The 72089-nt window shown below is 42.9% G+C and overlaps 1 pseudogene; it reads right to left on the bottom strand.

Annotated features, from left to right (window-relative positions):
* Positions 1-35605: 35605 nt before the first annotated feature.
* On the bottom strand, positions 35606-70198 carry LOC112554664 (annotated as a pseudogene).
* Between the last annotated feature and the right edge of the window lie 1891 nt (positions 70199-72089).

Genomic DNA, 72089 nt, shown 5'->3' with positions numbered 1-72089 from the left:
CTCCTTACTCTCTACTTCTAACTCTCGCACTCGCGCACAGAAAAGACAGAAGTATGTAGAGACACACTCACACACTCACAGACAGAGATACAAACACCCATTGAAAAGAACCACTTAGTAGTACAGACTAAGAAGAAAGAAATGTTCGATGGTTTTCTTTTTCCGCAGTGGAAACTGATTACGTCACTTCCTGTTTGCCATGTTTTGCTCAACCTTCTAATTATCTTATCGGGTGTGTATGTCAAATAGCTCGCAGTACTTTGTGATATCTCTGTCAGTGATTTTAACATCCAGCACCAAGATGTAAAACAAAAGAAAATAAACCTCTGAAGTGCACTGCGTATTCTTTCAACATATGTAGTGTCAATTATTTAATTTGTGAAAATGTATTTGTTTGTATACTGAGTACAGTTCAATGACTGCTACAAGTAGACATACTACTTACTGACTATTTATCATGTGTGACTGCATGTTAAACAAAGAACACTGTACTAATGCCCTGTTTTATTTGCTTTAACTCCTGGCCGACACCCGACTACTGTCACCAGCTATTCGCAGCCAACATTTCAGATCGTGTTGCTGCTGGAGTTATCTGACCGGAAATTACTGTCTTAACCAATGGCGCCTTCTGGCGGGACGTGCCAGTCACATTTACATGTGCAGCACAGACCTCATGGCCCCCACACATATTGAGACGATAATAATATTGTGGAAATAGAGTGAAGATAACTACTGACAAGAGGAAGAACACCAAAAGGACAAGCATGAGAAGTGTAGGACGAAAGTCTTGACCCTGTGAGCAGCTTGATTCTGTTCACCTGCACCCACCACAGGCCTTACTGACCGGTCCTGTCAACCGCTACCCTTGGCAACCAGCACCAGTCAACCAGTCGAACCCGTTTGTCACCTGGTGCCAATAAAGTGACGAACCAATGAATGGAATGTTTGATCACAGAATGTCACTGCTACTTTCTCCTTCTTCGATCACTTACACAAATTGGAGTGAAAGACATTGATTATTCTTGCTGATGATGTGTTCTTTGGAAACATGGCCTAAGGACATGGTGTAAGCTGTTTCACAATACACAGTACAACATACACCTAAACATAATTCGGTCACACAGTCGATGTACCTGTGATTTTTGTGACAACAGCCCGCAAAACCACACGAAGCTGGTCAACATCGGAAAGTACAACTTCATAAAGTCAAACACTCTATCGCATAATGACACACACACACACACACACGCGTACACATACACACGTACAACACAACACACACACACACACACACACACACACACACACACACACATACAACACACGCACGCACACACAGCCATTGTATGATCAACAAACACATTATAACAGCCGCCAATATGTCCTCCTACAGACGGTACCGGCCTGAGTGTGACGTACAAGGCCTTTATGTAACGGACAAATGGCGCTGTGCGCGAGCACACTGACAAACAACCTGTCGATTCCTGTCCCAACCTGCCGGCCATACAACGGTTACATATGTCACAACGATCCTCGGTGTCACACAAACATGTCATTCTACAAAACACAGACATAGTTAAGTTTGACGGGAGACAAGAGTTAACTCACCTCAGGTGCTTGGGCAGGAGTCCGACAACCCGGTGACGTGTTTCCCTCAGGTAACACTGATCCTAGCACACGTCACGCCTCGGCAAGCACAGGTCAGTTCGTCCGCTCCTCCTCATTAACAAAATTTCCCACAACCGCTTGGCACTCTGGTCACCGAGTGTTTGTAAGTACACAAAGGGCAAAGGTCGCACGAACACGTTACGTATCCTTCCTGTGTTCGCCACACACACACCCTGCTCCCTGGACCCGCCAGTGACGCGCGCGGAATGTGGAGCGGTGGAGAGGCGGCAAAGGTGGGTGGCTCCGGGTGTTTTCTAACAGCTGTCACTCGCTGCGACACCCCGTGGTCCAGATGAACAGCGCACCGACAGGCAAGTCCATCCGCTGTCTGGGGCTGTTGGCATCGTGGAGAGAGAGAGAAGACAGGAGAGACAACCGCGGAAAGCACGGGGGCCAAGCGCAGACAACTCTCAGTGGAGGCTGTGGTGAGCAGCACGTGGCGCAGTGTGTTGTGAGCGGGGCGCTGTGCTGTCCTCCTCCCTGGACCTAAACTTTTTTTTTCTGAAATAAATAGTTCTTAGGATCTTAGCCAAGCTTTCTTCGATGATCGGTCTTCCGAACTTTGGAGTGCTTTGCTTGGGAGGAGAAAGGTTTGCCGGTCCGTAATGGAAATTGGTCTGGAGCTAGGATTTCGAGTCAACAGACTGTTGGGATGGAGGGAAGGAGGAAAGGAAAGTATGTTTGTTTGTGTGTGTGTGTGTGTGTGTGTTACTGTAGCCATACATTTAGGCAGTACCCACGTTATTGTGATTGAATGTTCACTGCAGTATTCACATGTGGAATGCTCTTTAGTAAGAAACAACAACAACAACAACAACAAAACAACAACAACAACAACAACAAACGATGTTCCAACACGAACAATGAGTAAATAAGATCGGGTAAAATAGTTTTCTTCCTTTCTACCTGCGCACTGTCATACCAGGGAGCAACAAAGATGTACACGCATGCGCAGCTGTCCCGTCCATACTCCTGCACGCATGCGCACCCATACACGCGGAAGACACGTCATGCGGTGCGTACCACACGAGGTCGACTAAGAACATCATCCACCCAGCTTAAATTGTCTCGGGGGATGTTGGTGTCTTGGTCACGTGATACATCTCTCTCTGAAGTGGAGTGATTCGGATCCCGCTGTAGCTTACAGCAGCCATTATACAATTTACTGGATTAACTGCATCCTACTATGTGCAGACACGACTGGTGCAGTCCTGTTAAAATGTATATTCGTTCTTGATGTCAAACGAGGTACATGTCTCCATGGAAACCGGGCAGCTAGGAAAGAACGGTTACAATGCTTTGTGGTGCCCACAGCTCCTGTGAAAAGTGGGTTCTACGGAGATGTTTCCGTGTGGAAAGAATGTCTGTCACCTGTTTGCTCTGTGTGGAGAGTGCACTATCCTTGCAGCTACTAACCAATAGGAACCTTTACCTACATTTGATGCCATGAGTCACTTCACACTTCACTGGCACTACTGTGCCCCTGTGAACAGTGACATGCTATACAAGTAGGACAGTTCCTTGACAGACAACAAACATCTTCACTAGCTACAATGAAAGAAAGGGAGAGCAGAGAGTATCTTGGTGGATGATGATCTCGACTAGGAGCAGATGAAAGTAGGTTTGAGCTCGACGTTTGGCTACAGTTATTTCAAACTAGCAAACACTGGAGTAAATATTTATTTTGTAAAGTAACTTGTAATCATCAGGTAATAATTAATTTACAATAATGAGCTCATGTCTGTGGAAACTGCTTCTACTAGACCTACATCCGTCAGCTCCACATGATAGACTGAAGGTGAGAAAGCAAAAAAGAGTGAAATGCAAGTTTTAAATATTTTTTAAAAATCATAAGACGTAACGAAATGTGACACGTCAGTGTAACGTAGTAGCAACGTGATGTAACGTGACGTGCTGACATAAGAAATGGCGGTCATGTGGGACTGTGGCACGTGACACGTTGAGTGTAGGTACAGGGAACGTCACCCACCCACCCGGTGTTGATTGGTATTTGAATGAAGACACAGTTTTAATTTACACAATTATTGATTTCTTAAATGGAATTCTGGTTACAGCTCTGCAATTGACGTACACACAAAATACTCAAATGTCAAAGGTCACGGCAGGAAAGAGCGTCCATTTGCTGACAAACCTAATGCCAGGAGATAAATACTTCAAGACATTTCATTAGCGCGTGCAGCTGTGGGCTAGAAAAGCTACAAAAACTCGCTAAATATAGCTCTGTGTTGTCAGTGTGTGCGTTTGTGTGTGTTTGTGTGTGTTTGTGTGTGTGTGTGTTTTTGTGTGTGTGTTTGTGCGTGTGTTTGTGTGTGTGTATGTCTTTGTGAGTGTGTGTGTTTATGTGAGTGTGTTTGTGTGTGTGTCTTTGTGTGTAAATTCTGTGTGCCCACTTCTGTCTGTTATTTCTGTGATTTATGCGCATGTGTGTGTAAAATATTCTAAACACAAACACGCGGACATTTCTTGCTTGGATGAATAAGTAAAGGAATGACTAAACGAACAAAAGAGAGGAAGAAATAAAAACAAATGTCATCTTGGCTGAGGAATTGTTTGTCGTGCTGACAACTGTTTTACCTAACCCTCACAACACTGAGAAAATGGCTTTTCTGAAACTCATCGGCGTTTGTCTCTGCCCTGAGCTGGGGACTAGAGGTGGCTGCTGCCTCCAGCACTTATGGCTGCCAGCACTGAGTGTGAGAGACAGTGGCACGACACCATCACTACGTCATCAACGTGGTACATCCGGGCATTTAGAAAATGGTGGGTGGTGCATGAACATTTGTACAGTACAGAATTTAAACAATCGCGCTGCTACTGGTCATCAAAGACACACACACACATTTATACACATACACACATACACACATACACACATGCACGAACACACACCCGCGCTATGGTAGTTTCAGAATTCCCTTTGATTACCGCCGACCCAACTGTGCATTTAAACAGAAAGTGAGCAGCCAGGGTACAACCTTAGGAAATTGTGTCGAAACACAAGTCTTTCTCTTCTCTAATGGACGTGGGTGGTGGGTGTGAGGGCGGGTAGTTGTGCCCGGACTTGGTTGTCGAGACCTGGGCGGCGACAAACTCAAACTTGATGGCGAAGGCTTGTCACAGTCGGGCGGGAAGGAGAGAGGGCAGACAGCTGACAAGATTTGTTCAAAGCCTCGATCTTGCCTGTAGAAAGTTAGGGAACTGGTGAAGCTCATTGAATAATGTTTGTCTACCATCCAGATTACTCCTAGTGGATAGTGCAGGCTGACCCCACATACATAGTACCCCCAGTGAAGTGTATACAGTAACCTCCAGAGTACAGCGTGTAAGCTAACCCCACAGTAGTGCACTCATCTTGAGGTTCACTTTGGATTTCACTCGTCTTCAGATTTCAGTTGGACTTTTGCCATCTTTTGTAACTACTAGAAATGATAAAACATGGATTAATGAAAGGGAAGGGACTCAGCACTTGTTTCCTGCAACACTTCATGACACTGTCCACGTGCTACTCCAGACAAATTTGTTCTTGGAGAGCATCAGGGCTTCACTGTACAGAACATTACTCTGCTCTTGTCTTGGTTACATCCGGAAAGAGGGCGCGGGGGTCGTACATCATCAGATAATATGTTCAGAAACTTCTTTTGACCACCGCCTTGAAACAGTTGAAGATGGGGGTTTAAATAAGCAGGAATTGAGGGATATGTGTGTGACGACAAACAGATTATTGTTTAATTAAGCCCTTGTTTTATGTTTCCAATGTGGCACGATTTATCACAGAATTAAGCTCGGCACATCAAGGATTCTTAATCTTAGAGTTAATTAGAAAGAGTGACATTTAGCAGAGCAGTTTCGTTGGCTCACTCAAAAATAAATGTCATAGACCAGACCTTCGAGGGCGGGCCACACTTTAGTCGGCTCCTGATGGCTTGATTACAATGACAGCCATTAAAACGCCAAGCAGGACATGATGAAGTACATATCATCAACCATATCATCATCATGAAGTCCTTACAGCTAATACAACTCTTGAGAGCCGGGTGCTCGTCAGACCGTTGTTCTCAAGCACTAGACGCCTTCCCACATCTCTCAAGTGTTGTCTGTGGATGCAGCAGATGGGATGCGGCGCTGCGGGGGTGAGTAAGTGCAGCACAGCAGCAGCACCGCCGGCTCATCATTTGATGTCGAACTCCTCAGCCCGTGTGTAGCCAAGGCTTCCTGCACCTACAGCTCAGGTGTGTGTGTGCTAGCACCCGGTTATAGGAGATAGAGGAATAAAGGCAAGGGAAATGTTAGAAGGGAGAGTTAGTAAAGAAGTGACTAAAGAAAAGAGTGGGGTGAGGATGGGTGCGTGTTTAAGGGCTCATGTAATGTAGATGAATAAATAATCAACGAAAGACTGCGGAGAAACAAAATAGAAGGAAATAAAGATAAGATGAAATATGAAGAAAGTGCATGACTGTGAGTGACAGTGATCGACCGGCAAAACACAGGGTAGGAGTCTTGTAAGCCCGACCAAGGCGAGAATAAACAAGGACTAGATGGAGCTGAGCCAAGGGCAGGATCGACAACTCTTACATACTCAGCAGGGTGGAGTTACCGGACGTTGCGAGGTCAGCGAGGTGCAGTCAACAGGAGAGAGAGAGCCAGCGGCAGAAACCTCGCTATTCACGAAGGACATGCCCGCAACAGTTTTTTTCAGTTTAAAGAAAATTTCTAATAGGAGTATTTACTCAAAGTGTATTAAAGCTGAATTTTGCGAGTGAGGCAGTTCTGTGTCTACCATTCCATCACACCCTGCAGTGATGGGGAGAACTTTTGTGAGACTGAGTTCACTGCCACCACAGTCATCATAATTTTTTAACAGCAGTTATCTGCAACATCCTGTACCCGGCAATGAAACTGTTGTCAGCGGTTTCTTAGACCTTTCGTTTACGACAGAGCAGTTAGCAATCTGACAATGTAGGGTAGGCGGCGCTGCAATTCAACAGCAGGTGGAGCAGAAAAAACAAAAACAAACAAACAAAATAAAACAAAACACCCCCCCCCCCCGCCCCCGAAAAAAAACCAAAACAAAAACAGACAAACAAAAAACCTACAAAAACAAAGACGAAAAAGTCTAAAGAGGAGGAGAAGGAGGAGAAGGAGAAGAAAAAACCTCTAATTCAACTGCCCGTGTTCAAGGTTTTTATCTCCTCTTGATGCTGTAGAAGGCGAGTAGAAGATTTATAAGAAAAACTCGTAGATGAGGAAACATGTAGAAGCTGATGGTGTAAGAGGCCAGTTGAAGCTGACTGCGATGATCGTGAAATACTTATACACGAGAATGCTTTATCATCAGAAGGGGAAGCGCGTGGGTTGACAGTGGGAAACTCTCTGTCTACATTAGCTGTACAGTCAACAGATTGACTCTTTGAAAAAAAAAAAACAGGCCTGGATCCGATTTCATCTGCTAAAAGTTTTCGATCTCTCTCTCTCAACTCAACACTGCTCTAATGTTGGAAGTGAGATAAGTGAAATATTTACATCGCAACCTGGCTGAGGGCAGCTCATCCATTAGACCACCATGATGACTGCTGTCACATATTTACAGTCATTAACATTTGTGTCTACACCAGGACTCTGTACCAATCTTATACTTATCGCCTCTTGTACACATTTTCTCACTGTTTCAAGCATTTCTTTAGTTTATTGCATTTTTGTTTAACTTATTAGTATTATTAACATTGTTTTGGTACCAGTACTGCAATTAAAGACCTCACTTTCCTTGTGTCCTCAGTTAATAAATAATTGTCAGGATCATTATTATTCTACTTCCCTATTTGAATAATTTCGCTTTTCGTAAGTTTGTATTTATGAAAACAACCACTCTCAGCACTATGAAATACAGTCATTACTAAATATAGTAATTAAATGAAATGATTATTAAAATGTACAGTTGGACCTTGTTATCAGTCTCATGTGCATGCTATTTAGTGAATGTCAGTAGGCCTGCTTCAGGAATGACTAATCGAGGGAGGAATCCTTCCTGTAAGAATAACAGAAAACGACTGTTTTTAGAAATAGTCACTGGATGCTCTTATACACTCACACGTTCACACATTCACATTTCAGCATTTATTAACACATCAGTCCTCTCTTTCGTTCCATCTTATTTTCTCTGAAAGTTCCATTGTTTTGTCTCTTTCTTTCTTTCCTCCTTAGATGGAAGATATTAGTTTGTATTTTATTAAATTTCTATAACACTATGTTCCACAAACTAATATTGCCGGCCTGTTTCATGTCTGCACCTGTACTTTAACATTTTTTTCAGGAGAGCACATCCAGGTGTCTTCTGTGGAACACAACAATCATTGACACACGACTGCTGCGCCGTTAGCTTGCTCCTCCTCCCAGGGGGACATGGTCCAGTGAGTATTTGTAACAACTATCTTCTTTCACAAAGTCTCCCAGGTCCCTCCTAATCGCAATTTGCCTCGGCCGCAGATGGCCCCGGTCTTCACAGCTCCATTGCTCCCCGCACTTCTTTTTGTGGCGCCTTTCTCCGAGTGAAGTCACGCGCGGGGCTGAGCGCGAGGTACAAGTGCGCGGCCTTCACGTCATCACGCGGCGCGCATTGTGCCGCACGCGGCTGATCAGCGGCAAAAGCAACGGTCTGTGAACCACACTCACGCGCACCACAGACAGGCACAAAAGGTCTTGTCACACTTGTGAGGACCACCTCGAGGCATGAAAAGCCACACTTTCTCTTTTGACTCGACGGGACTATAGAAAGGTTCTGGCGGAGAGCGGACTCTTTTTTATTCAGCCATGGAGGGAAATAGTTTGGATCCCTCCCAAGGAATTTGCAATTGCTTTAACATATAGGAAGATCTCTCTACCCCACCCAGCAACTTGTTGTCACTAACTGAACTGGGTGCGAAAGTCGAAAGTGGCCAACGTGCTCACGACCGTTATAGTGACATATACTCAACATGTTTGGTCTCCTTCCAAAGTTAATTTATTCAGGAAAGTATGGAGGGCGTACAATACAATTTACTCCGAAATGTATGGCCACCCATAAAGCTAATTTACTTTAATAAATAATCTTCAGCTCACTATGGCTTGTTTATTTTAACAATGTATGGTCTCCACCTAATACTTATTCACTTCAATGATGTATGTCATATCATCAAGAGACCTTAGGGGAAACTCGGATATGCCAGTCCAGAACTTTGCCGAGCTGTTGTTGGCTGAAAAATGCCTTTAAGCGATAGCAGAACCGTTACTTTTAATTGAAATATTAGATTCTTTGATATTGCTTTTTTGGAGAAAGCAGGCGAAACTAGTTCTCGACATCCGTTGTCAGACGTGTTCACTGACCTGTGTGACAGCCTGGTCTTGTGTTACCATTGGTGACAGCAGTCAAGACTGGAAGAAATTCTAAAGAACGGTTTGTGTAGGTCAAGACCGGACGGGGAGGGGTGGGGTCAGGGAGGGAGCGAGACAACTCTCCTCGCCGTGGTTCACTTGATTCTCTCTCTCTGTCCCCCTCTCCACCCTGCATTGTCAACGGCGATAAAGGATGTCTGCAGCAGACATGTCACGTGGTCATCTCGGCCTCAGTCCAGCGACATCCGGTGACGACAGAAGCTTTTGGCGTCTGACTGCAAGCTTTTGTGTGGCGCCGATATTCTTGGCACGCTTCCGGTCTCCTGTTGTGAAGAGCGACTATAGCCTGGGCCGCCATGGATTGTCAGACTACCCAGCACGGTAACACCTATGCACACACACACACACAGGCACACACACACAGGCACACACACACACACACACACAGGCACACACACACACACAAATGCAGTAACATTCTCCACAAACACTAACTCCTAAAAGGGAGACAATCACATTCAGCGGCAGACAAACGACATCAGCGAAATATCCCCAGGAAGATGAATTACACATTGCAGAAACCAACATCTGAAAATGATTTGTATGAGAAAATAACCAAACAACAGAATGATCAACGCAATTATTTATGGAAAAATAGAAACTAAAAAACTCAGCCTGGAATATGAAAACGGAACCGCGATGAAAACTGTATAACTATGTACAGTTTAGTAGATAGACACAAGTAAGACAAACAGGTATAGTCACACGATAAATACGGAGCATTAGAAGGCTGGAGCTTCTGTGTGCAAAGGGAGCTCTCCTGTCTTGAAGACTGATTTGATAAGCTCCAAGATGCACGACAAGGTCACGCAAAGGCCAGATTTGTTTGGCACGTGACCAGGACGTCAGCGTCCATCTTGAACACCAGCATGCGTTACACCGGACAGCCAGGCACAGACATTCCTCTTGGGAAATCTTTTTTTGTTGTCGGTGCCTCCCAGAGGAAATCATAAAATATTCACAACAGCCTACTTGCTCCCAAGTTTAAAATTAAATGTCAATAGACATGCAGCTTCTTCCTCTGACTGAGTTTTGCTCACTGCACGGTACTAGTCCCCCAAATCTGAGAAACACCCTTCAGTTCTCAAGATACCCGGATATAAATATCCCCATGCACAGAAAGAGGTCCAACATGTCAAGTCTAATCAACATATTATCCAGTTCTTCTATTGGCTGAAACCTTAAAAACATAAACGCGTCCATGTACAATCCTGACGTCGGTGTTGTCGTTGAGGTTGGATGACAGGGTCACGTGGTCTGCCATGTATGGCTACACCCTGACCCCCTGATATGTGCATGGTCGTGCTTGTTGTTTATCTCGGGAACAGAAGAGTAGAATTCATCCAGATTTCAAGAAAAATATCTTGCAGTAAATTTTCCAAAAGGTACTCAGTCATTTGAAAGAATGGAACCCCACCGGCCCTGTAAGGGCTTGAAAATGCTTGAGGAGGTTTCAAACAAAAGAGATTCCGGTTCCGGCTTCTACTGTACTCCAGAAAATTCCGTTAAGACTTAAAAAAAGTCAGCAGAGGCATTGTAGTGTGCCATTCACGTGGTGGGGGAAGGTGAGGGCTGAGCTGAGGAAATGCCTTTTTCTGGGAAGGAACCTGCCGGACAGAACTTTTTTTGTATTTGCCTGATTTCTGGTACGCATGCGCGCACCGTCTTTCAGTGTGTCCTTTCGTGTCCAATTGAAACGCAGTATTTCAAACAGCTTAACTGGCGATTGCTTTTGTCGAAGTGGCCATCATGTGGTGGGTAAAGTGAGTAGTTGTTCGTGCCAACGATTTAGCCTCGAGTTTTTAAAAAATAGATCTTTCATTTTTCTTAGGTATACACACTATTTCTGTTGTGAAGAGCCCGTGTCTCTGTTTTATCATGTTAGCTTGACATCTATAATGAAGACAGCTTTGAAATTTGACAGAAGTTAAGTGTTAGGGTTTTGGTGTAAGCTTTTGTTTGGGACAAACGAATTTAGAAGACAAAACGATGGAGATCAACGTTTGTTAAGCTGGCAACCGCCTTTGGTTGTTTACGCATGCGTACAACAGGTCAGTCGTCCGTCAGTGTTACAAAAAACCACCTTAAAAAGGGGTAAGAAATAAAAAGTTAATTAATTTTTAATTACAACAACCGAATAACTGTAATAGTCGGCAAGGGAGCTAACCCTTGTCATCTGATTCCCCTTTACGCCCACCTTCTGTCGAGAAACAGGGGAGATAATCTTTCAGACCTGTCCGGGCATGCAGAAGCCAACTAAAAGTCTCAAATCAGATGGAAGCTTTTTTTAAGACGATGTCCTTTGTGTGAGCTTCGTCGTAGCAGCGCCCCCTAGCGTAGCAGAGAGATCGATCCGGGGACTGGAGCGACGTCTGGAGGAGGAAAGTGCAAGTACACAGTGAGCTCCATCTTGTTGGCCTTGTGATGACCGAAGTGTTTGACAAAGATTGTAACAGATGTCTGTCTAACAATTCTCGTCTACACTTTATCTGAGTTCTATTTACTGTTGGCTTCAAGGTGGTCCATCGGTCATAGTATTATAGCTATGTATTGGCTATGTATTGGCTATGTATTGGCTAGGTATTGTCTATCGCTTTATTAACTGTTTTATCTGTGTATTAGCTATTACAGGTCTGCATTAGCTAATTATTGTTTGTTATCCCTAACTGCGCCTATCACGGCTCCAGACAACACAAAGTTGAATTTCTTGAGTAAATCTTACAATTAATCAACGATGTCTTTCAAGAAGGAATGTTTACTTGTTGTGTGCAAAGTATTGTTTCTCACGCCTCAGTGGGACCCGAGGTCTCAGCGATAAATGAAGTCACCTTTACAGTCGATTAACTCTTTTCTTTGAGCCTGACCCGTTCGAAATGTCGTTAAAACCTGATTTCGATCCGAGGACCTGTCTTTCATCTTCGCTGTGCAGATTTTTTTCGGTTGTTTGATGCTCAACAATCTTCTTGGTTTTTGTAAGATCACTACCGGTTGACCTCGTGCAGGGTCAAGTGATACCCTGGCAAGTCTTGAACACAGCCGCCGCATTTCCCGGAAATAAATGCATTTTGCTTTAGAAAAGGAAAAATTCAAAATGTTTTATGAACGATGAGACTGTGAGAACTACACCAACTCAATTTTCCCCCACTTCAAAACGACCCAACTAGCCTCCTAGGATCCACGAAAACTCTTACTTTTCCATATCCTTAACCACGTGACTTGCATTCTGGGATCCTGATCGGATCTGGTTGAATGTGAATATTTTCTTTCCGTACATGAACTCACAGCGGCTGAGAGCTCTTCAGTAGGAAAGGAAGTATAAACTCTCACTTGGCCCTAGACAAAGATTTCAAAAGAATTTATCACAATTATTTTAATGGAATTGAGCGGTTGTCATGCAAATGATGTTTCTGGGTTTGATTTTTAAAGGTGGTTTTTCTTTTAGGTCGCCTCAATACCTGCAGGTGAATTAATTTATTCGCGGACCGTTGTGCTATGGAAGGGAAGAAGACTGACCAGTGAAAAACGCAGTGTTACAGACACAGCAAGATAAAGAGAAAAAGGAATAAAAATTATCTTTTAAATAAACATTAAGAAAATATTAAACATATTAACAATATTCTGAAACAGACACAAACATGACGAATTCGTCACAACATTTAACTTTGCTGATATCAACAACAGGCTGAGTTAAAGTTCTTGACCACTTGCAAAATGTTCTTTGGATAGAAAGATGCAGTACATGTATATCTTACATCATAACACAGAATGGGATTTATCGCCTCCGACTGCTTTACTCGAAAGACAAATTAAATCCTGAAAAGTACATTTTTTAAAGAAAGTGGTGTAAACAACAATAAGTAGGTAAGCCCTGAATTACCTACAATAATCTGAAAATAAGGTTCTTTTAAAATAAGTTTTCGATTCTGTTCTATTCTCGAAAATTTGGCAGAAAATGTCTTTTTGTGTACAGAACTGTCGTTGGCTATGTTTAATTGGTGTATGTTGCTCCAGAGAAGGATTATTTTTCCCTGGGGCAGAGGATAACCATATGGTTCGAGATGCTTTCCAAACCCAGAAACGTGCCAGTTCGATACCCGTGTGGGGCAGCAAACTTTCCCCCAATCAATCCAGTTGACAGGAATGGCTACTTGATTTATACAGGGTGGGGAAGGTAAAGAAGGGCAAGGGGAAGGAGATGGGCACCCCTCTAACAAAAGCTGGCTCCGACACAAGTCAGCTCTGTAACACTCACTCGCCAAACGACATTAAAAAGGTTAGGGGGAGGCTTTGACCTTTTCCAGAGATGTTGCCGGTAGCGCCAACTGAAAGAAAGAAATGACTAGTATGTAAGGCCGATTGCACTGTACATCTGAACACAGCAGACTTTGAAAACCTCCGAATTCAAAAGGGTACCGCACACGAGAAACTGAGAGATAGACAGCGGAGGGACAGATAGGGGAGAAAGCAAGTGAGTTCGGTGGGGCTGGCACCTCCGCATTTAAAAATATTTTCTTTCATTAAAATCAGCCAGCGGGTACCTCCATCTCTGCCTTCTCCATTCCTTTTATCTGATACACTGTAACTGGCATGACTCATGCAATGCTAGCCTGTTTAATATGTTTATTCCGTTTCTTCCTTCTGTAATAATTGTCATTTCGTTAATAAAACTATTAATCATTTTTTACATCTTAGTTCACTAAAACGAAGCTGTCATGGACAGGTGCTACTAAGTTACACTCATCCAGGACACACGCGCATTTTTAGTTTAAACAACAACCAGACGATTGCCATGTTCGGGTGTCCAAATCCTTCGCTTTTGTATTTTACATAATTCTGCGTGCAGTAGGTCAAAGGTTACTAGGGTACGGTAACTAGAACATGGGTTCAAAATACGAAGACGGGTGTCGAGGTGTCGAAATAACTCACTGAGAAGCACTCAGCTTGCTGACAGGAGATTGCTTGGCAGTGTTTACAGACAGAGAGGTGAAGGTCTCGGGGTGACCTCACGCACTGATGCACCCACTGCATGACAGGATTCTCACGCGCCAGCTGCTAGGGTGCACTCTGGGGTCACCGTCAGTAATATATAACATGACAAAAGCAGGCACGCCGACACAGGACCAACTTATGGCAGGTTGACGGGGCAACTTATGGCCGGGGCATACATCAGACACAAAGTTGTTAAATGAGTGGAAACAGGAATGAACATGTCGACCGCCTTCTATAGAACACAGGGACAAACGTGAGTCCTGCTCATGGAAAAACCTGTCTCCTGAAGGTTATGATTGAATGCACGGTATCATGGTGCCTGAACTGTACATGACCTAACGAGACTTCTTGCTTCAGCATAAATCTACTGTTCACACATTTTCCCAGAAACAACAAACCTATTTTAACAAATTTCACAAAGTTACTTGAAATTAATACGAATGTTCATCACATGAACCACACATAATCGCCATCTTCAGCCATGCATGTCTAGATAATATTATAAATGTAGATAAATCATTCGATCAATGACGAGTCTCATTTATCTGTCTCTAGACAATAATACCAAAAGAATGATTCGATGAGACGAAGACACAGGACATGTTTCAGAGGCTTTAGCGGAGAGACATCTCACAATCATGATCGACCACTGAAGATTTTCTCATTCCCGCACAAAGCTCGAGGGCATTCTTTTTAACCCTTTGTTCCCGCATATGGTACTACAATCCTCCCCTTCTTATTAAGGGAATGATAACAACAACCACGACTACAAATCTTTTCCCTCAAGAGTTCGAAGGATTAGTATAGCATTTCAAGGGACGCAATTCAGACAACTGTTAAACATAAAAATACAGTTGTGTCCCTTCTTATGACTAGACCAGCAGATTGTCATATTAATAAAAAGTTGATTTATTTGAACGCGGACATGGTCATAGAATCCTTCATACTGTAGGCTACAGCGGCATTAATACTTCTAGCCTAGTCTGAATAGTTCAATTTGAATTGTCAAGTTGACTTTCGCAAAGCGAGGATCAGAATAAACAATGTCTTCAATTTCAAATTCAGCCCAGTAAAAAGAAATATTGAATAACAATCTAAAACAGAGATAAACGGTGCAATAAGCACTACAAATCAGTAGGACCCACCAAGAGTCGAATGTATATCCATGGACGAGACAAAATTACAGAGAGTTGTTTCCTCCAGCCAGTTAGGCCAAGGGACAGCACTCTTTATGGGAGTGGGGGTGGGGATAGTGTTTTACACAGAGCCAACAACTAAGACTATATCACGGCGAGGTAGCCAGCCCTGTAAACAGATGCCACATGTAGAAAAATAATAGCATGCCCGAGACGAGAGCTGAACCCGGGACAGTCAACCTTCACCTATTTGTGACGGGCTCTGACCGCTGCGCCACTGGGCCGCCTTCTTCATGAAGGAAATGAGACAGAAAGTCAAGATAATTCTTTCTTTTAAAGCGAAAAGGAAGAAGGAATGTATTAAAATAACAGAGATCAATTACGGTGTTCATGATGCCTTCATAACAATATTTTACAACCTTTCTAAATACATGTAATAGACAAAGCGAATCATAACCACGTTCATCATCAAGGGGCACTACTTTTGCGAGACTTCAAACAGTGGATTACTGTTGAGTTACGCCCCTTATATCGTAAATTTTTACAAACTTCAAAGCAAGAAGCATGTAAATAGAGGTGACATACGAGATGCTTCTGTAAATAATGGGTGATAAAATGATTTGTGATTTGTGCATTCTACATTTATATACAAACAACACACACATTAAAGAGGCATCTGTTGCTCAGTAAACGACTTAATCATTGACTTCGTGGTCTGTAGGCAGTAAACTTGTAGAGATAAGAAACAAAAAATTGTCAGGAGAAAGAGACTAAAAGGTGGTGAGGAATGCTGGTGAAGAAAGTATGGTGAGAAACATTGATGAAGTGAATTGAGGTCTGGCAGACGAGCGGCAAACGTGTGGCCCTGTGTTTCTCAGGTTCTTATGTGCATCATACACAGAAGGAAAAGTATGCTAAGCTTATATAGTACTACAATAACAAAAAGTGACAAATAAAGAGAAAAGGGTAGTTAAAATATTTACAAAGTTAGAAATTGCTTTCAATAAACGAAAAATAAAATCAGATGCTAAAATGATAAGTTGGGATTGACAGGCGTTCTGAATCATGCTCGACTAAACTCTCGGGACGACTCATGAAGATTCCGTGTTTGAGGACAAAAGAAAACAAACTCTAACCTGTGATGTAGGCGGATCCATTTGACAAGGGAAAAAAAGTACCCAACGATGCTGGGAAACTGTGGCAGACTCATTTGACAAGAAAACTCGTGGAGCGATGTTGCGATTCGAACAGTTTCGCCGACTGGCCAGCGCCATCATGATTAATGGCTTGTAATTAGCGAGAGGCACGGAAAGCCCGCAATCTGTGGAAAGGAGTGGACTAGAGAAATGTAAACAGACTTGTTTTGATTGCGTGAAAGACCAGGTGCATGCAGGTCACTGGCTTCGTTTGTGTGCGAGACCTGTAGACATTCTACTTCCATACATCCCGTGACAACGAAAATCACGCTGAAGGAGTTTTGAAATGGTGTTCGTCTATTTGTTTTTGTTACAAAGACATTGCATGTTCGCCTTACATATTCTTCCACAGCGGTTGCTATAGAGAAGCAAGCAGTAACTACATTGCAAACTTATGCTCCTCTTGTATACATTAACCTCTATTACACCAGTATTTTATGGCTCGTACAATTATTATCACTATTCTCTTTCATGACCGCAAGATCCCCGGATGTCCAGGTTGTGACGAGCCTCACTCTGAAGACGTGTAACAGGTTCAGTCTTGTCACTGGACAAGATGGTGGCCTGCTTGACCAAAGACTTTATATATCATCTTTGCTTGAACTATGTTGTAGACGCGATTTTAAGTAAAAGAATTTTTAGTGACCCGAAAGTTTGAAAGTGTATGATTGTCATGGACCATCCACAGACATGCGCATTCTTTCCACAAACCAAAATATCCTGATCGCTTGATGGGTGGGCGTACCTTCTTAGAGGCACGAATAATTATTCAATTCAAATACAATGTCAAATGAAACAAAGGCAAAGTATCAACACTCATAGATTCACTCCTTCATTCGCCACACAAGATATATTACCAATATATTATCATTCATCCAACGTACTATTAAAGTTAACAATAAAATCGACTCTCATAAATATTGTCACTGATGAAGAATAAAAAAAAATGTTCGTTCTTGATGAAACATTAACCTTTTTATATTAAAGTCTCTGAGACCCTCCCAAGTCCTCTATTCTAATTAGTCCCTCTGATCTTCTTTCCACGAAGTCTATTTATTATTGAAAATAAATAGTTTTTACGGTACCAACAGTTTACAAGCGGAACGTCTCGGTCTTGCGCATGCGGCCGCCTCCTAGGTGTTTGGCAGGATGATGTTAGATTCGCTGAAGGCCGGGAGGAAACCTTTCCTCCACCGGCGCTTACTCTCAGGCTGTTAAGAACTGTCCCTTCCAGGCGACAGATGGAGGTCGGTGCCCCAGTCTTGCACCAAGTTTTCCGTTCTGGGACCGTTGTTTTCTCGCTCACGCCAGTGTTTGGTTTCTTGACCCCACCAAGAAACTGTACTGCGGGATGCCCAAGCCACAGAGCTCCCCTACGGTGCGGACACGGACTACAGTGACTCACGATCTGTGAAGTACATCCACCTGTAGTTTAACCACGGTATTACTTCCACTGTAATACTTATTCCGCTGTCGCAGCAGTTGCGAGAAAGTCCCGAGAAAATCCACCAGCTTCCACTTCGGTTCCGCCGTTAGCTCTCTGCTTTCCGTTTTCTTTCTCTAACGTTATTTTCCTCTATCTTTTACGTCACCTTATTTTGACGTCACAGTTTACGTCTTTTGCTCAAGGGCAAACAACTTCCAGCCCACTACGCTAGATCAGATCAACCACGGTTGTCGATCTTCCCTCCTAACCCCCTCTACTAAGTACTTATCCGTTACAATGATTCAGAATAATTAGTATTTATCATTAACTCATTAGCTTTCCATCTAACTTATTTCCTTACAAAGAGAAGGAGAGTAAGAAAAAAAAAACGTTTTTCTGTTTGTTCTTATGCAGGCGTCCAATAAAAGATTGTCTCTTGTAGCAAATACTCAAATAAAACCGTTCTCCTGTAAAATTATTTCCAAGCGTAAGCACAACCCTAGTTAGTATCACCTTTATCGTCTTTGATATCCCGACCATTGGTAGACCCTAGAAATCACGGTCATCGTCGATAAACTCGAGACATCTCGACCATTTTTCATAGGCCCCAGACATCTCGACCATTGTCGACAGACTGTATAGAAGTTCTGGAAACATTTCGCAAATCAAGAGCCACCACTTCGCCTCGTCGACCACGACTCTTCTCCTGATGCACACACATCGACTAGTCTCCGTGTACACACATGTGGTTGTCTCCGTGTACACACATGTGGTTGTCTTCGTGTACACACATGTGGTTGTCTCCGTGTACACACATGTGGTTGTCCCCTAGCACACATTCCTGGCTGAACTTATGCAAAGATGGACAGCTTGCCGTGGAGGTAGCAGCCAGATTCTTATTAGTCGCTTATGAACACTCTAGTTAGTATAGATAAAGACAACAAGAAACAAAATCAAATTTGTCTAGACTTAAGGGCAGGGGAGGTAGGAACACTTCGTTTATTTTACAAATCTCTTCATGTTACAAAGTTCCACGTTTTCTCGTCAAACATTGGCCTCGAGGAACAGGGTACGTGCCTTCCGGGGTCTTTAGCTTTGGGGAAAAAAATCCCTGAAGATCTCCACCTCCACAAAGATACTGAACACTACAAGATGGTTCATAGCCCGGTCTCCTATGTCAACAGCATCTTTACCCACCACCTACCCCACACACATACACACACAAGGCTGACGAAAATGGGGTGTCGGGGTCAGGGGTACCCGGGCCTGCGGCTGTGAAGGGGAAACCGGCCGCGATCATTGTTTTTTTTTCGTCTAATCAGAGGTAAAAGAATACTAAAGCATTACACATGGAGTGGATGATGGAAAGAATTAGTTTGTTTCCCTTTCCTTTTTTATTTTGTTGTTGCTGCTGTTGGTTTGCTTTGAGATATTAGCTGTCATAATCCAACTCAGTGAGTGTATGTGAATAATAGATACTATTTATAAAGATAGGAATGTGGGAACACATATGGATATATATTTAATATCTCAATATCCCTTAGCAGGTGACAGAATAAAGTATCTCGAATCTTGAGAAATCGAATTTGAAGTCTGCAATATACTATTCCGAGGCCTGATGAAGAAGCGACTGGGGTCGGCGGGGGTCGAGGGTCTGAGGAGGGTAGAAGTCTGGTCACTAGTCAGTGTTATCATCAAATGTCAAGATGGACGGTCTTGGTTTCAGAAGCTCGATGGACAAACGATTTGCTTACCGCCCAGAATATGTTTGTGCACTGAGGCAGGGAGATAGGTGGGTTTATCTGTCACTGGGGATTGGGAGGTCTACACGCGATTCCCCATTGACAGGCAAGAGGAATGTGTATGACCGATGTGTGAACAGAGGGAGTGGCGACCCACCCCTGGTGCTGCAGCCTGTACACAAGATATGTCAAAAATGTTAGATTTTTTGGTACTTACTACAAGGGCACAGTGAAACTTCCTCCTACTTCTCCATCACCAGACATTCAAACACATTAGTCTACACTGAAGCCTCTATTGAACAAAACAGAACTACATTATTACAAGACCAAACCCTGATCATCAAAAATAAATCATGTATGGCTCCCTGATGATGACATTGAGACAAAGACATACAAGCTGACAAGAGTTCATCAAAGCAATCAAATCACTGACACCTGTAAAAAATGGGAAAGAAGATAGGTATGTCGGCCAAGCCTAGGGACCATAGAAGGTGAAAAGGCAATAAAAAGTAGGAAGCATAAGCTGAAGGTATGAAAAATAAAACCATTGAAAACAAAATAAACACAATAAAATACAGAAAGACAAAGTCTTCAGCAAACAACCTCAAATCAAAATCAAAATCAAATCAAATCAAAACAAACTTTATTGTCTGTCGAGGAGACACAGGACAGAAATTTTTCTTCGCTCACAAGGGCAGGCATACATACTCAACATTGAACACACCGTTAGGAGTAAAGATACAAGTAGTTTGGATCTCCGTCAAATGGTAATGAAATTATTTCTGTGTATATATTAAATAAATAATTGGCATTGCAGATTGCAACGAAATGTCCGAACTCCATTTTCTTCATCCTCCTAGTCCTAGTTTCTATGTCAAGGCTGTGGTGACAATTTACAGATGACAGATAATTTACAGAGAGACAATTTACAGATGACACATCCCTTTCAGGAAAAGAAGACCTAAAGTTATAGAAATAGACAAGACCCAAGAGGACCTTCATGAGGTAGACAAATGGTTACAATATCATGGCCTTACTCAGCCTCAACAACTCATGCAATAACTTTGAAAGAAACCAAATCAGCAAGCAGAATGTACCAAACTAATACTGTACTAAACAACCCTTAACTAAAGCTCACAAGTTTAATTCTTAGTAGGAATTTTCTCAGAAAGAACAAATTGTATTCCATGTGTAGACACAAGCAGTATATCTGCCAAAAAAAAGACAAGAATAAAGCCAGCAACAAAAATAAGATGGCAAGAGAAATAGGGGACTGCTAGATGAAGAGCCCAGTAATACCCACTTTTCTTTAAATCAGATATGTCCCACCAAACTAGTATAGCTGGAATGAGGCTGAAAGAATTCCTACCTACATTCAGAGACCCGCTGACATGCCCACGTGGTGTCAGACTTACCAGCTCACGTGTGCCGCTGCAATGTGATGAAAACACAGAAACCTCAGACAGGTCTTAGATAAATATAGACTGGTATTAGACATAAGTAGCTGTCTTACTGTGGCCATAGAGCTGTAGCAGACCATACTGTCATTAGTGGTAACAACAGGGGCAAGCTAATTCAACATTCATATTTACAACCTCACTCACAATGTCTTCTGTCACACACAGCCTCACACACTCATGCATGCCAGCACACCCACACAAGCACACCAACACACCCACATACACACAAGCAACTGTACACACCCAGCATCACTCTACCACAAATAATCAAACGCTTAGCATGCACGAGCACGAACACACACGAACGGCTGCAGCTTCTACTTGTTTCTGTGTGGGTTTCTAACAACAGGATTAAAAAGCCTTCATCAAACTAAACAAACAAACAAATAAATATTTGGACGTTTGCAGCTGAAGATTTAGACTTTCTCCTTCTCTTACAAGTATCATTCATTTTTGAGAATCCTTTCACTGACACGTTTGGTTTTGTATCACACTGACATTTTAATAATGAGTTTCCTTCTCCGAAAATCCAGCTGCACGTGCAGCTGTCACGCAGCCCACGAGCAGCTTGTGAACACAACATGGCTGAGGGCGATGTTGACAAGGGTTTCAGTTCGGGTTGTGTTTTGTCTAATCAAGACTACGAAGACCTTAGATAAGTCTGTGCAAAAGGTCATCCTGATTATTAAAGTTCACTTGAATAACTAATAATGCTCTCGTGAAATCTCTGACTAGGATTTTCTACTTTAATCTCCAATGACTTTAGGCAATGAATATTTGACATAGTTTACAGACAACGGTAAACAAACCGATTATCATGTTTATCACATATTTTTGTCCCAGCAGAACTTCACGATGGCGCCCATTAGACATGATAACCTTTCAAAATACTCCGCGCTGAAACCCTTCTTTTCTTTAAAAAAATGACACGACCAATTTGTCAGATAACTAAGATATATTAACCCCAGAATAACATCGCAAACAGAACTCAACCTGAAAATAGAGATGGCCTTAATCTACGAAAAGACTTCCTTCTGTCCATCTTGATGTAGCTTAGAGACTGAACAAGGAGGTAATCAAGCGACTCAGGCAGGATGTCGGGGGCTTCAGGTGAACACTTAGGCAGCGCTCGATGTCTGGGAATAATTTGTGAGGTGGGCGAGAAGATAAACAGACGCAAGAAGAAGAAAAAAAAAAAAACAGAAAAAAAACATGGACGAGGACTAGAGAGAAAAATTAGGTTTGTTAAAACCGCAACAAAAGAAAATGTCAACATCCGAGGTCTGGAACTTCTAGAGAGCACTCGGCCTAGCGCACCCTAATGATCAAGACTTTCTCATAAAACTTATCCGTCTTTTTGGACACCCGATAACCTGCACCCACCCAAGAAAAGAAAACAAGATTCAAAAGCAAACAAAAACACAAAAATCTCATCTATAAAATTCAGATTATGGAAACAAGGGAAAACCTCATAAAAAGGTTTAGTAATTTCACTGGAGAAGCTCTGGGCTGAAAAACAAAGTTTGTTTGTGCAGGTGAGACCAAGTCCATGCCACGAGATTAGATTGGACCAGGTAACTGATTGCTTGATGATGTATGGTGTATCTTCTTCGCTCCTCTTATCAAAAGGCGATGATGTCTGGCTGGTCCTGGAGGACAAAACGGTGGGCTCTCGTTTCTCTTTTATTAAATGCTAATTAATTTTCGAATTTATCTTTCTAGCAGCGCTTTGCCACCTCTGATCTGTTTATGGGATCGTGTTGGGTGTACAGAGACCGTTGGCACCCGTTACCAGCTTTTTCTCATCTCTACACATCCAAGATCATTCCAATGTTTTACACACCTGGTTAGCATTTTATCTCTAAACACCTGAGGCAGTCATCGTCTACACAACGGGCTTTGTGTCTTAAAGAATTTTAGTTAAACAAAAAAGATTGTTTTAAATACTTATCTTTTATTAATACTACTACTACTACTACTACTACTACTACTAATAATAAACAACAGCAGCAACAACAACAATAATAATAATATGATGTGATGATGATGAGGATGATGAAGAAGAAGATGATGATGAACCACCAGAACCACCAACAGCTGTCACCATTGCGAGACAAACACACCAACACACAGCTAAACATCGCTGCTACAAACACCACACCACCTCCACCATCATCACCAACCAATCCCCTCCTCCATCAAAGACTACAACCACCAGCAAGCCATCTCCATCAACAGACAACATCCATGTTGTGCACAATGTCGCAGCTGGTCTTAATGGCTTCAGTGAGGTCACTTAAGTTCAATCAGGCATTTCTTGAAGAAGGCTGTTAATTCAAGTAAACAAAGGTCATCAAAGGCCATCTTCTAGCGTATGTAGACGAGAGCTTTTGCCTGCAGTAAAACGACTTCGAGACGAGCAGCAGTAAAAGACTGAAATAGAGAGTTTTTTGTGACAATGGACCAGTCGCTTGTTAGTTGCTAAGGTGGCTTCAGATCCTGTTTTCGTTTTTTGATGAAATGGTTGACAAGTGAAACCTTCTAGCGAGGGCCCAGCCTCCAACATCAACGGTCTCACAACTCGGTCGTCGGCAGACAGGTGTCGCTAGCTTGTCGTTGTAACGACTGAATTATCACAAATCGTTTAGCAGCAAAATGACGGACGAGAACTTTCTTGAGACACAAACGGAGAAGAACTGGAGGTCACGTGACACGGTCTGCCTATAGACAGTACACACTGTCAACAAACTTCAGGAGATACACAGACTGTAGAGACTGAGGCAGACTACACAAACACTGGAGGACCAGCTGAGCTTCTCGTCTTGGTGTATGGCCGCTGTTTGCTCATGATGACATTTTCTTCTCTTCAAATGATTTTACTCAGCTCCCAATGGGGAGCCATCTAGTCTGTAGGTCTGTAGGTGAAGGTCAGCTGGCGCGAGGGCAATGGTATTCTCGTCTGCTTCTTGTACTTCTTGTGTTTGGTATTTTTATGTTCTTGATTTGTTTTTGTTTTTGTTTTTTTTTTTGTTTTTGTGTTGTTGTTTTTTTTTGTCTTTTTGTAATTTTTTTATGTTGTTGTCTTTGTGGTTTTTTTTTGGGTTTTTTTTTTTGTTTGTCTTGTTGTGATTTTTCATTTTCTTGTTTTTTGATTGTGATTGGTTTTTTGTGTCTTTTTTGCTATTTTTCATGTTCGTGTTTTTATATTTTTGCTTGTTTTTTGTATTTTTTGTTATTTTTTTATGTTTTTTTTTCTTTTTTGTTGTGTTTCATGTTCTTGTTTTTGTATTTTTGTTTGTTTTTTTGTCTTTGCTGTTACTTTTCATGTTCTTGTTTTTTTGTGTTTTTGTTTCTTTGTTTTTTTGTCCTTTTTTTTGTTGTTGTTGTTGTTGTTGTTGTTGATGATGATAGAAGGATAGCTGAGCCTTTTGCCACCACCATGCTTCCCACTACACATGATGAACAAACTCGTCTACTGCCGCTTGTGGCCACTAGGCTCTAGGACTGTTTTAATTTCCTTTCTTTTCTATTTTTTGTAGATAGTAAAACTTTAAAACATTTAATAATTTTGGTTTGTAGGTGGAGCTGAGCTCGCTTGCTCTCTCTCAAGAGCTCATCATTGTGTGCAGGCCCTGTGGTGATGTTGCGATGCCTCTCGTCCTCGTTCTCACGGGTGTCGCTCCTCTGTAACATCCAATGGGGTCTAGCGTCCGACAGGGGGCAGCAGTGTGGCTGTCGCTAATGACGACGAGAAATGTGATGGATGGACAGCGAAGGTCCGGTCTCTCCCTGATCGATCCTGTCAGGGTGGTGATGAATGGCTCGCCAGCTCGCAATAACCGAGCTCCCACCCGAGGCCTGAGGCTGGGCTCGCACCTGAGTGGCTAACGAGGCTTCACCTTGTTGACAGCTCGCGCCGCTCTCACCATGCGCAGCCACGCGTGAACCTCGCTTTCGCTGTCAACTTTTATTAAACCGAGATTGCGACGATGATGACCATAATAGATGTTTATTTATCGAGTGCTTTACGCCATCAAACCCAACTATTCTACCAACAAAGGCGGACTCCAGGCGCTCAAGTTCACGATGTCGCAAGTGTCTTCAACTTTCTCTCTCTCCGCTGTCACTAGTCATAGGTGTGTGTGTGTGATAGGGAGGGAGGGAGAAGCAGGATATGACTCAGCAATGGTGAAGGGGGAGCCAGTGGAGCTTATCCTGCCCTCTCCCCCACTCTCAGTGGATCTCTCATGTGGCGCTCAGTCCACTCCTCAATGTTAGTCAGCCATCCTTTCTTCTGTTTACCTCGTCGATGTCGTCCTCCCACACATCCCCGGGGCACAGTCTTGTAGTTTGTCGTGCCAAGCGACATGCCCAAACCAAACTTGTTTCCGCCGCTTGGCGGTGGCGAGCAGAGGTAAAAGGGTAAAGGTCGTCCCCTAACTTCTTCAGGTAGCTTGGGAGTGAGGAGTTAGACACACGGTTTGTGTGAGGGTGGTGTCCATCTCTCACTCGCTGCCTTATTTTCTCCAGCATCTAAGGAGTCAGGTACCGATTCCAGCCTCGTTTTGACTTCTTTATCATTAGGGTCATAGCCATGAAGCAGAAGTAACGTTACTCCCTGGCGCTATTGAAGATTGCACCACCGGGCCCCCCAAGGTTGGAGGATGCTAACTGGGTGGTGCTATAAAAAAAAAAACAAAAAAAAAAAAACCGGACACCCTACATTGAGATGCTCAAGGTGTCTTGGGTTTCCTCAAGGCTCACTGGTAACAAGGAGTGAGCTGTGTGCACCCTAACAATCACAGATGTCTTGTGGAGCCCATGTCTCTGGGGATTGTACTTACCACCGGATGTGACCTGCTTTGGCGACAGCACTCGGCGCACCGTCTGCATACAGGAAATATATGGTGATGCGATTTCCTCTCTCAACAACAGCCACTCTGTCCTCATTTGCAACCCAAGGAATCCGGTGAAAAACTAGGTCTCGGCAAAGGTGTCAATCGAGTTGACTTATGGGAGAGACATTTTTGTCCAGTCAGCCTTTCAGCCGTGAGCAGCGTTTTGCCACATCAGCAGGATATGTCTAGGTCTGATGGACAAGTCTGTGAAGCTTTAACTCGCGGGTGTGTGCGTGAATAGACGAGAGTGTGTCCGAGAGTGTGTGTGTGATATTGTTATGTACATGAGCGCGTGCGCGCGCCAACACCTGGCTGTAAAGACCGGGTAACATTATTTTTTGACATGTTGCGGGAGTCTGGTACAGAGTAGAAAAAGTAAAAAGTTTGCACACACGTGCTCCAGAGATGGCCGCAGACCTTATGTGAGGTCACCTGTGTTGCCATGCACTGCGCGCACCTTGACTGCAGTCGACCCGGCTACCCCACTCTCCTGACGGTGAGTAACTCTTGCAGGTTGTTTACCTGGCCATCTGATCACCTGATGCCCACCTTGCCACTTCTCTACCCGCCTCGCCACACCTCGTCTCTCCTCTTATCGTCTCCAAGCAGACGCCGTGTGGCGAGAAAAACAAACTCGAAACAAAATGAGGCGAGGTCATCGCAATACTTCATCGCACAAAATAGTTCTCTCGTCTCACCTAGTCCGAGTCTGGAAATGTTTCCATCCGTTACACACACCATGCTACATCAGTTGCATGCATCGTGTTGTATACATGTGTTACATACATCGTGTTACATGTGTTACATTAGGTTTTGCCACCAGCTTGTGGGCGGGACATGGGATCAGGACACACAGACGAACCTCAGTCAATGTGCGGGTAGGGATTAAAAACGACTTTCTGTTCGACAACAGCTTTCATAAGATGACTGAGGTTCCTCCAACAACAAGGACACTGAGCTAAGAGTCAACGACCTCAGGGCAACAGTCGCGAGGTCAAGGTTGCGCAATGGACTGGTGAGGTGTGAGTGAGATAGACTGTCAGTGAGGTGTGAGATAGACTGTCAGTGAGGTGTGAGATAGACTGTCAGTGAGGTGTGAGATAGACTGTCAGTGAGGTGTGAGCTGCCACTCCACGTCCTGATGTCCTATGAAGTCTACAGCGAAAAACCACGTAAGACAAAGTGAAATATAAAATATTTCTACACAACAATTTAAAATCCGTCTCTGCATAAATAAAAAAAATTGTAACTGAAAAAGTCTGCAAAAAGTTTAAACCACAGTCTGGAACCTTGTGAACTATGAACCCGCCCACGGCTCGGTGCCTGCCGAGGATGTGGCTCTCTGGCACCACGTGATGCCACCGTGGGTGCCAGTCCTCGTAGTTGACACACAGAGAAGGTCCGCTGGGACATGTTTCACCTGAGGGAACGACCTGCGAGGAAAGGTCAAGAAGGAGGGGCAAAGGTCAGGCACCAGACATGCTGTCGGCGACGAGTACCTTGAATGAGCGCCGTGTGTCGCCTCAACAACGACAGGGGAGACAAAGCCAGGGCTAATGAGGCCGGATCGATGGCTGGCTACGTGACATCTGTGACGACACCAGTTGCATTTCGGACGCAAGGTGGCGCAGAGATCGCACACTGCAGCCAACCAAACCTCGTCACCCACTCAGGTAAAGAATGTAGGGCGTGGTTACTGACCCACGAAAAGTCCGGAATTTTGTTTGTTTGTTTGTTTCGTTGTCAACAAAGGAGGACTGTGTTGAATCTAAGCCTCTTTTTATTTTATTGCTTCTATTTGTTTTCTTTTTTTCTTTTACTTTAGATGTGACTCCTACTTCTTGAAGTGCAAAACAGAACAGTCGCTGAACAGCACTCACTGGTGAAGTTCTAAAATCTCCTGTTTCCACATTTCTTCTTCAACCTATTCCGTGTTGCTTTGCTACGAGTTTGAGGAAGGTGGGACAAGTCCTTCCCTCAGCTGTGACCAAGTGTTTACAGACTATGTGACATCAGACAAAATACTAAACATTCTTACAGAGCAAGAACAGACAAATTCTAAACTCAAATGCCATCATGTGTTTAGAGACTACGAGACATAAGAAATGCTAAAATTTCTTAGGAAGGAAAAAAAAAAAGAAGAAAGAAGAAAGCAATCAAGCAACCAAGACAGAATTAAAAAAAAGGATTTGAAGAAAGAATTCACTAGTTCTTCCTACAGCTCAGTGAATCATAAAGGTTTTGCTGTCGCCTGCAGACTGTAGCTGTCATCATGTCCCTGACCGACAATTGTTTCTTCAAGTGCTGTAGAAGTTTGTTTTTGTTTACCTTGTCAGTCTATCCGGTTACACATAAGTGGACACGCCCGTCACATTAAAGGACATAAATGTTATGATAGGTGTGTCCCTGGTTGGTGTGCAGGCTGTGTGGGTGACACGTGGCAGTCAGTGGCAGATGGCGGACATGATTGTCTTGCCACCAATGCTGTGTCACGCTCCCGCACGCTGATTGGCTTTTAATTGCCGCCATCACGCGCGTGCACCTTGGTGGAGCACTCACACGAGTCCAATGCTTTTTCAGTGTCAGTTGTACTATTATGAACTCAATCAGTTGTTCAGCTCAACACTGGAATCTCAGTTAAACAAACTGAAGACGAAGCTCTACTACCTCGCTCTCTCGCCATCTTCAAGTCTGGGGACTACATTTTAATAAATACTCTCTGAAACTTGTAAAAAATTAGAAAACTGTTTATAAAGTAAACAAACACTTGAGGATTTCATTATTTTGCAGGAGATGTTTGAATGTTTCCATCGGATAGAAACAAAGAATGTCTTGTTGCCAACTTAAATCTGGTTCATATGACATCGATGCTCCGGTGAAATGTCATTCAATCAACACAAAAATTCTGTCCACACTGCAAGTAAACACTCTTCATTCTCAGCTTTCAGGACAGATACAATAACTTGGAAAGATCGTGCAATAGTTTAATACTGGCATCAACAGCGGTGCACCTGTACAAACATCAAATGTCGACAAAGCCACGTATCGTGACGAGAGATCATTGTCCTCGAGACAGACTCTCTCAACGACAAGCTGAAATATTTTTAGTAATATTTTTATAAGAACAGTAACACTGAATATTGTGTAGAAGGTTTACTAGAACATTGTCTTCAATCGTCTGCGCTTTCTGACAAGATACTTCATCCTCAGCTTAGAGCCAAGAAGCGTGTCCATGCAGCAGCCAATGGGAGAGATGCGGTCAGAGGTCAACTACAGAAGTCTGTGGCCGTTAGTGACCCCTGCGTGTCCATGTTTGTAGCCTTGGGTTTCAAAGGCTCAAACGGGATTTTTTTCTTAGATTTTATCCAACTATTCTTAGCTCGGAGTTCTGCAAGATAAAATCATTTTGCACTCATTTCGACCCCAGAGCTCAAGTACGAGGACTAAGAACAAATGTCAACAAGAAAGATTTGCAAGCAAGTATTTCAATGAAAACATATGAGCAGCAGGAAAACTAAAACATTCAAAGAAAAAATGAAAAACTCTGAAGAGCTTAAAGCACCGAGAGGTCAGGAACTGCAGTATACACACTACAGAAAAAACTTCAAAATAAAATGACAGGATGTGGTTTGCTTTTATCCAAAAGTGACGGATCGTTGATACTTTCACACAAAATCATTTCACTTTCTGCAGAAGAAGCTCAGGACAAATTCACAGGAGGTTCAGCCTATAATTTCCGCGATGACGCCAGTCAACGAGGGTCTTACGATGTTTGTTCACTGCTTCCATTTTATAATGATCGCAAAAACGCCTTCGCCCACATACATGTAATGGGTAACGATCCTCCGATCCTTCTGGTCCTCGATATTTGCAAGACATAAACCTGCTTACGACTATGTTTAGCTTGTTGACACGACAAAGACAATGCTTCACAATTCCTATCATCGGGGCTTTATATTTGCAGGACAAAAAGCTTTGTGATTAAGGTTTCAGTCAATATTAAGATGGAGAGAGAAATGTTTTCTCGTCGTGCAGCATGGTTTGACTCGTCGGCAACTGCTCACTAGGGACGAGTACATCAATGAATTGCCTCCTCCTGATGTCTTGAGAGCTCTGATGTTTTTCAATTGATTTTCAACAGTCCGAAAATTCCTCCGCTCGGGACACACAAAACCTTCCGCAATCAACGCGTCTTCGGCATTTTATTCGTTGTTTCTTCTCTCAAGAGCAGGGATACGTGTATACCATCAAGGATTTAGGAGAATTGTGGGCATCACGTGTAGGTTGAGTTTAGAAGTTAATTGCTAATCTTGCGATCAAAAACGATCGCTGAAAGATTTTTTTATAAACTAATATCTGACAATGAACGATAAGCAGTGTTCAGCCTGTTAGCCTTGATGAACGAGTTAAACTTTTGATTGACTGTTCACTTTTGCTGAGCTTTGTCGTAAATGTTTGTCCACGGGCCCACGGATCAGCAGGAACAATAGAGTGTTTGGGTTACTGATGCCACGTATCCCCTACTGTTGCTGGACTGATTGATTGATTGATTGATTGATTGATTGATTGATTGATTGATTGATTGATTGAGTTGACGAGGGAGTGGGTGAGTGAGAGAACGTTTCACACTTTATTAGTCCATCAGCGACACTTGTTACTGCACTCCTGTCTGCTTGAAGCACTCACCATCCATCCAATCCCTGATTCTTGTAACAGACACCCAGCAAATCTCCGACACTGATGTGGCTTGACGGCGCATGCGTGATGGGTGGTGTACATGCGTCGTGCGCATGCGTGGAACGGGGTGCGCGTGCGTAGTGTGTGGTGCGGGGTTGGGGTAGTGGGTGGGGACTGGAGTGCATGTTCCTGCAGTTCCTGAGAGGGAATCAATGGCTGCGTCTTGATCGGCCCTCGGCGGGCGAGTCGCTGTTTGTCCCTCACCTTTAAGATGCGCAGTCGCATCGACCTACTTGCTGAGGCGGAGCGCGTGGCGGCCTGGTGACTCAATTCCAAGACAGCAGAAGCGAGGACATCATCTGTCGATATCGTAGAGACCCCCCTTGTGCGTCAATCGGTTGACAGTACCCAGAGAAAACCAGGGGGAACCACTTGCTGCAGCCAATGGTGCGTGACCCCTGTAGGTAACCTTTGGCCTCTAAGAACGAAAGGCTTCATCATGCCTTCTTTTGTCCTTCTGCTCTCTCGCGTGTGTTTGTGTTTGCGTGGATATGCGTGTATTTGGTGTTTGTGTTTTTGCGCATTTACCATAAAAGTTTATTGTAAATTGTTTTTATTTACTGATCGGTTAATACTATAGCTTTGGCATTCCTGTCTTGTGATTCCCAAGTTTTTCCACCACTCAAGCCCAGAATTCTATATTTCACAGTTCTACTTTTAGGACGGAGAGCAGCTGCTGCCCGTTGTAAATCCTAAAACTTTGAAATGTAAAATCAGAAATTTGCATGCCTGGGTTTTCACTCTGGGTTTTCCCATCAAGGACAGCAGCTGGGTCCTGATCACGTGGTGAAAACTTAAAATTGAAACATTCCTTCTGTCTCGCGTATGCTGCACAAAATCACAAATCCTGGCTTAATTCCCAGTGGCCATACCGAGTACAAAGAATAATCCAAACAACCTGGTATAATTCTTTAAAAATATTCAGGATTATCACGAGAAAAAAGATGAAAATGTGAAAGCCTACACTGTCCACGATTCCATATCGTGCGATAACTTTATACCTAGAGCTCTCATGCTCAAGAAGTAAGATTCTATGGAACAGAAGTGTCTACTAAGATAGACCTGTCCACAATAAGACATGTTTCATAGAGAGTCATTAGTCTTACACTACCTGCACGTGCTCTCGAATACTTGTTTCATGTCCACAAAGAAGGATGAGTATAGGAGACTGTAAACCTGATGTTGTGACAGCCAGACCCTGTCCAGCCATTGCCGCCGTTGATGTTGCGATCCTCATGCGGATATTTGTTATCCACCTTTGGGCAGGTTTGCTGATTTTGCCCATGATTTGGTCCCAGTAGCACATGTTTGCTGGCCCTACTTTGTCGGGATCCAGGCCTTGACTAACCTTGTATAAAGTTTCTATTGCGGCGACTGGTCCTGTCTCTCGGTCTGGTGGCGCACATCTTCCTGTCAAAGTCAGGTCCACAAAGAGACCTGGGACCTCGGTGTACTTCTCAAATTGTTTTTCCATGATATCTAAAGGTAAAAAAAACCAGCTTGGGTCTGTTTATATTTATATTTATTTTTGTCTGTCAATGCTGAACACAGAAACTAGTTTTTGCACTCCTCATTTTCAGGTTCCTGAATTAAAAGATGAAGGCGAGCATGTATTCATCTTCTAGATAAAGTATGGAGACTATGCGTGTGTGTGACCATTAATCACATCCACAATCCTTGTCCAGTTCCCACCATATTTAGCAGGGATATTATTTTTGTTTACGCGGAGGTTTGTAAATGTTTATAAATGTTTCAGGTTTATGTTATATTTTCTAAAACTTTATCACTGGCTCCATATGAAATGATTCTTCACAGAAGAAATGTTGCAAGACATCTTTTACACCGAAGGAACGAGAACAACATCGTAGTTTATAAAAGTTTCTCCTGAGAGCAAAAGACAGAGAGAGAATCCTAAATGACCGGTCACAAGTTGACAAGAACATGACAGATGAAAGAAGTAGAGGAAGAAAGCAGCCCCCGGTGAAGCTCAAGTAGTCTGATACTGTGGCTCCTCCAGCTCAGTGTTTTATTCAAACATTGATTTCAGTTACATTCACAATATCCTGTGGGGCTGTCTGGGGATTGGGAGGACACTTCCAGACAAGACCCGTCTGCCAGCTTTAAAAATCACAGACTTTCTCTTTACAAACATTTATTTTAAAAGAAATACTTCATTATTACGAATGTTAATGACATCCTTGACAAAGAACAATACTGCTCGGCGTGGTTCCTCTTGTGAGTAGTGGTCCAACGATCATCAACAAGTTTAATGGACTCATGATGTTTGTAAATACTTTATTAATATATCAATCCTTTGTTACATGAAATTGTGGTAGTAAACACACATGTAAACCACTTGTTTTCTTTTCAATGCATCAACAACCGACTTTCTTCTAAAGGTTTATCGTTGCCAACTGTCCCAACACTAAGGCTTTCATAAAGGTTTACATGAGTGTACAACTTCTCAGATATCTGGAACGAGCTTTTCACAAGATAAAGTTTCCCCCAAATGTGAGTGAACAACCCTCCTTCCGTGTTCACACACAGACCCACAAACAGTTGATATAAATGGTCATGACGATGACTGGCCTTAATACAATTGTGTTTATGAACATCCGTGATTTATCCGAAGGTAAAATTATTTTAATTTGGGCAGGAAACCGACAGGTGAAGTTAACCAGAAAAGGTAAACTAACTCTCGGTTCCAAACCTTTAACTCAATGAAGTCACGTGACCCACCGGCATAGCGGTGATTACCGAGTCCAATGCCATTGCGCATGTGTCATGCGGCGGAAGTGGGGAAGGGAAAACATAAAATTAAGACGAAAAACATTGAAGCAATCAAAATAAAGCGTAAAATTCTGCCTGAAGTTAAGGGCTATAAAAATATTTATTTAGTTTCATTCGGACACAAGATGGACAAAGGAAAGGGAGGCGTGTCCACGCAAGATTGAGTTTTGCTGTTTATGATGTAGACTTTAATAAGTTTACATTTTAAAATAAATAATATTGTTTTCTTTTGTCCGATATAATCGAGCAACTTCTCCGATGTTTTTACCACGCAAGACTATATATCAGGATAAGCCATAACCGATGCTTGTGATACCCAATCAGAAGGAGGCTTACATAGTCCACCCACTGAATATGGTTTCAGCCGCTATCCACTGTGGGTAGTGTTACAGCCGGGGTAAGCCTGCTTCATGAACACGAACCCAGTGCAAGCGTGCTTCATGAATACGAATTGAGATGTGAGCAGGAGGGACTAGGAGTGAGTGAAGTATGGCCTTACATCCACTTTTATACATCCACACGGACTGCAGACAACTTGAAAGGGAAACAACTGGACGGGCGATGTCTGGCGGAGTCACGGATATCGTACACCCTGGTTGTCTGCTCTCTGTAAACATCTCCATCGCCAAAATACTCAGCAAACGCTTGAATGCTTGCACTGGAAGGTTCGAGAATATTATCTCTGATTATTGCCGATCGACAGCTTCTGAAAACGGAAACATGGAGACACTGTAACCGCGGGCTTAAAGAGCCCCTACACGCACATACATTCCAGATGGACATGCTCACCAAGACCTTTGGAGGATCTGGTGGAGACAATGCATTGATGGAAACAAAGTTTCCAGGATTTATTACTCAGCGTAGATAACTTGTCTCAAGAGTGTTATTTCTGTTGTCTACTATGTTTAGTCTTGCGTGTTCTGTGGAGTAGATGTAGCAGAAGTTAGAGTTATCTGGCCAATGAGGGATTTGTCCTCCCTACAGATGGATGACATCACTGTGTCTCTCGATGGATTATGAATATGGAAAGAAAAGTACCCGGATTTCAGCTGTACGTGTGTTGGTCTCAGCAACCGAGAAAGAACTCTCCTTTTGTAAACAAAGCTCGTGCGTCTAGGGAACCAAAGGGGAGAGCATTCACTCTGATTTGGTGAAATAACATCTTGCACTAAACGTTACCCAGACATTAGAACAATATTTACATCCCTCTAGACTCTAGACCATACGTGAACAAGAAGAACAGCACTATAAAATAAACTATGGAGAAAATAAAAATTTAACTCTTTGTCACGTGCAAGATATTTCTGCTTGTTGTTGTTGTTCAGGTGTGACGAGGTGAGCGATGTAACAGGTTTGTCAATATTCCTTTTAAAACGACTTTCCTGCCTCCTATAAACAAGAATTATCGGGGCTGATAGCAACTTAATGCACTGAACCTTATTTTTATTAGAAATGTTGTAGCTTGGATTTGAAAAAAATGATTTTTACATTTATTGTCAGTGTTTTCTGTTGTAACTGTACACAAAGCCACGGGAAAGGCTGCAATCAACAGTGTTTACAGTAACAGACTCAATCTGTAACAGACATACATATATATATATAAGCGTGTACTCCTCTCTCTCTCACACACACACACGCACACAGGGAAGGGAAGACGGCTCTGTGACTGCATCCCTACATTTCTTTTCTCCTTTAAATGTGGCTACATGCATCCAAAAACATTCCAACAATGTCGCCTTTACAATTTCATCTCAGCCGTTTCTAGCTGTCGTCACTGATGACGTCAACAAACTTCACGCAACCCAGCACGTTCCGGTACTAAAAATAGCCCCATGCTAACCTTCCACCTGTCTGTCTACCCCAGGTAACAGCTATCTCTATAATTAATCCACATAATGGAAGTCGGACAGGACAGTGACTTGTGTTCCGGCATCTTCTCAGCACTCAAAGTTTGACATCATTGTCATGGCTATCACTTAGATAAACAAACAGATAAACAAACATCTAAATAGTTGAAAAAACGAGGGCTGGCTGAGAGTATGTCCATGTAAGAATAAAGTCCATTTGGGGACAGTGACCAGGTACTGATATCCTGTGCTGAGAATTTAGTGGATTAGACTGTCCTCAGTGATGTCACTGGACATTTTAATGGCACCGACGGGCTGTACGGGTTTTCTGTTGCTAGACACAAGGATGGTCGTCGCCAGTGAGAGCAGCGACATCGACAACAGCTGCTAAGAGGGGACATGAGTTGACAGAGAAATAACGAGCAGGGATCGTGGGGCTTGTGAAAGGTACCTGTAGTTTATGTGACATGCAGGGAGTAGTTTTCACTGTAACGAGTTTTCATTGAGTTTACGAGAGTTGACAGTCTCTGGGTTGCTGTCTTTAGGAATCTTTTTAGAAAGTGGCAGCTGGGTGAAGGTGTGATGAGAGTGAACAGGCACGTGAGCAATGGATGTGCTGCCAAACATCCGCCAAATGTTGCAGCACACCAAATTTTTCAACAAAAGTTTCAGGAAAGAAAAGAAATCTCCTTTTAAAGAAAAATGTCATTTACATCTAGGATTAGTTCAAGCTGAGGTCATTACACATGCGCAGACATAACAGAGTGTGCCTGGTCATCTTGACCACATTTTTAACCATGGGCATGCTGGGTAACGATAAGAGGGCAGTGGCACAGCAATCCAATGAATGTGAAATCCATGTCTCGGAAATCTGCCGTGCATCGAATATTAGACGAAAACGAGGTTAACGATAATGTATGGCGGCTTTTGGAGACAGATATCTGGCGGGCAAAGAGGTTTATGATAATGGCTGACGTGTCCGAGCGTGAGAGGCATGGGGACAGTGACAAATGGTCCAGAGACATGTCAGAGGCACGAAATATTCCATCGGATAGAGAAATCTTACAGCTATGTCGATACTCTAAGTCTGAAGAATTCCTTAACCACACTTCATAAAACATGACGAACCGTCTATCACATTTAATAGTTGAACAAGCTTTTAACCATGACATGTCCATGGTTGTGAGTGACTGGCATCTGACCTGCAAACATGGAACACAAAGTCTGCGGTATTCACAACGACATATTATCTATGTATTAACAACAAACAAATGTTATATCTGTTATTGCGCACAGTTCATTCCGGCATGTACCAGACAGTTCTCATATTCCAGTTTATGAACATCACTGGGCATGAGCCCATTGTTTACGATTTCTATGGTCTACTGTTCGTCTCACATTCATGTGTTAATCACCTTCGACTATTACAGTCGCTGTTAAAGTGTCACCACCCACAATGCAATGCGTTTTTACGAGGGTCAAACAATCTCAACAGCCATCAGTGCAGAATTTATTCCACCCCAGCTCATCGGGTACTCATTAGGACCGTCTGCCATTTATAGTCAGCGATAACTGCGCACAAGTCACCCGTCGTTGGAATCTTCATGACATAAATATATAGACACACATAAACACACCCATCATTAAAGGTTTGAGACAACCACATGTGGACTTGGCAAGGACAAAACACAAACTCCGAGCAAACGACAGCCACCCTTGTGATGTTTTTTTTCCCTAAAAACATTCACGTGACATCTCGCCGTGTAATACCATAAACACGAGGTCAAATGGTCAGGCACGACATGTACCCCACTCAGCCATGGCCTATTACCCCACAATTCCTTCCGAAGGATGCTTCATCCCTCCTGCAGTTCCGCGACTGACGCGCAGCCATCGTGACGTCACTTCCGGCGTCACACGCGCGAGATGGTAGTGCGCGTGGTGCTTGCCCGACGCGACACCCCCCTGGAGTCGAAGGAGTCGAAGCGCGTGCGGCGATAGTCCCTGCGCTTGCGCACGAAGCAGACGTAGCACAGACAGCGCTTGAAGTTGCGCCGGAAGTTCTGCGAGAAGATGGAGTAAGGACGGGGTTGGCGGCGGAGTTGATGTGAGTCATCACCATGACGAAGACGAAGAAGTGCCAGGTCTCGGGCAGCTGCGTGGAGGAGAAAGTGTTGTACAGGAGGTGCACCTGGTGCGGGGAGTAGCTGACGGTGTACACCACCACGCTGGCCACCAGCATCTTCACCACGCCCTTGCGAGCCCGGATGGTGTCGGCCGCGCGGTCAGTGGTGGCCGTGATGCGCCGCCGCCGCCGCTTCGCCCGCCGTTGCCGCTGCCTCCGCCCCCGTTGAGCGCCACCGTCGAGGAGTCCGGACGCATCTGAAAGCGCGTGTGCAGCTCCTCGGTGCTGGCGTACAGGCGCTTGGCCACCACGCTGTACAGCGCCACCTGCACGACGAGCGGCAGGAAGTAGAACAGGAGGGCCTCCAGCAGCTTGAAGACCAGGAAGTGGCGGCCATGGGGGTCTGGGAAGACGATCTGGCAGTGGTAGGTGTCCGGCACGGGAGGAAACTCCGTCAGGCGGTTGAAGGCGACGGTGGGGGCGCCACAAGCCAGCGACACGGTCCAGATGATGGCGATGACGTACAGGACTTTCCGACGAGTGCAGACGATGTGAGCTTTCATCGGAAAGACTATGGCGATGAACCTAGGTGAAGACAAGAGGTCAGACACCCCATAAAACCCTCGTACAATCAAACTATTGATCCCAACTCAGTTCTTTAAAACAATCAAGCGGGCGTGTCATTAAGCACTCAGAGTTAATTAACTATAATATACTAATTAATATTTACTACCGACAACATCTACAGCTTATAGCTAATAATAATTTATCTTTATAAAGAAAGTTTCAAATACTTGTTCACATTTCAATAACTCACAAGGCCAATTCTAAAAAAATAATCTTTTCGCCTTAAGATGACAAAATTTAATAGAAACATTAAACGAAGATCTCAAGCATTTTTTTAATTCTTCAAATTTTCTACTGCATTTTTTGCACACACATATATGTATATCTTTCAGCTTTTGCTTTGGCCAATCGGGAGAGGTGCATTATTGGTGCTTTGGAACACTCAGGCATGGAACCCGTTCTACACTTGTGAAACTTCAAGAAACACCCTCAACTATTAGATGATCAAATAAATGTGATTTTTTTCTGTAATCACTCTTCTGTATTTTTTAATTTGTTGGATTCTCCACAAACAAACTCTCGTTTAAAATTTAGTAGCATTATTAATTTACATTACTAAAACATCGACAGAAATAAGCATTCTGTTTATTTTTAATTTATTAATCAAGATAATTTGTCTTACTATAATTAAAAAAGTAATCTGCAAATTTAAAGAATAATATTTACTTAGAAACAAGAAACACACGCATAAATGATTTTAAAATAAATATCTACAAAATATATACTGAGAAGGTGTGGGATGCCAGTCCTGGGTGGACACCAATGTGATGAAAACTGTTGGCAATGTACTTAGAATGCATTTGCGCCTTTCTTGCCCAGATTGCAAAAACTACCTCCAAGGGAATGAAAAATAAGACGAGCATGCTGCTCGATTATTTTTTTAATCACCATCCTGGAAGCTTTCATTTTGAAGATGCCTGGGACAAGCGCAGATGACCTGTCAGAAACCGGAGAGAAGCAGGTTGAGGACGAGTCTGCTTTCTCCAGGGCTAAACATGGAGAGGAGGGCTTAATCACGAAAGAGGAGGAAATGAACTGTCATTTCTCATCCAGGATTCAAACGCTGGATTATAGGTGCCTAGAGCGAATTTGCGTTTTTAAACAAATAAAAAAGGATAGGTCCACAGGAAAGGTGGACTGTCTTAACCACAGGGATTGTCAGGGAAACGCAGGGACAAATCACCTGTCTGAGTCTGATGTGTGGCCGTCAGTCGGCCCTCGACTGAAACTCCTCAGCGATCTCTTGTGTCTAATAAACATTCATTAAAAATCTCTCATTTATAAAATCATGAAGCATTTTTTTCCATACGTGCGCACGTACGCAGAATCACATGACAAGAAAATTGCAGGGCTGGGAAAAGGACAATCAGAGAGAATCCCGGTGATTGCCAGAAGGAGAGCTGGAGAAGAAGATAAACAGTTTTAACCGGTGGTAAAGTATAAGACAGGTGCAAGAGACTGCTCCACCTTTAATTAATTATCATACCCGTGACAGCATCAGCATCTGTATCAAGCTGGTCTCATTGCTTCTCACCCCGCAGCCATGCCACGTGCGTGATCACGTGGTCTTTGTGTTTATCAGGCCATGCTCAGCATGTTGTTGTTATTTGTCCTGCAATGCTTGTCATCTTAGTATGATTGTCTTCTAACGGTCAGGGGTTTGTTATGATTGTCTGGTGACACTTGGTGTCGCACTGTTGAGTGGCTTGTACCGTTCTGTGGGGTCATGGAGGGGTCAGCAACTGCCTCTGACTGTCTTGTGACACTTGCAATCTCATTATTGTTTGTAGAGTTTTGTCAATCTCTCTCTCACACACACACACATACACACACATACACAAAAGGACAATTACAGGAAACTTTAGCTCCTATCTCTTTCTTGTGTGTCTCTCCATCTGTTTGCCATCTGCTTCCTGACATGCGCACTGACACACATATCAGCCCATCACCACCGCTATGTAACAGAATCTTAGCAAAAATTCTAATATAACCCGAAACCGAAAAAATATGGTTTTTTTTTGAGAAAACTATTATCAAAATTTAACTTTTTTGTTAAATGAAATGGAAGCCACACCTCATCCTATTTAAATTTCAGGACATCCATTTGTAATTGATATCGGCATCTGGTTGGAGACATTCAAGAACAGGTCTTGGTGAAGTGAGACATTTTTCAAGTTGAAAAAGACAGCGACTGATATTGCTGGTGTTTTATAAACCTTGCTTACTTCTGAGCAATTTCAGCTCATTATCTAAATGATATCTTTTAAACCTGTTCTTGTTCTACTTTTTTTAAACACCATCTTGTCCTTCCTCTCCTGTGAAGAGTGAAGACAAAGTATGGTGTTCACTATCCACTTCACTTAATGACCAGTGAGCAGGGAGACAATTGTGGTCATTTCTCCAACCTCCCTCTCCCCCGCTTGTTAATATTCTTGTCCTGTTGGTGCCACCATACAAATCTCATCAAATGATGTCGGAAGGCCGGAAGATTTCTTATCAAACAAAATCACATTTGTCTTTTTAACTCTTAAGTGTGAGGCAAAGTTAAAAATGTTGGAGTAAATTATCACCATGTGTCTCTACTCACCCTCGTCTTCTCCATCTTCTGCTGCCCCTAATGAGCAGGATTTCATTGCTATGAACATTGATCTTCAGAGAGATGTAAAGTAGTTTCTTTATTAAATTATCACAACCCATAAATTCCAGAAAAAGACTTATTTAGAACAAAGTGAAAAATGAAAAAATACCTAACCCAGTGTGTCTCAGTTTATGTCTGGACTGCTTATAAAACTGTTATTGTTTGGTATGTTGGTGACTGTTTGGTATCCTTGTATCAAACTGTGAATGTGATACCCGAAGAAGCTGCAATAAAACTGGTGCTGGAAATAAAAGGTTGAAAGCTTCCCTGATGTTTGTCTTCGTTCTCTCCTATGTGGAGCTGTGGCAAGAGGTCTTCAGGTGTTATTGCAGTAGATCAGGGATGCACAACCTACGGCCGGCGGGCCATATCCGGCCCGCGGGGCGCTGCCATCCGGCCCGCGAAACTTCTGCCCACAGTGCAGGATATCCGCATGTTAGTAATAAAAGAAGACATAAAAAACGAAAAAAAAAAGGAAGAAGAAGTATTTATCCCTACGTAGGGGCGTCTCTCAATCTTTTTTTCGATGGACGAACATTTCAATTCAGTGCTCTGACTTGGTGTCTCTACGATGAGCCGGACATTCAGAAGTTGGTTTCGGGAAAACAACTTCAAATATCCCACTAATTACTACATAATTAATGGTAAGTACAACTTGTTTCTAATAAAAAATGGTATCTGCTCTATTTTTTTTTTCCTTTTTGTATTTTTGCGGTGAAGTGGCCCGCGACACGGCTGTCCGAAATGGATATGGCCCGCAGGCCGAAAAAGGTTGGACATCACTGCAGTAGATTATGTAGATACAGTTTTCCACTTGTCCATTGTTAATAAATGTATTGCCTAATAATGTTAACACCTTTTAAAAAATACATGTTTGATTAATAGTGTGTAAAAAGGATTAATAAACAATTTTAATATGTATAGTTTTATATATATATGTCGATTACTTTCTGTCAAGGTGTGATGGTAAAAGTCATCCAATGCCAAAATGTCTTTTAAAATAAACTGTTGATTGGTTTAGTCATTGGTTTCAGTAGGCATGATCTGGTTTTTTTTCATGCCATGTGTTAGAGAAAGAGTTCTTCTCTTACTGTAGCAGTTATTTGGAGTTTGCATAAGTGTGCATAAGTGAAGCATTCGTCTTGCAAACTGTAAGAAATAAAAAGGAAATCTTATTAAAAAACCAAAATCATGAAAACAAGCCTTTAAAAATAAACAGAACAGCTACAAACAAGCCCCCAACGATGGGTATAAGTGTATTTTTTAGCGATTGTGAATGATATCTGTAGAAAGTGCGAGTAAATCTTCCTTTGGCTTGTTACCGACATGTCCCTCCACCCCCACATCCCACCAAAAAAAGACAGGACGATGGGAGGCCATTAGAAGAAGGAAATCAGAAGCGGCATGACATATTCCACATGTCTTCGCTAATGCTTTTCCTCCTCCTCGCCTTTTCCTTTCTTTCTTTCCTTGTAAAAGTGTCCTTACCTCAGTCGACACCTTATCAACTCTACCTGCGCTTAGAACTAAAGCACAGGTGTGAATGCATGTCCCACAATGCTTTGCTGTTCCTGTTCTGATTGTTTCACTTTCAGCGAATATTCCTGTAGTCCCCGCCCCCCCCCCCCCTAGTCTTCGTTCTTCCTTTTATCCGTCTGTTTATCTTTTTTTCCGTTTTTTTCCTTTCGTACTCTCTTTTTTCTTACTCGTGTTTTTAAACAAAATTATTTCCTTTTGTTTTTCTTTATGAGGTTTAATACTTTTTAAACTCATGGTGCGAAAAAGCCGACAAAGGGATGAGTTCTTTCTGTGCGTGTATGGTGTATGTGCGTGCACGCGCGCGTGCCTGTGTGTTTGTGTGTGTGTGTTATAGTGGAGAGGGTAGGGTGCTCAGACTAACAATCAACAGGGTGTGGGAAGAACGAGCAGGACATGACTAGTCTGGCTTTGTGTAGATGCCAACAGATGCTGGAGGTGCACACTACATCTCTGTCAGGTCCTGCTCCTCGTGCTCCGCTTGGCAGCTTCCAGGACAACAGTTCCTTCACACTAACAGCTTGTGAGTAATTAAGTCTTCACGTGTCTGTCTATCCAACTGCCCATACTTCCTCCACTAACCTCCCATTGCCATGGCTACCCGGTATTATTCATGCCGCCATTAAGCCTGCATGGCATGTTCACCATGGCGATCACAAGTAAACAAAGTTGACCGACTTGGACCTCAACCGTGTGTGTGGCGAGGTGTGGATGGTCTGTTGAGCAATGTTGCTGCTAACGGCCACAGTAATTACCGTTAAGCTGCAGGCAAAGAAGGATGAACAATGGCTTCTTTTGGTTCGTGTTCTTACTGAGGTCGAGTGAATGGTACTGGGTCACAGGCATTTTAATCTTCACATGACCCAATATGTAATCTTCACAAAGTTTTACAGGATTTTCTGCCACAAAATATTTTTTAAATGAGATTTTTTTCCACAACCGTCATCCGCTTCAAATGCTCCCTTCCTAAAGAGGAATAACCCAATGAGAGTAAAGAACGAAATGTAAAACAAACAAACAAATGTTTGTCAAGGAAGGAATATTGTTGATGTCTACGTCAATACAAACAACAAATAACAATAAATAACTAAATACTTTCATCACCCTGTACATTTGAAGTGTCTTGACAAATGTTTTTGGAGAAAAATACGTTAAATGTAAGCAAACGGGACATGATACCCACTTCTCCCCCAACCCCAAATAACGGGCGATGACTTATTGTGTGCTAAATATAGAATTCAACATGGCCTACAGAGGCTCGCAGCCATTGGAAGGGGAGTTGGGAGGTGATGGCCAGTGGGACATGGATGAAACGGGATTAGATAAAAGAGGTCAGAGCAACCTTTGCCAAAATTGATGAAAAAATGTGTTAGAAAATATATCTGTAAAATACATAATTTGTCTCGTTTTCTGTTCCATCGGACTTAATATGATTGCCACTAAAGCTGACTGGTTCTCGGAGGCCATCAGATGAAAATGTCTTCACAGACCACGTGACAAAGCCAGCTTTGGCTGACGATCCACAGAATCGCAGAATTAACCCGCATTCCACCCGCTTCTTGTTCTTGTATCATTGTTGCCACTGGATTGTTTAGATATTTGTTTACTTTTCTGTCCGTGGGATGAAGTTACAAGTCTTGAACGACTTTGCAAGAACAATTCCAACACTCAAGAATGGCAAAATAAATGTAGTAGTAAATAAATGCGATGTTCAGAAGTGGTACAAGGACGAAGCTAGACGAAAAATGTCGACGGCCCGATGAAGTCCATTTCTCATCATGGTGGACAAATGTGTACAAATAAAGCAGCAATATTTTGTAAGTAAATATCCACTATTTCCCCATTTTGTATGCAGATTGGATGTTGTGTGGTATGGGGAAGTATGTTTAAACGGGAGTTTTACAGACTTTACTTTAAGAAGCATTTTTAGAAACTAGACAGGCCATCGGTGATGTCCAGACTAATTCTGGTCACGTGGTCCTAGAACTGTCTGCTGGTGTGGATTAAAAATACTCGGACATTGACCTGAGACCTTCAGATGCTGCAGTAATTAAAGACACTAAATGATGAATTAATAACACTGTACAGTGTGATAAGGAGAGGCTGTAGTTCTTACAGACACTGTATGAATCTGATGACACTGCAGTTATTACACACACTGTACAGTGTGGAGAAGGTGAGACTAAGTTATGAAAGACACTGTGATGAGAGACTGGGTGGAGGAGCGATGAATGGCACGAGGCCGGAGCCTTAATGCGCACATCAATGCAGATGTTCAATCACACCCGGGTGGTGGCAGCAGCTGTAGCTACACTCCCCCGCATCACGTGCATCACGCGCAAGCCCAGTCGCGTGAGAGACTCCTGCGGCTCCTCCAGACCACGATATTGCCCCAATATTCGCCATCGATTTATTACAAACATCAATACACTCATCAGCAGCAACATCGGCTACCTTCTTCTTGATGTTTTGTCGACCATAGAGTGATACGGCCTCTTCCTCCCAATCTCTCTCTCACTTCATCCACCTCCACTCTTCTGTCACTCCTCTCTCTCTCTTCACGTTTAGGCAGTATTCAGGATCAGAAATGGTTAAGTTTGCTTTAAATCTTTGCATATTTCGATAAAATATACGTATCAACTTACCATTTCATGTTTGGCATGGTTCGTTGTCGAGTTCATGTTTATGAGAAGAAATACCAGCCTGGGTTCACCAGTTCAGAAATAAACACGAGCTCCACATGATGAGTTGAACATGCTTATGTCATACTTGTAGGCTCACCTTCTGTTTGGATACTTATCAGTCATACCTATAGATTCTTTTTCCAATAAGTAGGTAACGAACGACAGGACATGAAATGTTGAAATGGAAAGCAAGTCAGTGTGTAAATAATTACCTACATATCTCTCCCCATCCCTCCTCCCTCATGCACATTGTGTGCATCTCCATCAGTCCCTGTCTGTAAACCGACCATTTATCATTTCGTCGATGTGTTCATCGTCTCTTGGAAGAAGACATGATAGGTGTGTGACGAGGGCGCCACTACATCATTGTACCCGCCCAATGGGCCCCACAGACAGATGGCGCTGGCCCCGGAACTACCCAAGCAATAAATTTGTGTCTGGGAAACCCGTGGGCACCAGCATGATGGAGGAGACATCGCACAATGTCACTGTCGATGGAAATTCGTGAACACTGACTGAAGACAGGACATGACACAGTGTCACTGTCAATGGAGTGTCGTGAACATTAACTGTAGAGAAAGTGTGGAGGAGGGGTAGAGTACTATGAGCAAGGAAACGAATTTATACCTTTACTTTAGAGGAAATAAAACACATTCAGTACTTTCATGGGTTTGGCTTTTAGTAGTAAGTGAATAAGTCAGCTTACTGGCTGATAAAATACTGTTACGGATTACTGGATAATAAGACGAAAATCTGAGACCAATGATTAGGAAGGGGAGAGATAAAATAAAAGAAGAACAAATAATACAACAGAGGGTTGTATACAGACGAAAAGAGGAGAAAGAAGAAATGCGAAAGCAAGAAAGGAAATGAGCTTTTTCTTTAAATTGTGAAACGCAGTCACGTGGCATGAGAGAAGAGAGGATGAAACCCAGATGAGGGATGTTGTATGATGCTGATTGGTTAGCAATTATAGTTTTTACTCCGTGGGCTTCTTAACCCGAGGTAGTAAAAGTTCTGATCCACAAGCGTCTTCTCTTTGCCGGCGACCGTTCGACCAGAATCACCATGGTGATATGGACCTTGCAATTTCTGCCTCCAACTTTTTGGAGCCTTATGACTGTAAGCTGCGTGGAGAGCTGACGGCGATGCTGTTGTCACTGACGACGGTGAAGATCATAATTACGATGGAGGGCCGCTCCCGCTCGCCAATTTTCCATGCAGCTCCAGCCTGTCAGCTCCCCCAGCTCCTCACAAAGATCGAGAATGTGCGAGTCAGGACAAAAAATTGTTTTGGATACACGAGTACGGAAACCATCGTCATTCACTGTTTAACGGGTGGTGCGTTGCAGGGGGAGCAGCAGTCGTCCTTCGGCACACCCTACAGTTCAGACCTGGTGGTGGCAAGCTATTGAGCTGGTGGTGGCAGGTCGGAGTTTACTTTCCGCAAGTATCGGGCAGGAGGTTTCCGGTACAGATGAACTCTAATTTAAAGGCAGGTGTAACTCTGTGTCTGGTGCGAGAATGTGAGCGAGGGAGTGCTGAGTGGATGTGTCTGATGAACCTTCGCCGACTGGGGTGTTGTAGTGGAGGGGGAGTGGGATTGGTGTTTTACTCCGAGCCAGCAACTAAAGCTATATCATGGCAAGGCAGCCAGCCCTGTAAACAGATGCCACGTGCAGAGAAAGAACAGCGTGCCTGAGACGAGAACTGAACCCAGGACAGCCAACCTTCACTGTATTGGTGTTGTAGTGGAGGGTGTGCATGTGTGTTTGTTGCAGTGATGCGTGAAGGGGATGTCGCGAGTGCATGGTGGACAGCCTCACAGCCTGTTAATAATAGTAAACATGAACTATAAAACGAAAGGTTTGTCAATAGACAATTATTCGAGAGCTTGACCTGTTAGATGAAGAAGTCCTGTTGATTAAAGGTCAACCTCGGCTAGCCCTCGATAGCTCATAACTCTGTGACCAGCATACGACATCAACAGTATGACCTTCACTCGGAAAAATGTTCTGGAAAAATATTTCAACGTAAAAAAAATCACGAAATTGTTTGAAACACAATTTGGGAATCTAATTTGTGAAACAAGGAAGAAATTAGTTTTAATAAAAATATGTTGTTAAAGACAAAAAGCTCTGCAAACGGAAAGGAAATTTTTCCCAGTTCTTTTCTCACATTAGTCTTTCTTGCTCACACTTTTCACTCTTCTCTTGTTTGTCTTTTTTTTCCCTTTTCTCTTTCACAACCTTTTTCCCATTCTCCGTTTCACAGATCTTTCTATCCACTCGTTACCTAGGGTGGCATCCTCATTACTATAAAACACGAAACGACTGTGTGTACAACTGATATTGACAGGAAAGGGACTAAAAAACGAGAAACAAAGAAGCAAAAACAAGATGAAAATCACAAAAAGGTGAAGAACTAAAAGACAGCTGTCATCTTTAGGTGACGCCTAAGCGAGTGAGAAAATACACTTTTTACTCTTCTGAGAAAACTGTCTTCTTCTGTTAAAGGAAGCCGACTGACTTCCTATTAATCTGGTAAAAACTATTTCTCTCTCACACACACACCGTCCTCCTTACTTATTACTACCATCTAGTCCCCACCTCACAGATGCCCTCCACCCCATAAAACCTCAGCCAATCTATTTTAGTTGATGCTGACGTCATCAGTTTTTCCCCCTCAGTGGGTCACTGGGAAAAAAATAAATTGAAGATTTGTGAACAAGGAGACGAAAGACAAGACAATTAGAAAAAAGAATCCACGAAGTAATTAAGAAAGCGAAATACACCGCCAGTCACGAAAAACATACTTTTCCCGGTGATGTGTCAGGGCAGCGGGTCTTGGAAACGAACCAGACTCATTTGTCATGGAGCCTCCGTACCATGTAACACATCGCGTGATTGGGTGGCAGGGAATTAAAAAATGACAAGAACCAGGAACTCTGGGAAGCCGAAAGAGAGCTGCCAGGGAGGTTGGAGAGTCGCTGACGGGAAATAAATGGTGAAAACACCTAAATATTCATAGGGTTCGCTCTTCCCATGATTGCTTTGATACCTTTGATAACAGATGTTGAAAACGGTGTGAACAGTTAGAGGAAATTAATTCAATGAAATTGACACCTAGAGACCTGGGAACTGTGTTAATTGTTTGTGTTGACGAGGAAGATTATAAATATATCTTAGTCTTGCATGGCTGCACACCGAGTGTATCGTATGGGAAGAACAAGGTGTCATCAGATGGACTACAGTTGGGGAGGTCTACCTCCAGCCATGACACATTTCATTTCTTTGATTTGTTTCTACTACATTCGATGTCTTGATACTCAACATCCAGAGCTGAAATATATATGTCAGTATCGACATTTTTAACAATTTTCACTTCGAAGTTTTAACTTGAAAATATTCAGTTACAATGTTTGTGTTTGCGGAGCTGTATTTGTATTTGTTCGGTTAGACCTTCCATTTGTTTACTTCTGATTTTCGTATACATCCTGCCCTGGTGTAGACAATATTTCCTTCTTTATTGCTTTAATTTACGTATCTGCTGTTCTCTTTACATTGTCTAGATTAACTCAGAGCTTGATGAAAATGTTTCATATTCTAACCGAGTTAGCAAGGGACACAAACATGCAATACATTGATTTCCCTTGAAAGTAGATTACATAAGGAACCAGAGGCACCAACGCCAAGGGAAGCTATCCTCAAGTATTGCTAGGGTCGCCAACATGGCGCACAAATGATGTGAACAAATATTTTTCCTTGGGTCTGGACTAGGTTATCGTCCCTGCCAATGTTTTTTGCCTTGTCAGAGAAGCTACAGACGGAAGACATTCCAAGAACCTATCGCGGTCATCAAAGAAGAAAATCAGGATGAAAACTAAATATGATCATTGCAGCAACTATTTTAAGTCAAAGGTATTACACATGCATCTACTTTATTTTTGTCTCTTTGATGGAGAGTTCCACACCGTTAAAGGCATGAATGAGTCCTTGTGTCGTGGACATAAGTAAAATTTGGAACAATAGATGAATCCTTGTCTTGTGGACAAGTGTAATAGACATCTGTAGGCAAAATGCAGGTTCTTGGAAAACAATAAATTTTGAGAAAATGTTTATTAGCATGAAATGGAGCTAAAGGTGGATTATAAGGTAGTTTCTGTTGGATAAACAGCTGCCATGCGTGCGACTCCATCAATCGTGTCCATCATTTCCGTGACTTTGTGGATAAAGAATTCCGCCATTTGCTCATGATGCCGCGAGGTTGTTAGTGATTGTAATTAACTCTCTTTCCTCCGCCGGGCTCATCGTCCTGTTTGTTCACACTCGTGTCCGACAGATGAAATCAGTCGCGACAGTAACGATCAGGGTTCGATTGCCGGCTAATCCCTGCGTCTAGACACACTCGTGCAGCAGGACCAGGAAGCTGGACACGAGACACATCGCGTGCACTGCAGCAGCGCCCTCGGACATCTCCGCTGGAGTCATCTTCCCTCGACAGTTCAACTCAGCAGCCAATGACAACTCTCGACAGAAAGGTCTTGACTAATTATCTACCTTCCTGAAAAGGGAAATGATTTAATTACACGATTGTTCGTGTAATTGTGATAAGAATTCTCCAATGTCTTAGCAAAAACAAAACAACAAAAAAAAACTAAGATGTCTCCTCACAAACTGTTGTAAAGGAATGCTGAAAATCGAACACAGAGATGTTACAATCCTGGCTGTAACATTCAGAAACAACCGGACAAAATGCAAGGTGATGTTTAGTGGTCTTGCCTTGTGTCAACTGATTTATAATCTTGATAACATGGGATTTACAGGATTTAAGTTGAGAAAACTTTATTATCTTGCAAAATAATCATTTGGAAGAAAGGATTTAGGCTAATTCAAAATAATGCCAAGAACAGGAACGGTTCCAAAGGGGAAGGAAGACATTGAGAGAGCGAGAGATGAAGAGTAAGAATGTGAACTGTTCATCTTCATGATGTGTTTAATGTGAATGACAAGTAAACAAATGAGAGAAGACAGCGGGAAATGCTTTTATCCACTGAGTGATGGGTAGCTTGCTTGAGACAAGGCCATAAACACCCGGGACACCAGCCTGCGATGTAAACCTTTTTGGTGTACTTTATCACACTTTTTAAAATAAATTCTAAAATCATAAAACAATTTTTATATGCATACTTTCCTGGACTAAGAACGAAGACTGTTCCCTTCAGGTGATGATGACTTCTCAATGAAGATCATTAAAAAAAAAATCGGTAAATTATGAGTTTTCCAATGCCAGGGTCTAGACAGGGTGACTTGCACCAAGTTCCATTACTGAGTTCTTCTTTCAGGAAGCGGGAACAATTTTTGAGTAGGACAGCCGTCCATCAAATGCCAGCAAACAGGAAAAGGTGTTTGCTCGAGTCTCGTTCGTTATCCACTGTGTACATTTTCACATTTTCTCATTTAAAAAATACAATTCCTCGACAATCTAGTGGAAGGCTTCAGGGGATCGGTGATTTAACTAAGTGAATGTGAAGGCTGAGCGGATGTAGGGAGGTAAGCTACAGAGGGATTGGTTTGAAGAAAGGATGGTTAGGGAAATGAATGAACAAATAAATAAAATATAGCACAAGGTCTTGAACAAGTTTTAGTTGTAGGAAATGTCAAAGAAGCCGCTCGGATGTAAGGGAGACATATAGTCCCAGAAACTATTTTTATGTGAAGGACACGATGACTGATGGCTGGCATTCTCAACGGACATCCGGCGCGTGAAGTCGTCATCTCCAAACATCATTTTTCTAGGTTCAGGAGATGGAAGCAGAGGATCGTATATCATATGTTTTAATACTTACTTTGTTCTTATGTCAGGGCGAGTAAATTTCTCAGGAAATAAAATGATAATTACTTGTAATTAGAGCTGAAAACAGCGGACTGACTGCTATTTAAGTGCTCAAGCTCTACATATATTGTTGTTTCTTGTTGTTGCTGGTATTACTTAATTGGCGAATACAATCTTTTTATTTTTATTCTAGAATCCTTTAATCTGCTTCTTCACATTTGTGTTTGTCGATGGATGGCCTTAAGGTTATTTCTCGATTTGTTCTTCTTACTCTCAAAGTACCAAAGTGACGATTCAATTCCTTCTGTAATCACACACTTCAGTATAAGTTGGTCAGACAAGCTGTCAACATCAGTTGGTTTAGTTTGAAGGACAGCCGCACACTTGAAACAAAAACAACTGTTAAAACTGTTTACAGATGGAAAACTAGTTTACGAGGTGGTAAAAAAAAAGCTAGGAAAAACCTCAGAGCTTTCATCAAACAGAAACCTCTTCACTGTTCTGTCAGTTTTTACTCTACAGTCCTCTACACTATAAGGCTTCATCTCTGGTAGCCTTACAACTGAAGTATTACCTCTGTCGTCTGTTGAAATGCCGTGGGCAGGACCTGACATACTGAAAGTGCACTGGGAGGTGGTCCATGCGAGAGATAACGATGACACTGGGGCCGATCATCCGCAAGCAAACAAAACCCGGGGCACAAAAAAAGAAGTCCGCCGAGTGCGCTCGCACATGCGCACAAACGCGCATAGTGTACATAGTGTCGACGAGCGCTCGCCCAGAGAAAGACGTGCACGTGAGGCGCGAGCGTCCTGCAGTCTTGTCTGCTCCAGCTGCTCTCTTCGGGCTTCTGTTGTCCTCGGGAAGAGCTCGGCATCCACGCATCTCGGCTCTTGCCGTGTGACTAAAAACTTGTAGCAGGAGAAAACAAGCTTTTGGGAGAGTTTTATTCTGAAGGTTTTTTTATTATGGGATACGATTTAGAAGTGTGTTGAAATACATAATGGAATTGGAAGCTTCAGTGTCATGTGGTATATCTGCACTTAAAACATAATAAGTCTGTGTGTTGTGATGTGGGGCTTGAGACAGGATTTGACACTGTATTAACCTGTGTTATGGACTTTTTTTTGTTTTCTTTTCGTAACGAGTTTTAAACTTGCTCAATCAATGCTCCCAGCGAGTGGATGGACCATGCTGGACAAAATATCTTATAAATTATTCAAAAAAACTGTATTGCCGAGGAACAAATAAATAACAAAATATTTAACTGCCTATAAATAACCAACTGTTTCACCGGCAATTAAGAGACAGTAAGAGCGGGGAGACACCTCGAGGATAAACAAGTAAAAGAATCTTGAAATCCGTTAAGTGGGCAAACAGCGGTGCTACCTGTGGTTAAAGCGCGTGCACCACTTATTATTCACGAACCACTCACCTACCTGTGGCACTAAGAGACAGGAAAAGTGTACTTCTTATCTCCCTTGCCACTTCGCCGTGTTCTCGCCAAAGAAAGAAACAATTTGCATCGTTTACACAAATCTCAGCTAAGTAAATAGTAATTACTGCCTGCCAACTTCATCCTTCCTCGGCCCGCGGAGGGTGGAGAGATTTTTGCAGACTCTGGTAGGGGGTGGTGGTGGGGGCAGCAGCTGCCCTCAACTGTCGTCTGACTGGGTTTGAAGGGCTCAGTAGAGGCGGAAAGGGAGGCTAGTCATGGAAGTCCTAGACACTGGTTGGTACCAGAGGCTTTGTTGATAATTATTGTCGGCAAACAGGTGAATCACACTCAGTGATCAGAGCTGGGCGAGAACTCGCGAGTGTATTCCCTGCTTCGGTGTTGTGGATGTGACAGTTGCTGTCTGTCATGATATTTGTTGTCTGTCATGATGTTTGTCTCAGATAATGCTGAAATGAAGGACACAAAGCTTAGTGATTGATGCAATCTTTGTGTCACTTTAACCTGTGAGTTTATCCACGATTTAACTCCAAGCAAATGTCGAGACGGCTGCCGGTTACTCAATCTGACAGACTTGTAATCCACCGACAAAAAAATGGAGATATAATTATAAGTAATATTTGAAATCTTTGAAAGATATGCTGCCAATGCTACCTGTTCGATCCCCGACTGTTGAAAAGAGACCTGCCGTGTCTAATTCAACTCACCTTGACAATGTACAAGGCTGTCTGGTAGTCTGCCATCAACACATTCTATAGGTCAACCTTTTATATTTTCGTGTCTTTGTATAATTGTACCCTGTTCCTGATACACGACATTAAAGCTAAAATGTTGGATGAACTCCTTACAGAAAGACAAACTGAGCTGTGACTTCAGGAAAATTGTAAAAATCTCCATTTCTCATCGAAGAGTATTTCTGTAAAGGAGATACTCAAATGCAGTCTACATGTTTACATAAATATTTGCAACTTAACCATCAACACAGGCGCGTGCAGCCCTCGAAGTCGGGACTCTACACTGAAAACAATTCAGCAGACATTGTTTACCTTTGTTTCTCATATCAGAAGACACTGACCTCTTTGTGTTGTTTACCTTTCTTTCTCACACCAGACGAGAAGATAACTAAACTGACGGACGAGAAGTCAGGGACCCAGAGTTGTCTGTAGGCCGGTTGCTACTTGATCCACCTCCCACCCACCCCGTCCGGTACCCCACTTCACCACACAAGGTCCTGGCACTTGTAGACTGGGTCAGCGAATCGGTGCTTGACATATATACATGTTTAATTGTACACAAAACATATATAGATGTTTAATTGTACATAAAACATATATACATCTGTAATTGTACATAAAACATATATACATGTTTAGTTGCACATAAACCATCGACACGTTGGACCCACGGAGGACCCAAACCTTCAAGCCACGCCTGTTAAAGTTTCTTTGAAGATCGAAGGGAGATTCGCGAAGAAAGCTGAAAATAGCCGGTAAAGACAGGGTGGATCAACAATAACCGTTGAACTGTAACTTTATTTATAGGTTCAAACTCTGGCAGGATTGGAGCAAGGTCTGCACCGTTGTAGTTGTGTTATTTATGTTATTGATGCCAAATGTTTACTTTGTAGCCAGTTCTTAATAAACGACAGTGTGCAAGGCGCTCAAATGAACAGAAGAGATTAATATTGCCAGAATTCCCTCAAGCTGCCGCAAGTGACATTGAAAAACGAGATTCTGATGGCAAGAAATACTCGCTGCCGCTTGTAGACAGAGAGGAAATGTCAGTATTCTGAGTTATTGTGAGTTTGTTGCTGATGTTGCACTTATTATTATTATTTCACAAGAATAAGAGCAAGTACACGAATACTGTTATTGGCAAGAGCGGTGTCACGTGACTCAGCACGTGACAGTCAAGTCTCCTAGCACCCTCGTGGTACGTTTGCAGGAGTCAGCGGAAGTAGTAGGCGGAGGCGGCCATATCTGTGTACGATTGGCCGTGCATGCAGTTCTCCTGTTTCTCCTTCATACGTTTCTAATTTCGCTAATGCCGAGGGGCTGCGCGTGGTGATCGATGTTGCAGGTCGATAATCTATTGCAGTCGTGCCCGGCACTAGGGCCAGGACCGCTTCATGGCAATGCGCGTGATCTCCTCCTTGTAGGTGCTGTACCCTGCATGCAAAGTTTCCCTACTTACAAAATGTTGTAGCCTTGTACAAACCATTCCCTTGGTAAGTTGTTTCAAACACTGTGAACGATCACTTGTGAACTGTGCACCGTATGCAAGCCCCCGATGGGCAGAAGGCAGTACTTTATCTACATACATGGCCCTCGCTAGTCAGACTATGAAGCTGTACACAATTATTGTGAACTCTAATTAACCTCAAATTAAGAATCAACATTTCTTTCTCTCTCTCTCTGTGCCTCTTACTAAGCCACTAGGAAAGCATTTATATGTTCATTACATACAGCGGTCTTGTCCATCGTAAATGCAAAAAATGTTTATTTAGCGAATATTTATAGATTGAAATATTAATATTTGTACTGATTTGTTACAATAAATATAAAAATATTGACGCTGTTCAGTTAAACTTTTTAAAACAATATTTTGTTGATGCCGTGCTGTGCTTTTGGAAAAATCAACTGACTGGCACTGGAGTCCCGCTGTGTCGTCAACACGTGACGTCACAGAAGTTTGTGATTAACTGACGCTCTTAAGCCCTCGTAAGCCCTCGTAAGATGATTGATAAATATTACCACCATCCTTCATAGTTGCACCCCATGATGCTGCACAGCTTGCCAGCCTTATTGTACTCCCCATCATTTGACACAAACGCTGATATTAATTATCAGAGCTGCGCTCCTCTCATTACAATCTCAGCTTCCTTGGCTGTCAAGCTGCCAGCAGGACCAGACATCTTGCTGTTGCCCGCATCTCATTTCTAGCAACGCTTCATCAGCAAAATATTTCCATCCATGTCGCATTTTGCGTGTACTCAGTTTGCAAACCCTGGAAACAAAACATGTTCTGTGTGGTCGTGGTTCATCACATCCAGAGCTCGTGGGCGGACTATGCAAACGTTGTTACCGTTGCGTCTGCCGCTGGCGTTGATCATTTCAAAAGAACTGAACCCACACTCACCAAGTATTCTGATAAATATCTCGGAAATGATTTGCAATTTTATACTTTCATATTTTTACGCTTATCCACGCCTTACCTTTTCATCACTTATACTACTTCTTTAATCCTCCGTTGAAATGAATACTGTATAATAAGTTCTTATATCACTATTTAAAAACCTGCATTCTCTCAAACATTTTACATATATATATATAAGCTGGCACGTGTTTGATGCTAAGGTCTAACAAAAGTGAATTAAAGGAAGGAACAAGACAAACACCCAGAAAACAGTCATTAAAATTTTCAGAATGACGGGGAGTAAATCCGTCCGATGGATCCTTTGTCATCAACCTCAGTCCACCCAAAACATTGTTTTCAGGCAATAAACCTGTTAGACAAATGTGTGCTAACAGCCAGAACTTCCGGTCCATTCAAACTTTGAAGAAGACAATATCTCAGGCTTCGAAGTTCCTTCCTTTTGGCAAAAAGCAATTCGCGAAACATAAATTAGTTCTTATTGTGTGATGTTTAGTAGCACCATCTCCCTTCTTCCTTTTTCTGCGACCGTTGTGTCTCCATCTCTGTTTCTCTCAGCGATTCTGTCTGCTTTTATCTGGCTCCTTGCCTTATTACAGCGGCGCTTATTCCCGAGTAGGGAAACCAAATGACTTCCTCTCGGCATAAACCCACAGACTGAGCGCCACAGTAATTAGCCAGTGGTTCAATCTTTTTGCTATCACCCTTTCTGTCTAGAAACCTGCTTTCAAGCCCAGTGTGCAAGTAGCGGGTTCATTTTTTTTTTTTTACCAAACTAGTCTTATTTAAATGATGTGTGTGTGTAAAAATTAACATAAAACGATATTAATGCTTTGCCGTGCAAAGAAAAGAGTAAAGGGAGGGGGACTGATATTCTACGCCGAGCCACTGTATGAAAGGCTATATTACAGCAAGGCAGCCAGCCCTGTAAACAAATACCACATGCAGAGAAAGAACAGCATGCCCGAGACGAGTACTGAATCCAGGACAGCCAACCTTTGATGTCCTCAGTCAGATGACATTAAACCAAGAATTTTTGGTTTAACATCGAAAAATCGCTTTTTGCTGGTTGTGTGAGGTCTCACAAAATATTTGTCATTGGTCTCAAATGGCAATCGGCTATTTAGACAAAATGTTGTGAAGTCGACCTGCAGTTGAGACCAGCGGTTTAAGACTTATTTTCAAGAACTCACATGCAGGACCATGGACTGTCATAGCGGGGAACGATAACAAGAGGACTCCGACAGTAAAGACATCACGGAGCAGCGACCTTCCTCCCATACTCTCCCTTAACCATTCCTCCCTCTTCCCCCATGTATGCGAGGTCTCCATTCCTCCCACAGACCCCTTCTCCCCGTCAAAAATTGTTTTGTTCCCTCCATGTGTTTAATGAATTAACTGCTGCTCGCACTGCGTCGTTGTACTTGTCATTTCTTTGTTGTTTCGCAATTTTGTTTCTTATTGAAAGTAAACAACTTGGACAAAAGACCTTCATGTCTCAAAAAGCGATCAAGCGAAAAGAAAATCCTAGAAAATCAAAGGAGCAAACAAACATTAAAAATCAGTAAAGTGCGCCCAGTGGTAGCGAAATTGTAAAGAGGATGTTGTTCCCCTTCAAAACGGGAAGTAAAAGGCGTTTACTGAAAATTTAAGTTTTGTAACTGCCTTCTCAAGAGTCAATACATTGATTGAAGTGGTTTAACCATGTCGCCCAACATAACACCTTGGCAATGATCCTCCAAGGTTGTGTTGAAGGCTGTCAACAACGAAGCAAGAAGAAGAAAAGTTGGATGACTGCCGTGGAGGGGTGGACCGGGTGTTTACTGGGGGACCTTGTCAGGTGGGCGCTAGACCTGCCTTCACTTATAATTACCTGCATTATATCTCCACCCTGACTGGTACTGCAGCGCCAGTTGAAGGGTATGAAATATGTCGGAGAATATTTTCTACTGACAATCTGAATATCAGTTGATTTGCATAACCGAGCGCAGATACAGATATATAAAGGCTCTTTAACTAAGAAATACGTGGAGACTTTGCCGAGTTCGAAAATCGTTTATGAGAGTTATGCTCATCAAACTTTGGTATGCGCTCAGAATGAAATCCACCTTCGCAGAAAATGTAGTAGTACACAGATGAAAACGTGACATCAGAGAAAGAAGCAATGATGGATTCGCAATCCGACTTTTTCTTGCACCACTTCTTCACTCTCTCCCCTATCATCTATAACTGACTGGCTGTTGATCCGTACTTACTCGTGCTACCCATAAATAGATGCCAGCTCGGAAGTTCTTATTGATATCTTGGTGGCTGCATCGTATCAGTCACCCGCCCACCTGCGTTCCATCCTCGCGGCATATGGAGGTGAGGGTGCAGCTTCTCCAACTTCAGATCCTCCTGTCGATTCCACAACGAAAAGGGCAGTTCCCCTTTTAGCCACCAGGCGGCAGACTTGACTCCCACCTTGCTCACTTATCACAGACCTGTGAGAAATGATTCCACTACACGAGACATTTGGCTTGTGGTTTGTCTAACGACAGGCGCCTAGTTGTCTCCCTCTGGCACGTGCTCGCCAGTAGGTGTCGCTGTAATCTTTGAACTATTCCTGGACGCAAGAATATAGAATCAAGTCTGCTTTAGCATCGATTAATGTACAGTGAAATAAAAGTTTATTTTCGAAACCAAATTTGTGAAAGGTCTTGGCAGGAGGACAGGTTGGGTGCGCAGTCAGGCGTGAGAGCAATACCAATAATAAACTAAATGCCAGAGTAATACCTGTCTCCATTATCAAAGCCGTTGAGGTAGCTTCGTCAACAGTGAACTTAGTGAACATGAAGAACTGGCTTTTAAAACTTCTTTATTTACTTAGCTGTTCACTCTTTGTTTGTCTGCCTGTTTATGTATGTATGTATTTTTGATACGTGTGCGCATTGCATGCATTTATTGCACGATGGAGAGCAGTAACATTTGACCATAAAATGTCATTGGATCGAAAGAAACACAGAAAATATTATTCTACTTCCTTTCTTCAGTGTAAAGGTATTTTTTAAAGTGTGTGAGATGGAGATGGAGTGGTGTTGGGTTCTAAAAACATCTCTGTGTTGTGCCAGGAAAGTTTGCAGGTCTCTACAGGTCTCTACAGGGACTAAAGCTACAAGCTAATCCACAGGTACGGCTAAATATAGACACACGACCAGCCAGACTACCAGCTCTGTCTTGACAAACACAGTTACTGCTCTCATGATTGGCTGATGGAGCTTCCCCGACATCTGCAGCGCCCCCTGACGGCACACGCGAGCACCGGTCTTCCCTAGCAAGCGCCGATGTACAAACAGTGTACAAACATTGTCTTTCAGGCTAATTTCTCAGCTGAATGAGATGGGTTAAATATGAAAGCAGGCGGATCCTAAAATAAAACCCTTGTAACTGTTGGAGTTGTGAGTCGAGCTCACTGTCCAGGCGGCGAGTGTAGCGGTTGGCTGTCGTTGATGCTGAAATGAAATGTTCTCTAGACTCTGTAACACCAAGGATATATGGAATGAATTCGATTATCTATTTAATTGTAAAAAATGTGATGACCAGCATAAAAATTATTTACCACTCTATTCACAACCGAAATACTTATAAATTCCAGTCGTTATTAATTTCTACAAATAAAACCCTCGGCAGATTAGCTCGATTCGTGAGAATGTTACTAAGGATGGGGAACTCGATGAATTGATAAAATATGTGTGTGGGTGGATGTGAGTGAGATATTGGGATGGATGGGAGTGTTTATATGTACATTACCCTTTGAAGAATACAGAAATAGAAAAGAATACAGAATAAATGAAGGGTGAGAGACAACAAGAGTGTTTATTCTTTGTTTCATGTGTTTATATTCTTTAATTTACTTGACTACATATGCAGGTTTACATGAAGAGGCTGGAAGAAGGAATGAACGAGTGATAAAAAGAATTTTGTGTTTTTGTTTATGTTGTTGTTTATATTAGCTGTCATAACCCGACCAGCCAGTGTATGCATGTGAGAGATGTTGTATATAAAAGAAGGAATGTGTAAATATTACGGATATATATTTTTTAATACGTGTATCCTTCTAGTGGGTGACAAAATAAAGGATGTTGAATCTTGGTTAAGTAGGCTGTTAAAAACATTGCAGAAAATAAAGGTGGCATGGAAAAAAAAATACTGACAGCTGTATCCTGATTCACTGACTAATTTGTTGAGTAGATAGTTCCCTACACTCTATTATCTACTTTAATTACATTTTCTTTGTAGTCTTAATTGTTTATTTCATATCTGTATATTTGGAGTTCTTTATAATGTGTTTCCCTTTGTTTAGCAGTTTGATGTTTCAAAAAGCCCACTTTAATTGCCTGAATGTTTTATTTTTCCACTTTCTATCGACTTCAAAAGCCTCTTGTCGACTGTTCCTACCTTCTTGTGGCTGGTGTGTAGTTGCGATAGTGAGGAAGAAAGAAAAGAATTCATTCATTGTTGTGTTTCTCTTTGTTCCTCGCCTGTCATCAGCACCTGTAACTTGTCTTTTTGATCTCTTTGAAGCTTCGTCTGATCACTTCCTGTGATTCGATTGGAGCTTTGATAGCAGACAAAGTCTGGCTAAGTGAATAAAGCATGAGGGCGAGACATGTCGCGAGATTCTCGTTGGGGAGCGAGGTTTCCCAGCGGACATAACAGGTTTCCATGGCAATGAATACATTTAGATGAACGAAGTTTCTAATAAGTGGTGTCGACTTTTTTGTGCTGGACACTTGTCGGTGGCTTAGCCTCGAGACAAAGTGAATTACATCTCAGCAAAGCGGAAGAGAAGAGAAATTGAGAGGATCACTTCCCTCTTCACAAAAAGAGGCAAAGAAAGGTGAAATAAAGTCTCCAACGAGGACTAATGAGAAATGTACCACACATGATAGGTGTTTAGTACTGACACTGTGACCACGAGGTACGGATAACAACTTTTTTAGACTGACATAGAGATACAGGTAGGAGCTGTTTATAGTCTATGTATACCTTTTAATTTAGAATCATACCTATGAGGTACATTAAATACCTTAAGTGCTAACAAAAAGATAAGATAGGAACAGATTTTTGCAAAAGTGAGAAGATTAAGAGGGTTGCTCTCCCAACGGAATTGCAGGACCTGGCGGAAGCCATTATAGTTCAGCTCCATTATCACTGGATTTCTCAGGAAGTTTTCTCTACTTTTTAAATGGTGCAAAACATGTTCATGACAGTGTTGCAACATTCCGTGTGACTGCTTTCTTCAGTAATGTAGCCACCTACACAGAATACAATCCATGGATACAGACATTCAGATGTCTCAAACTTACATTATAATGCTTTTCTATTTGTGGTCAAATCTTTCCTTCCTTTTCAATACGTCCATCAAAAGGAGAGTATTCAGACTAATTTATTTTTCGACATGTTTGTAAACAAAACTTGTTTAGCGACTGACTTCACAAACAAAAGAAGAAATGGAACTTCAAACAGTAAAAATATAAGAGAATATGTTTAAAAAGTTCAGGAAGAAATGTCGATTTTGTTTATCAGATCAGATGTTTGTACAAAGCCGCGTATCTCAGACTGATATGCCGTACGTGTCCGGAGATAAACAAACAGTTGTTGTTTGTCGAGTGTCTTGATCCTTCTCTCAAAGATCGTGCTATCTATGCATTCCCTTGACCAGACCCTCGTGCTCATCATGGCTGTGGGCACGCTCCTCCCAACCTGCCAGGGACTGGCCGCATTCAGTTCCCGCCTTATCAGCTATCTGAAATTGCTTCCTCAGGTCCTGAAGAGCCCTGCAGATGTTGACTACTTCTGAGGGTTTTTTTCTGGTTTGATGTTGTGCTTTAGAGAGAAGCCGTTCTGTCGATTTTTCACTCTTCTTTACATACAACCGCTGCATGTCTCCAGCCAACCTCCTAAACCCTCAAAGTTATCTGATTTCACAATCTTTATTCTTTTCTTTCCTTTGATTCTATTTTCACTCTGCGTTTACATCTTCGTCTGGGGATTTGGACGAAAATGGCACATGTACTCGGCTAAAATGTCTTAAATTTCTGCTGATTATTATGCATGAGGCACAGGTCGAGGGTGTGCACTAACGACTTTATAGCTATGATGTACACATCGCGGCTTGACAGTGTCAACAGTATGGCTAGAAATAAAACTAAAATAAAACACAAGTCAAGTTTGTAAAGCAAAGTTGAAGCTATGACGAAGTACAAAATTTCAAACTCTTGTGGACGATTTAGAAGAAAGTGCTTCTTATAAATCTGTTATGTCGATGAACTACCATCGGAGGTGCAGAAGACGCAAAAGAACAGGCTTGGAAATTATTTGCGACAAAAACAAAAATAAAGATAAATAAAAATGAAACGTGTCCTCAGTGGAAGTGCCCACGTGAACCGCACGGGACGAAGCCAAAGGACAAGCGGGAACAGCAAGTGCAGACGTGGGCAAAGGTCAGCAACGCCTGACCCCCGGCGATGACGACCACGACTGACGCACTGCGCCCTCGGCAGCAGACAGCAAAATGGCAACAAGGACACGAAGACGACATGCTGCTCGTGCTGACATGCACGTGTGCACGTGTGGCTGTCAGGTCTAAACCTTGCATTGGTTAGGGCTTACAGGTGAGCCCGTGTGGGTGATTGGCTGACAATCGTTGGACATCGGAACTTGATTCAAAGACAGGCGACAGTTGTAAGGGACACCACGTGTATGTTTATTAACATCAAAGTGGAAATTCTAACTGTCCATTCTTTTCGTCTTGACTACCATCGGTGCACAGATGGCACAGGTAGAATAAACCAATTTTCACAGCAACTGCTCTGTTGTTTACATAATCTTTGCAGGTGACACTTGTAAAGAAAAGATGAGCTTCAATAAAATGAAGCCTCCCTCACAGACCTCCTGTGGAAATGTCAACAAAATGCAAAGGGCGGATCTTATTTCGTTGTTCATGATAATGAACTGTAGTATTATCTTCTGCAATCCATTACCTTATAATAATTGATTACTGCAAATATCAATCTATTAGCTATATTTCGTTATTTTCCTGCATTAATAAAAAAACTAACCTCCAAGGATGACAAGTTCAATGTAAAAGAAATTCACGAAGGACAGGTCAGTGAGAATATTTCAGCTGAGGAGACGATTTCACAGAAATATTCGATGTGGGGAATATTTGATGATTACTATAGTTGTTCTTGCTGACCCATGTATATGGTTGTGTGTTTTCATGTATTTATGTTGAGTAAGAGGAGCCGATGATTTTGAAGAATAATTTCCCATACTATATACTGTTATATAATGCAATACAGTATGTGTGTTGCGGGGGGACAATCAATGTTTTGCACCCAGTAGGCCACTAAAGCACAGCAGCCAGCCCTATAATACATATAAAAAATATTGGTTTTGAATTTTGCGTGAAAACTAATAAAACTACAAAGAATTTCGAAATGTTTGCTCCGGACAAACAAGCAGAACAGACACACAGATGGCCGGGGCGACCAGGACTTGGGGGACACACAGGGAGCAGGCTGTCACACTGGATGAAGGAAGTTATTCATCCCTAAAACTACACTGCCCTGTTTTATGGTCATAATCCAAACTAGAAAAGATCCAGCACCATTATATTTTTGCCGCCTCCTGCTGTTACAGCACTTTTCCTAGAGCTGGGGGATGCAGGATTCCTCTTAGCCTCCCGAGTGGCTCATAAACAAACTGGAAACACCTTGGACACGTGCGGGGCTGTAAGCAAACAGCAATCTTCTTACCACTAATGCATCGGTCTCTGTCACCAAGAGCTATAACTCTAGCTTGTCCTTTGCAGTGTCACCTTACACAGCAAATGGAGGAAAACACTTTTACCGGGGGGGCAGACCCACTTATGGCTTCAAAAACAGAAAACGGGAAATGCATCACATGCCCCAGGGACTGTGCCACGGACAGGAAGCTACAGCTCGACAGTTGCTCTGTGAAACCCATTCGTTCAAACGTCCAACACCTTGCGCCCTCTATGGACGTGAAAAACGAGAGAGTTCTTGTGGGGGAGATAAGTCAGGGACATCGATTGCGGGCCCTGATGAACGACGGGTGTAGGATGTAGGAAAGTGCTTCATTGCCGCCAAGAAATCCGCTTGTGATTTGTAAGTGGGGAAACTTGCTTTACCTGTGGCGCTGGTGTTTGAAGTGAAGACTGTGATTAGTCTTTGATCAATTCACACATATTGCAAGTCAGCCTGGCGGCTCGTCTCATAACGAGGGTCAAGGGATATTAGGCTGTCTGCCTTGTTCAGTACCTACCATTGATTTAGCTTATAGATTAGCTCCATTATCTCAGCTTCTTTCCAGCTTTTTTTTTTTCAAAAAGAAGAGGTCTTTTCATCAGTGAGCTCAAACTAGGCAGAATTCAGTTGTTAACATTTTGTGCTTATTTGGCAATATCAAGATATAGAACCTGACACTGAAGACTCGGTTGCTTAAGAGAAACAGAATGGCAGAGGTGAGAATCTGAATCCAGAGTTGAGTTTTGTTGAAGGTCTGCTTGGACCATCCAGCCAAAGGTCAGCGGCGGACTGTACCCGGGTGCATTGAGGAAGCAGTCCACAAATAAGACTTGTTATCATGTAAACCCAGCAAAATGGCTGACGTGTACCTAGCATACCTGTGACATAGTAGCACCTGTATGAGGGCGCACCTTTACAAGATGCTTGTGTTCAGGCAGCATTACAGAGTTAAGCCCCCTCTGAGACGGTTCTCTGGAGGGAACCTGTTTCATCTGATGATATTCGTTAAGTAGGGGTGGGTTGGATGGAATAGTTTCTCAAAGAAGAAACTAAGAAATAAAGTAACCACACAAAATGAAATTAAACTTGCCAGACTCTATTTGCCTTGCTCTAAACATCAAAATCTCGTAAAGAGCCAGCGGCTTGTTTGCTTATCCAACACGAATACCACCTGTCACCACCACAAGGAAGATAGTCACGGTGATTGTACAGTGCAGGAAAGTGAGCTCTGACTTATCTCTGGCTCACTTTTATGTGAGGGTGGTGCCCATCGGCCTTATTCCAACCACCCCCAACCCTTTACGACCCAGGGTACCTCCACAGCTGGAATAACTAGGAAACATGATGGATATGTGTTTGGATACAGATGGACTTGCTCTAACCGTTAAGCTATACGCTTCCCCAAAGCTGACTTAGTAATTTATATATATAAGTATGGAGCGGCCCCATGCTCCACTGGGGGCGAATAGGAACAAGAAGAATGTATACATGGAGCCCAGACAAAACAGGAAGCAGACAAATGTCCTGGTACATGCCTTCTGTTACAATGAGGCAGGTACTTGTTGAGGAGCTAATTCCAGTCTCGCCGTGCCACCCGAGACTGCGAGGTGGTCAATAGGAGCGGACGGGACATGGCGGGAAAAGACCTTTCCCTGTATGCACACAGGCACTCCATAATCTTCTTCATTATCCTGTTTGCAAAGAATGTATCTGCAGCTAACAGGAGCTAAAAGACTTAAGCGGGGGAAACAAGGGCGGTGAGGAAATTTCTGAGACAAGGTGGGGCAGAGGAGTTCGATACTCTGTCCGGCTTGCCTTACTTTTTTAAACACCCGTTCTTATCAGTCTTTTTTTAAAAAAAAAACAAGAAAAAAGAAATAAAGAACAACAACATTTTTCATCACTCCATCTATTTGCCAGTCTGTCTTATACCATCAGCTGGTTGATCTGCCTACCTGGCTGTCTGGTTAACAGCTCTCGGCCTCGAGGTAGCACTGCGCATGTCTCCGTTTGAGCACGTGTGTTTAGCCACGTGCGTGAGAACAGGTGTGTGTGTGCGTGCGTGCGTGTGTGTTTTTTCTGTTTAATAGATAAACAAAGTAAGAAAAGTTTGCTGAAAGCCATCCATTATTTCTCTGTTCTCGTCACGTGTATCACAATCAGCAGCCTCACAAACATCAGATATAATATTATTGACAAGAATAAAAACACAGACTAGTCGACATAGGTCCTCGGAGGTCAAGAATGGAGAAACCACAGAATCCTCTTGCTTAACGGGAGGATCAGTTCTGCCACTCTGCTTCTGTTGCTTGGGGATTGTTGCCATGGCGATGCTTTATTTCATTTAGCAGATGGTAGGTAAAGACAGCACTCAGAACACCGCCTGGCCACAAATCGCTTATATTGATGGAATAATAATGAAAACATTTTATCCTCACAAAAGACTCCTGGGGTCAAAGATGGAGATGGCTGGATAATTGGGAGGACAGTTTTTACACTTCAAGCTGAGCGAGATGTTAAAGAGGGAAAGAAGAAACATCGTCCACTGGCTCACCGTATAAATAAACACCATGTCTACATGACCTCTGCCCTGAGACCCAGTCCTACTGGTCTTGAGGGCAAAGTACAAGCCAGTCATCATAAACAGTTTTTTATCAAGTTTTTACATTTTCATACACAAAATTACTCTAAACTTTATCATCTAATATCATCTCACTATGACTAAAACCATCCGTGGAAAAACCAGTGTGGAGAAATATGCTGTGACTACAGTTTCGGTGTTTTTCCACTAACCTACCATCTCTCCTCCCCAACCTTTTCACTCCCCCTCCTCTCAACTCATTGACCCGTGTTAAGATAGAGTCAATGAATGCCATGAGTAACGGACCTTCATACTGTACTTAGTCGTTGTTATTGCCTTTTTTGTTAATGATCGGTGAGGTGCGAGGTTTCGGATGATTTCTTCTACTAGGGGAGACAACACTGCGACGGCAGGTGGCGGTTTAACTGCGATTAGCTTGGTAATGGCGGCTGCGGAGAATCTACTCGGCGGAGATGAAGTTCTGTCGAATGTAAGCTGATAGGCGCAGAGCCTCGCTTTCATCAGAGAAACAGGAAGTGATGTGAGTCTGTGCCAGTCTAGAAGCGAGGGCAGATGTTTTCAGTCAGGATGGAGTTTTGGTCACGTGGACAAATGTAACGGGTGGCAAAACCTCTTACACCGAACATGGAAAGAAAGGGTTAAAATAACAGTTTAGACAGTCAAGATACGAGTGTGTAGATGGACAGTCACGTGACCACACATCACACTTCACACATCACACTATGTCCACATCAAGTCATTGTTTGCTACGCCATGAAAACTTACTTCACCAAGAACCTTCAGAAAGTGTTGTTGTTCTCACCTGGTGACCAGGTGATCTGAAATTCAGATACGTGTTAGTGTTTATATCTCTTTTGTAAGCCACTGTAGAGTGTGTGGGAGATACTGTGTGAGTGTGGCCATCTTATGATTGAAGACAGAGTGGAAATGTAGAGAACACAACAACACACTAGCATAGGTATGACACGAGCAGGAAAGAACGCGCGCGCGCGGTCTCTTACACACACACACACACACACACACACGCACGCAAAAATTTATCTCTATTTAATTGTCCTCGTCAGCAGATTATCCGCCAGGTGAAAAGTTAATCCAGTCACAACTGATCGAGTGCATTCAAGTATATTCCAACAGATGGCGCGCACATTCACCAATAAAACTAAAGCACAACAATGCATGTGGACGTGCAGGCAGTAAACAACAATCATTAATGCCATTATGTGAAGCTAATAGCAGGCTCGTGCCTTCATCCTGAAACAAATCTGTGCGCACGTGCGCTGCTGCACTAAGGACACCAAAGTGCCGCTGTAGGACCTCGTTTTCAGAAGTTAGTGCGCGAGATGCTTGACTGTAATGTGTGGATAACTGTGAATCACACCTCCTTCTCCGCACCTCTAACTTCTGTTTATCACCAACGAGGGACTGTCGAGTCTCCAGCCCTCGACTCCACCCAGCGCCAAGCACGTGGGGCGGTAATGATGGTGAAGAAGTTAGCGACAGAGATGGGAGTCAATCTAACAAAATTAAAAACCTCTCGAGGGTTTTATGAGATACAATCTTGTGAGTCTGTTGTGTCCAACCAAAGGGGGAGCCTCACTCTCTAAACATAAAATTCAAAGTGACGACTGAAACGCTGATCAGGTCAAGGTCGCCGCAGTTAAATGGCGATGTCGACCTTGACACGATCCATCCTCCATGCCCACTTAGAGATTCAAAGAATCCAGAATCGATGGGTTTCCGTAAGATCAGGGTCACGGAGGAGAGCAGTGCATAATATAAACATTTGCGAGCAAACTGCGAGAACAAACTAGCAAATGTCGCGTGCCACGTGCCATACCCACAGACCATACAGCAATGATATACTCATCATCGCGAGCCTTCCTTGCCACCGTCTTCTACATTGAATGACAAAGAATAACAAAAATTATAATAAAACAGAAACTAGAGCGAGGTGTGGGACTGTTTGTGCATATCTGAATAGGATCAATCAAAAACTCGATTAAAGCTGCACTGGGGAGCATCTCAAAGATAATATACCCCATGGCAAACGGAAGAGCGATGCGATCAATGACTTTAGAGGAAATCTTTTGAGAAATTCCGAGATCGAAGACCACAAGAAAAGAAACACAGAACCTATAGCGTCTATGAATTTTTGAAGAAATTTAAACAGAGCCTCTAGACAAGTGAAATAAAAAGTTTTTTTGAAATAAAAACCTCACGTGCATTTCAAAACTGGTCCAGCCACAAAACATCTTAAGGAATCGACCAATAGTCGAGGATTCTTTCTGTTTTTCTTTGCTTCAACTTTTCAATAGCCGGGTATTTCAGAGAAGTTTTTGTTCGCTGCCTGGGCCTAACCTGGGATTTCAATTAAATAAATGATGAGTAGACAAGTTGAGCTCAAGTCCAGCTCCAGCGCTGTGTCGTCCATTAAATATTCCATATTGACTGCTGAATGTGGGCAACACACAATCTGAGGCTGACGGTTGAATCGCGACGAAAATGGCTTCCTTTGTGAACATTAAAAAATAGTTTTGTGCTCGGCGAAAAGCGCTTACTCACACAGCCACCACATAGCGAGTTTTTAATCTTCATGAATCCTCCTATAGTCTTCTTTCTTAGATATATGATAATTTGCATTCAACCATTCATCAACTGTAGAGTTGTATAGCGGGTGCAGTTGGAGACAGATTTATTGTGGTTGGGCGAAAAAAAAATTCTGCTTAATAAAAAGCTTAATAAAATCTCTTAACTGTGGTTTATCTGATGTGGCTTTGAAATTTGAAAAAAAATGTTAAATTTTAAATTTGTCTCTTTTCACCAAATGCAGGAACTAATCATATAACAGATAACAGGATTATTGTTCATTGAGTCAAACAGGTTGAGAAAGAATGCAAATGCCCGCACTTACCGCTCAATGCAAACGCTGACAAGGGAGAGAACCGAGCAGTAGAGGCAGACAACCAAGAGGAAGCGGTCCATGCGACACAGGCCGAGGCCCAGCAGCCAGCCGCGGTCCATCATGAACTGGACGATCTCAGGCACGCCGAAGGCCATGATGACGAGGTCCGCGGCCGCCAGGTTGAGGATGAGCAGGTTGGTGACGGACTGGCGCATCTTGCGGTCAGCGAGGATGACGAAGATGACCAAGGCATTGCCGACGAGGCCGACAAGGACGATGACAAAGAAAAGCAGCGACAGGCCGACGATGGCAGTCAGTCCCAGCGAGTCTTGGCCGGAGAAGGTCGTCGGCCGCTCGGATACACCCGCATCCATGTCTGGCGGCCTCAGGTTGCTGTCGCCGCCGTTGATGGTGGAAAGGAAAGCGGCGTCGGTGCCGTTGACGATTCTGTTGGAGTTGTGGCTGCTCATCAGGTTGTTGCTGTTCATGTTGTAGAAGTTTTCTAGCAAGGTTGCTGTGCTGTTTCTGATGAGAGTCCCGGAGGTATTCAAGAGCATGGTGGTTACGTTCAACTTGAAGTTGTTAGGGTTGCTGCTGTTGCTGGCCTCGCTGCCTTGAAGGCTTATTTCGTCTCCTGACATTCTGGAAAGGTTATGCTACGACAATGAACTCCTAATTAATTAGAAGGAAGTTGCTACGTGTTCCAGGTTTGGACTTTCACTACAATGTACATGACCCCATCATCCTTACAGTTCATCTGAACCAACAGCAGACGACGCACGAGAACCTCACATCAATGTTCTTGCAGACAAGAGAAAATGGAAGAATTGTATGAACAAAGTTTTCTTTCACTGATCAATGAAATATATTAGTTGTAAAGAATTACTTTCAAAGAACTTTCTCTAATTTACACTAGACTTTCTTTTCTTTACTTCTCGATTCTTAGGGATATTTATAGCACAGACAAGTCAGTGATATTTATATACGGTCATGTTGAGAAAAAGGAGTTATTTACTCATTATGCACGAGAGACTGAGACCTTTGCACGTTTATACTGCATGAGAAGGGACGAGAAGAAAACAGTTCACAACAGTTCCAGATCAGCGGGGTTTCGACCGCCCGACTTGCAGGACGACTTCCGACCGAGAGAAGCACACCGACAACACGAAGGCCGGCCCTCGTCTAATGAAACAAAATTCTTGTGCAAACCTGTCAGAGCAGCAACGCAGTCATGTGCAAACTTTCTTCCTGGGAGCAGACGCCAGCTGAGGCGCGTGCAAGCATCGGTCAACCTGTGCGCGTAACCCAAGCGCACGCGCTTTTTCACAGTTGGGCCTCTCACGTCCCGAATATCAAACGTCTGGAGAGCAGACGACAAACGAGCACGCGCTCGGCCTCTTTCCCGCCCCCACTTCAGCCAATCATCGAGCGGCGTGGCCCTGTCAGTTTCTCGCCTCGGAGTGACATCGCCAGGAACCGGAGATAACCGCCGCGGCGTGAGCCCCGTCACGTGACATTCATCAGCAGGCCGAGCGCGCAACGCGAGAACATTGCAAGTCTTACCGTTGCTGTCGGTGCTTTTTTTTTAAAAAAAAAACTTGTTATTATTGGTTACGTGCTTTACCAGGTGTGTTTGACTAGTGTCTGTTTTCGTCTCGAGTTACAGGTCACACAATAAAAATGTCTGACGAGGTCGTCGTGTGGAGGTTGCATGGAGCAGACGGAGATGGAGGAGGTCTGTGTGTGGGGGGGTGTGTATAGAGGAACAGCGAAGCGCGGAGTGTTTTTCACGAAATCAGGATTGGAAGACTTCTTTTCACATTATGTCATTTGTAACAGACATTAATTAGCTTCGTGAGTGGGATCGTTGTATGAGGAATGTCGCAGCTTCACTCATTCAAAATTAAGTAAAGTTACAAACAATTGTATCTCCTTAAACCATCTCTCTCTCTCTTGTACGCGCACACGCAGATGCGCAGGAACGCACACAGACACGAAAACATGGTACACAACATTACACCGACCTGCCCACAGATATATAAATGAAAAACTCGAACACACGAAACACCACACACACGCAAACAATCACATGCAGGTAGCACTTGCACTCACTCCATATGGCACCCACCCAATAGCCAGCCCCTCTCTTTCTCTCCCCCTTCCCCCTAAAGACTTTCAAACACTACAACCTCACTCTTAATCGAGTAATAATAACCTGTGACTAGTCCCAGCCTACACACTGCCACACTACACACAGTTCGACTGGCCACAAGGGTAGATAGCTGTACCCGTATCTAGCTCCACGGTCTGACGCTCGTCAACTCTCGTCGCGACTGTCACGCGCTCGGTGCTTGAGACGCCATGGAGAGTCTGTGTGTGCTGCCGTGCATTTCACAGCTCGGACTAATAGGTCCTCGTTCCATCTGCACCTCGTCTTGCACAGAAATGTATATTACTTTTCGATAATGATAACAGCTAGATGACAGGTTTCTTAATAAAATATATTGAAACAGACATGTCATAAGTTTTAATAAATTGTCTCTCACTTCAATTTTTGAACAGTCTCGTCATACAAATATAACAGTTATTTAAAATACGGAGGTTGAATTGTATGTACGATTGTGAAAGAAGAGAGAGAGAGAAAATCAATTTACTCATTAAAAAAGAAAAAAAAAACCCGTTGTCTACTTGTTTAAAAGATTTGGATTCTCAACAAAACATTTTTAGTGTCCTCATTCGGTGAGTCACGCCACGAGATATTTATAGCTGTCGACTGCACCTTTCTGTCTTAAGGGTACCTAGCTGATTTGCCATCGACCGATATTCATCATTTGTGCAAATGTCAGCGGCCAGCAAAACCCAAACTGGATTCTGGCCGCATCGGATGTCTGGCCGGCCTCGTCCCGTTAGCCTGCAGGTGGCACAAAGTGCCCGGAGTTCATCCTCCAACTGGGCGACAGGCCTGCTGCTCTCTGCTGGGGTCACACTCCTTCTTTCCCCGAATGCTCTTTCCTTTCTTTTTATTCATTTTGTTCTTTTACCGAGTGCTCGTTCTTTGCTTAATGCGGCCAGCAGTTACCGCCCGTTGCCACAGGGCACGTGCTCATAATACTGAAAAAATATTCCGAGCGATTCGCTTTGTTTTCACAAAAGATTATCTCGAGACTCGGATGGTAAAAGTGTGAAGAAAGAAGGAGTCCAGGCTCAAAATTCCGCTTGTTCGTCTCTCTGTTCATTCTTTTCTCTCCGTTCATGTCTTTCTAGAGACCTGTCTTTCCAGATTTTTATTATGGGTTTTTCTTTCCATGTCATTATTAGTTTCTCTTCTTCTCTCAAGATATCTATTTGTAGACTCATATGCTGCGGATAAGGTAGCAATATT

The sequence above is a fragment of the Pomacea canaliculata genome, linkage group LG13 (genome assembly GCF_003073045.1).
Source record: "Pomacea canaliculata isolate SZHN2017 linkage group LG13, ASM307304v1, whole genome shotgun sequence".
In the NCBI taxonomy this organism is placed as follows: Eukaryota; Metazoa; Mollusca; class Gastropoda; order Architaenioglossa; family Ampullariidae; genus Pomacea; species Pomacea canaliculata.
Note: the sequence above shows the minus strand (reverse complement) of the source record. Positions and strands in the feature narration are given on the sequence as shown.